Raw genomic sequence first — 72,089 nt, forward strand, 5'->3', positions numbered from 1 at the left:
TTATCCCAAATCTAGACACCTGTCCTTTCTTGAGGGATGGGGTCAACCATTCCTTGGGGGAGCTCAGCACTGCCCAATCTTTCCGAAAAAGAAAGCCACCACCAGTATGACTGCTGTTAGCAACAGGTCTCTCTGTCACATAACAGCTGGGTTAAAAGTGGGTTGGCAAATCTTGCAAATCCCTCTGCTCCACACAAAGCAATAAGCCCAACAGACTTTGGATTAAATAATAAATGTTTTCTAATTATGACGGCATGGACAAGCATAAAACTAGTGGTGTTGCAAAAATGTGTCTCATTTCCTTGTCTTTTAAATAGAACATCAGCTGAGCTGCTTTAAGACACTTATGAATAAAAAGATATTTTTACAATTGAATAAAAGCAGTATCAGTGTTCTTAAAATAAAATTAGACTTCTAGGACTCCCATTTACAGTGCAGAAGATTGTTCCTTTTTCTGCTATAATATTTCTGAAAACCATCATTCATTTACTTTGTTGCCTGTAAAATCATAATCCCCTTTCTTTATGTATCTTTATTAGCAGATCACACAAACAAACAAACAAAAATGAAACTCCAACTCCTTTTTTTTTTTTTTTTTAATTTCTCTGGAATATAAGGAATAGCAATGGATATTTTTTTTTTCTTTTTTAGTTAACACAGATTGCTGGAAGAGAACTGGAAATCTCCTAGCATAGAAATGTCTGTTACATAGCACCACAGTAATTTGTACATCTAGATTCGTTTCTTCAGAGTGACAGAGGGAAGAAATTAATAGACACTTTGAGAATGTATAAAGAAAAGTATGTTCACAGGGCCCCTTTATTATGACACAGACTTAAAAACCCCCTGTAATACCACAATTAGAAAGGGAGACCTGTTTGCTATGCAAGCTGTAGCTGGTCAAACAGATGGAAGACACCACTGAGTCCTTTACTAGACACCTGCCAGTCTCTAAATGACAGCACAAAGTCTGGACTGTCCCTTAATGGGACATCTGTGTCTCTGAATTTAGAACTGCCACACCGCAAGATCACACACACACTGGAATACCCAGAGTGACTGCTTGGACACATACCTGATCATTATTACAGTATTATTCATGTGTGCCAGAGCTTTAGAGGGAAATGATTAAATGACATTATAAACCCACCACTAACTGCTCATGGCAGGATGGGGGATTTCTGAGTGGCTGGCAGAATATGATTGTAGTCTAAGTGAAACAGATTTGGTAGAATAGTTTCAATTATGTACCTAAAGAAAGGTTCTGGACTGAATACAACCTTATCAAATGCAGTTCACTGAGTCTGAAAGCAGCTGTAAATTCAGTGGAACTAGGAACTGCAAACCATGTAATTTGAAAATGTTCATCATCCAGTACACCCTGCAGATTACAGACAAGGCTATTTTAGTTAAACAAGTTACTCAGAAATGTCTCAAAATGATGGCTGATCACAAAGGGTCGAAACAATTGTTGTTGTTACCTATTGCTTTAAAAGCCCCACCATTTAGTGCAAACACTTGCAGCGATGTGAGGCAGGAAGTTGAACAGTTCTCATTCTATTTACTCCTAGGGTCCATAAATTTTTGCTATTGTAAGTGGTGCAAAGACAGAAATAGACATGATGAAACACAAAAATGTGCAAAACCTGCCAAACTCTCTCCCTTGCTCGCAGTCCTCCTTGGCTTATTCTGAAACATATGCCATTGTAAAACTGTTAGGAGCCCCTTAGGACCCCTGATTCCAGTAAATTAACAGCCTACGCCACCCCTTGAATATAGGAAGATATAAGAGAGTCCTGGAAGAAGCTCTAAAAGAGTGAACAGTGGGAATGAGGGAGGTAAGGGGAGGTCAGAAGAGGAAATGTCCTCCTGAGGTTTCCAAATAGGAGGTTTTCTTCTAAAATCATTGTATTCATCCTGTAGAAAAAAGGGCCCTAGAAATTTTCTACAGATGTCTCCTAAATGCTGCCTTTGTTTTAACTCCAGCAGGGAAGCTAATTTGCTGATGATGCTTAGGGCACAGGTGACCTAAGGTTTTCTGGCTCCATAAATAAAGGGAAGCCCAAAGTGGCTGCATACCTCAACAGTACTTTCTTTGAGCCCTAAATGAGAATTGAAAGTTTTGAAAGCTACCAGTTCAGCTGAAATGCTGGGGAACACATATGTGTTGCATTTAGAAATATAGTCAACCCATTCAGCTCCTCACCTTCAATTATGCTTGAAAGGCTGTAAATCATTTTATAATGACGTGGAAGTGGTTTCTTCACAGATGTACTTTCACATTTGTTACATATTCTAAAGAAATGCTATGATTGCAGAAGAGAAATCTACATGAGGAATTTACTTGCTGCAAATTTTTGCATCTCACTGTGAAGACAGCCTGCTTTGAGGGTTAAAGAAGAACAGAAAAGGCAGTCATAGACAATTGTCTTTAAACTTTCCACTTGAGACTGCAAACTTGAAGTCTCTGTATTTTCCCAGGTGTGACAGGTCCTTGTGTAGGATAAGTGCATAATGTCCCCCCTCCTTTCCCTGCTTATTTGCCCTTCTTATTCCTGTCCCTAACTCTCTAATGTTAATGGTCTGCAGGAAGCTGTGTAACAGTACAGGTAAAAGGCACTGGGATATTAATACCCTACTGCCAATTAACTGGACTTGCTTTACTTGACTGTATTTATCAGATGCATAAATTCTTTTTTTTTTTCCAAAATAAAAAAAAGAGACAATACTTGATGGAATATGAACACCTTATATTAGTTTTAGTTCTTTCCCAAGATTTGTAATTTTTTTAAAATGTGATACCTTCACCACAAATTACAAAGCATAATAAAACTGCTTTGTCCTCATTACATGTTATAAAGTGGAAGGTTTACAGACCTTTTGAATATTTTCTCTGCCACAGTTTTATACTCCTGCTCATTGCTGCTTCAGAAGTCTTTGCTTCCAGGTGTGGCAGTCCCAAAGGCTGTATCTTCCATTCCATTTGGGAATGGAAATACAGAGAAGGCAGAACAGGTTGCTTGTCTCTGCACTGAATTCATCCACCATCGGTGCTTATGAAAAATAAAAACCTGTACCCCCTGCTCATAGCATTCAGTGTAATCATAGGTAATTAGAGTTAATCAGCTGTCCATATTAAAATAAAAAAGAAACCTCTTTCTTCTCTCTTCATAAGAACACTGTAAATCTAAAGAATTCATGTACTAGTTACATGACTAGTTACTGACTGCCTGTTATTTTTTAATTCTTTTCTTTAAGGAAGTGTAAATAAGAATTATTAAGTGGTCCTAGAAAAAAAGAAAAAAATCTGTTTGGCCCTAAATTTCTCATTATAGCATGTCCTGCTAGAGTATTCCATGTATTGGTTTCTGAGTTAGTTGAAAGACAGACTTGCACAGGTTCACACTACGTATAAGATTGTGTTTAAAAATGAAAGTAATTAAGCTTTGGGACATTTTATATGGCTCTTTATGGGGCAGTTTCACAAAAAGATGTAAAATTTCAAAGGATCAAAGCAATCCCAGGGATGCCTAAACAGTTTAGTAATGCCTATTCCTGGACACTGCTTTGTAAGTGTAGTGTAGCTTCTGAGTCAGGAGTCCAAAAGATCTTCCGAAGAGACTTCTCAGAACTGACGTGAAATGTTTCAGCAACTGAAGTGTGAAACTTCATGGTGGAGAAAGTTTCGTGGTCCTGCCACAGAGAAGACCATAGGTACTGCAACAATTCATTTTTAGGTTTTTGTGCATCTTCTTGTTCTCCAAGTGGCACATACCATCATAGCTCACTGGCTAGAGGCACTGGCTGATCTGCATTTTAATTTCTGTCTTCTGTCAAAGGAATATTCTCACACCAAGCTCTAGACTGCTTGAAAAGTGGAGCTAAATGATGGTGAAGCAATAAGGCTGTAAAGAAAGAAAGCAAAAAAAAAATCAGAATTACTGTAGAGCACAAGTAACTATGTGACACGTTATTTGCATCCAAAATGAAAACATCTGGGGAACATAAGGTCTCTTGAGAACATCAGTCAGAAGTTTCAGTCTGCCATTTAAGTAGCTTTCCTATTATAACTAGAATATCTGGTCTTGATGAATTTTCCATTGCTTGAAATCATATATCAGGCTAGGAAGGTAGCAATTTAAAAGCCTTCAAGTAAACAGATGATACAGGGGATGGTAGAATGACAGTTAAAGAAATTAAGATAATGGACGAAGATAGAAAAAAGTTAATTTTGCTGGCTGGTTGAAGTGCAGTGATAAGTTCAGGAAAAGAAATCTATAAATTTGATACTAAGAGATCAAATCAATAGGAAGTACCTAAAATGCAGAATGGTTTTGATTCAGAAAACACAGCTGCAGAGTTGTAGTTCCTCAATTAATTCTTTGTATGATGTGTATGTTCAGGACAGGACTGTTATATTGTGGTCCCTTCAAGCCATTGAAAGTTTTCAGAAATCATCATGATACAGAGCTCACTTACATAACTCATAGTAGATTAAGTTAATATGCACAGTGGCCAAGATACATTTCTGCAGAAGAATAATGGTGTTAAACAGAATCAAATGAACTTGATGATGGCTGAGTCTCACTGTGTTTTTTCATGACATGAAGGACTGTGGAAAGACTCAGTGCATCATCTCACTTGTAGTACTGCACACTAAGTTAGTGAGTCTGATGCCAGTGTGATAAATCTACTCCTTCTTACCAATGTGAGATAGCTCAATGAGACCTAAAATGAGACGGTATTCATCCTTATCTCTCCACGTAAACCAGTTTTCTGAAATCAGTTCATCTTACCTGATAAAAACAGATTAAAATCTCAAATCCCAGTCCAATATGGCACTTAGGTATAGATATGGTCACAAAAAAACTCTGGTATAACAAAATTTGGATGAGAATGCTGGTTCACAACCAAGGCACCAGACTTTCTTTTTTAAAAGAACAGAGATCTGCACTTTAACCAAATTCAAGACAGAATTTTGGAGCAACAGCAGCTCTGCCTTGGGGTTTGAGGTGTTGGAAACGGGTACCTCTGGCTTTGGTACAAATGTGGACTTATTTTGCAAATAAATAGTTTAACTGAGGATAATAGATAGTGTTCTGTAAAAAGGAGGATTTTGCTAATATCTCCATTTGATTAGGTATTTGTGCATTTCATAAGGTTTGCCATATATCTGGAGCAATTTCTTTTCCTGGCCAGGGAACCTTCAAGGATACAAGAAAACACTTTTTCCTTTTTTTTTTGGTGGTGCTTCTTTGCTTAGTTGCCAACTTGGGTTAACCCCACAGGATAAGGTAACTACATTCTTTCTTTGGATAATGGTTGTAAGTCCCAGGAAAGAGGGACAGCAGTGTGAAATGGTGTATAGTTGAACTTAAAAAATAGGCATATATTACTCATCTGTATCTGCTATGAAAAACAGCTGGAAAGAATCAGCAGTGTTGCAAGGACCATATTATGTAAATAAGGTTTCTCTGCGATAGAGCTGACAGAAGATATACTTTAAATTTTACAGCATAAGAATTAGGAATGTTTTGGGCTTCTGGAGTGCAATAAAAGTAGATTAAACTGTTGTCTTTCTGTACGAGCCTTGGCTGAGATTGGGAAGATCAGGGACTGGAAATATGTGTTGTCAGTTCTCAGAGATACAATGGGGGATTTTAAACGTCATTTGGAAAGAGGAACAGTTAAACTACTTCACAACACAATCCTAAAAAGTGCTCTAGAGGTTTAGATAATTGCCAGGGAGACCCCATTGATTGCACAATGGTTACATCAGTCACCAGATACACAGAGGTGTGACAGCCTGAACAGTACAGGGATATGGTTTGAATGATAAACAGCAAGAAAATGATAGCACTCAAATGAATAGATGCTGCTGGTTAAAATTTTTTCTTTGCTCTTAAACTGGGATCACAATTTATTTTCTAGTAAAAATAATAAATACATTCAGTTACTCCCCAACAATTTTAGAAAGAGGGAAAAATGCATTCTGGTAGAGAAAAATAAATGATTATGTTTTGTTTACAATGAAATAGTGCAGATGTCCTAAAGCTATACAGATAAATGTAAACACTGCCTGCACTTGCATAATTTCATGTTACCACAAGTAGTATATTCCCAATAAAAGTAATGTGTGACTGTATGTTTCAGAGATCTGAGGTTAGAGTATAATGTGACATTGATAGCTTGTAAAACCCAATATCTCTTATGAATGCTCCCTGCATCCTGAGAGCCTTCACAGAAGGCTGCTGTTGTTACCTAGCCAAGCTGGCCACACCATTACCTCTCTCTTTTTCTATGTGTGTCTGAAATATTTGCCAAATCATTGACCAGTGTTCCTCTGCCATTGCAAAAAAGGCCATGGTTAGAGCACTCCTACTAAGGGTGCTAGGCAGCACATAAAAATCCCATGTGATAGTAGTGAAGGTTTACATAAAGGCTTATATTAAGCATATGCCACTTTCATTAGTCTCAACATCTCTATGCCTAATGCATAATGTCTGGTATTACCATTAGCACATACCATGAGCAACTCTGAACTAAAATAAAGGTGAAAAATCCCCCCCTGAACATGCTCTTACAGAAGCTTCTAATAACTGAAAAAGTCATAAAATATTACTACAGGATTAGGTCGTTTACAGCTATTTTAATATTTTCAAAGAAGCTGGAGGAAAACATAAAAAATCTGTGCTTGCTGTATACACTATTTCATATGGAGATGTCTACAGAGATAAAGAAAAGGGTACTGGGTGTTTGTCTATGAGACATCTACTGAGTTCTGACAACTTAATACAGATGAAGTAGTACATACTCACTTTGTTTTCAAATTAAAGGTTTGATATTTGGTTTTGGAAAAAGAGTTGGAAGCACTGCTGAAAAGCACAGGACAATAGGTCTTTGGATTAGTATATACTCAGAAGATACTGTCAGAATTCTGGTAGGATTCTTTCCATGTGAATTACCTGGACAACTTCTTATAGTTAATTACACACAGAGGTTAGCTCAGTATAAGCACAAACCTTGATTGCTTTAATAGACTTTCCAACCTTAAAATTTCCTCAATGGAGAAGAGGTGACTCACCTCAGAGACACCTGCTTACTGTGGAATTGTGTTTTGACTCTTTCTGTCTTTAATTTTTGCAGTGAGTCTCAGTTCTGAGTCCTTTTACTGGAGCAGAAAATCTGATTCTGTAGAGTAGACATACTTTCTTCAGTAGTACCTCCAAGGACTGTTCTGATTTTAGAAACTTGTGCAGGAGGTCTGCCAAACTTGTTAGATAGAAGTATAGACACTATATAATGCTTGCTCCTTATGTAGGTTTTTCGCCTCTGGAATTCATGTGAAAGAATGTTAGTTCAGGTTTTGGAATTTAAAGAATTCTGGTCTCAAAAGGAGAACAATAACTTGCTGAAATGGCATGGTATTTACTGCTGAAATGAAAACGTAGTCCAGACTGGTAGTTCTCATTCTAACTGAATACTGAAAGATCGGTCTAGCCTGACTGGATCTGTATTTAGGTTCACTGCATTAGCCGTAAGTGAAAACAAATTTCTTCTTTTCTTTCTCTCTTGAATCTCTCGTGTAGTAAGTTCATAGTTCATTGAAAAATGTGCATTAAGAGTGCATGGTAAAATGGTTTTATTGTTATTTTTTTAATAAATGAGCTGTGTCCTAAATATCCTTTTTTTTCCTGTTCTGATGCAAAGTTTTCCATGGCTTAGAACATAGGTACTTTCATGACTATTATGGCAAGCAAAGTCTTCAGAGAGAATTGCATTGTGCTCTTGAGGGAAAGTTACACTCTAAGCTTTGCTGATTTCTTGGCTTTTTACTAAAGGTAAAAAAAAAAAAAAAAAGAACATTATCCAGTTTGGGCTCATTGTGCTTGCTTATAACATTGCAGACACATAAGACTATATCTATGACTAAGATGAATATGACATCAGGTAATTTGGAACAGAAACCTAATAAATAACTTGAGCTTTTAATTCTGCTCTGTTATTAGCCAATCACATAATTAAAACCAATCTTAAAGTGGATAAAGGAAGTTGTTTTTTACTGCCAACATGATCAGAACTCACAACTACTTCTGTTATTACACTGATGTATGGTAAATATTCTCAGAATCATAAATTTTTAACAATAAGACTTGAGATGTACAATAACTATCTGTATGCAGTGATATGACTACAGACGTGTGTTTAAATTCCTGGGTTGCTTATGTTATTTCTGTGTTTCTCATGCTTTTTTTTTTTTTTTTAAATCAGAAGCCATAAGCACCCTTCACTCAGAACTTTAACTCTCTTTATGTTATGAAACTGCATAAAATATTTTCAATCAAAAGGTTATAGAATAAAATCCTATCTCATGGTAAATGTTAATGTCATAAAAGCTCCTTAGCATTTTGTAGAAGTGTAAGTTACTTCTAAAAATCCCATTTGGAGAGAAAAAAAGAGTTTTAGGTAAATAATGAAGTATAGTATCTTTTTTATCCTTCCTTCCCACCCACTACCTTGTCTTTAGCTATTCACTTGGATATTTAGTATTAAATGCATTGTAGACTTCTGCCTACATCTGTAGTATATGAGCTGCTATTTTGTTCAAGGACAAGTGAAAAGACCCTTCATTATACAAAACCCAAGAGACAGTGAGCAGCAGCACATACTATTTTGTTTTTCCTTTATAATGTGAGGCTAGGTATAGTGCCCTTTGTACTGAGTTACTGTTTCAATAACTTACATGGCCTAGTCTTTTCTGCATCCACTCATCAATGAGGAATTTCCAACTGCCAATACAAGTATGTAGAACTTTCTTGAAGAAATTAGTAACAAGTTTGGATGCTAGTTTCAAAATTAAATGACCTGACACCCAGAATGATGGAAGTTCCACAGTCTCTTTGGGGAAACTAAGCCGGATTTCAGGGCAATAGCTGAAGGATTTCTAAATACTCCATTCTCTTATGTTTTCTTGTCATCATTTGGGGCAGTAAGTCTCACAGGATAGAGGTGCAGACTGAATATGCCTTTCGCTTTTCCACTTCTATTACAACTGGTGCTTTCCTACACTTGTGTAATGAAGACCAAGCCTATACAGGGAAAGGGAAGTTATGTGAAACCCCGTTGGCAAGCCCTGGACAGGCTCTGCATAAGGCTGGGCTGCACGCAGGCAGGACTTGCACGGGCAGCTGTGCCCAGGTGCCAGCTTCAGCCTCCTGCATGTGAGTCAGCCTGCTGCTGAGGAGAACAGCCTGTTTTGGTCAGCAAGCACTTCAATAATAAGTTTCAGAGCTAGGCTTTAAGCAAGCCCCGCTGCCAGATGAAGAGGTGAGTCACTGAGACAGTGTTTGAGAAGACAAGAAGCATGGCTCATTTGCTAGTATATTCTCCCAAAGGATCAGTACCTCCTGCCCTTGACATTTAAATCACCTGAATGGTAGCAAAAATGCTTCAGGGGATTTCAATTACAGCTTATATGTAGGGAAGGAAAAAATATCTCTTGGGCATAAAACATAAAACAACAATTTGTGGTCTGTGTAAGTTTGGGGCAGGAATGGAGCATTACGGGGTACAGCTGAACCAGGAAGGTTATCTACTTAGGAGTAAGGAGTGTACATCAGGTTTGTACGATGGAGCATTGTGTTCTTATTTGGATGCTGCTATGGTGTTTTAGCATATGACCAACTGCAAGTGAACTCTGAACGCAGTGCTGTAGCTAAGAGAGTGAACACAGTTCTTGATTATGAAATCTGGTATGGTTCAAGGCTATACTCCATCAGAAAGATCACTGACAAAGCACTTTGTCCTGCTCTGTTATATTCAGTTCAGTAATGTTACTTAAAAAATGGAATGTCTCAAAAAAGAGCTATTCACATGAGTAAAGCTGTATGTGTGATCTTGAAAGCATCCTTACTGTTACGGTTGAAAGGTGTTCAATCCAAGAAGCTTTGAAATAAGTCATGCCTTTTATGACCATGCCTTCTAAATGTAGAAAGCTCTTTAATCTAGCAGAAATTGTCATAAGACACACAACGGCTAGAAGGTAAAGCTAGACTAGATCACAATTTTTTTAAAACATGGATAATTAAGTATTGAAAGAGTCTACTTGGGGACATGCTGGTCTTTTCATCACTTGCAGTCTCTAAGTGAAGGCAGGATTTATCTCAAAAATGTATTCTGTAGTTATAGTTTTGAAAAAGAAATTACTTTGTGACTTTCTACAGTCTTGTTGTGAGCCTATATGATCATAATGGTCCCCTCTGGCCTTAAAATCCATTACACTATTCTTGATTAACTAACTTTGTCAAATGCCACAAAGGGATGAAGGAAAATTTACAGATCCCAAATCACTTGTGGATTCCATATGGCAGTTTTACATATACCTTGGCAAAGTTCTAGCATCACAGAATCACAGAATGATGGAATGGCTGAGATTGAAAGGCACCTCCAGAGGTCATCTGGTCCAACCCTCTTGCTGAAGCAGGGCCACCTAAAGCCAGTTGCTCAGGACCATGTCCGGACAGCTGTTGAGTATCTCCAAGGATGGAGACTCCACCACCTCTCTGGGTAAACTATGCCAGTGCTCGATCACCCTCACAGTGAAAAAGTGTTTCCTGATGTTCAGAGGGAGCCTCCCATGTTTCAATTAGTACCCATTGTCTCTTGTCCTGTCATGGGGACACTGGAAAGAGCCTGGCTCCACCCTCTTTGCACCCTTCCTTCAGGTATTTATATATATTAATAAGCTCCCAATCCCCACTGAGCCATCTCTTCTCCAGGCAAAACAGTCCCAGATCTCTCAGCCTATCCTCATAGCAGAGATGCTCCAGTCCCTTAATCATCTTTGTGGCTTTTTGTTGGACTCTCTCCAGTATGTCCGTGTCTTTCCTGTACTGAGGAGCCCACAAATGGACACAGTGCTCCAGGTGTGGCCTCACCAGTGCTGAGTAGATGGGAAGGATCACCTCTCCCAACCTGCTCGCAATACTTTGTCTGATGCATCCCTGGCTACCATTAGTCTTCTTTGCAGTAAGGGCATATTGCTGGCTCATGTTCAACTTGCTATACACTAGGACCCTCAGGTACTTTTCCGCTAAGTTTCTTTCCAGCTATGTAACCCCCAGCACGTAGTGGTGCCTGGGCTTGCTCCTCCCCAGCTGCAGGACTTTGCACTTCCCCTTGTTGAACTTCATGAAGTTCCTGTCAGCCCATTTATCCAACCCGTCAAGGTTCCTCTGGATGGCAGCATGACCCTTTAGTGTTTCAGCCCCTCCCCCACTTATTGTGTCATCTGTGAACTTGCTGAAGGTACACTCTGCCCCATCACCCAGATCATTAATGAAGATGGTAAACGGGACTGGACCCGGTGTTGACCTGATCCTCTTCCACCAAGGGTACATCTTCACGGCTCCAGCCTTCCCGTCTGGTCTCTGGGACCTGGGATTCCTGAAGGCTGGTCTTGCTAGTAAGGACTGAGGCAAAGAAGGCATTCAGTACCTCAGCCTTTTCCATGTCTTGTGAAACCGGGTCCCTCATCTCACTGAACTATGGGTCCACATTTTCCCTAGTCTTCTGTTTGTTGCTTATGCACTTAGAGAAGCCCTTCTTGCTGTCTTTGACATCCTCGGCCACATTCAATTCCATTTGGGTCTTAGCTTTCCTAATGTCATCCCTGGATGTTTGGACATTGAGTTTGGGTAGGAGTTCTTTGTTTATCCATACAGGCCTCCTATTTTTTTTTGCCTGACTTGCTGCTCATTGGGATGTACTGCACTTGAGCTTGGAGGAGGTGATCCTCTCCAGCAAATGATGGTTGAAGCCACCCATAAGGACCAAGGCCTGCAAACTTGAGGCTACTCCTATCTGTCTATAGAGGGTCTGATCCACTTGTTCTTCCTGGTCAGGTGGCCTATAGAAAACACCCACTAATATGTCACCTTAGATATTTAGGTATATGCACAAATACCCTTTGGGGGATATAATGTCAACTGTGTATTCCAGTTTAGAGGAACATCCTGAACATCCTTACAGTGACAGCATACTCAGCTACTTAAATATTTTCATCTAAATGTTAATATCTTTTTAGCATGGTGCTACCTGAGAATGTTAAGGTGTCTTAATTGTATTAAGATGTTTAATATTTCACAATAAATTTAGTTTCAGACAAAGCTGAATTTTTGGTTATGTATTTAGTTGAAATCTATCTATCATTCTGGTCCAGCTAGCAAGTATGTAGGCACTGACCTAATGTAGTGTACACACAACAGCAATACATATCAAAATATATCAAATGAAGTGTATCTAGAAGCAGTGCTCTCAAGTATTTCTTTGCAAGTCATGGTACAGATGACCTCAAAGACCTCAATAAGTTAAAAAGATTGTTTTATGATGTTGTGATTTACCTTGGATGTGAAAATGTACTTTCAGTGAAGTAATTTTGTTTCACTTCATAATTGAACGACATCTACTCCATCAGTTAAGAAATTAAGTCATTCTGAGACAGGAAATAAACACTGAGAACTTATCTGAAAATGCCTCAGGCAACTGGTTCTCTTTCACTTAATAGGTACAGACTGACTTTCTGATGTACGTTAGGGCAAAATGCAACCTTGGAATAGGGAAGCTAATTGGGGTCTATCACAGCAGCAAGCTAAGATGGAAAAGGTCACACCTGAGAGGAAATAACAGGCCATGGGTCAACAGCAGTGCACTTCCCTCATGTGCTGGGGCAGTGCTGGAAGTGGTGTGCCTTGCGCAGAGCCTGGGGAGCTGCACCTTGCATCTTGTGTCAGCCCCAAGCAGCCACCCCACAGGCGAGGGCACCTGAGCATGCTGGAGGCTACCATGGCCCCTGGCTTTCCCAGTGTCTTTGGTTTGTTGTTTGCCCTACACTACCTGCAAGCAAATAATGAAGAATTTGGTTTTTTAATGACACTTCAATTTGCTAATATGTTTCAACTTTTCTTTCTAGTCCTGTCTTTGGCAGAATTGCACTCTTGAGTGAATTAGTGTTCATATTGTAAATCTGCTGTATCTTGCATACAGTTAAAATTGTGCTTTTATACTCCTATAAGAAAAACATTGCACCCAGCAACAATCTGGTTTTGCAGTCTCCTGTCAGAAGCAAATGATCATCATCCCAGGACTGTGCTGTCATGAGGCAGCTGCCAAACTTCTAAGCTTATTGTAACTGTCTGGTCACCTAGAGCACAAGTGAAGTGGCTACAGAAGATGCAGACAAGTGGTTCTTTGATATTACAAAGTGAAGTAAGACTGACAATACAGCCATTATTTCTGTTTACCTCCCTCTTTTACTCCCTTTGGAGTTTTTGTGGGTTTTTGGTTTGGTTTGGTTTTTACACAGTTGATTTTTTTCTTCCTTTTTTTTTTTTTTTTAATTTTTAATTTGGCCAGCAAACCTGCTAGACCCATTCTTTCTCTCCACAAACAATTAGATACTGATTCTTTCTTAACACAACCAGACTGCAGTCTGAATTTTTGGAAATAAAGATTGTAGAAGAATATCATATGAGAAACAAGGATATCATTAAGTGTGAATTTTTCATCTTTAATATTTCCTCTTCTCCTTTCTTATTTTTCTACACCCTATTTTCTACTGGAATTTGATTAAATTGTGGAGTGGATTATCAATTCTCATAATTTTTATCTTCCAGTTCACCAACAGGAGAAAGGGAGGATCTTATGGTCTTTGCTGGCTGAAAAGGCATTTATTTAAACAAAAAACTTATTTTGAGAAATTATTTTGATGAATGGTCTTTAACCAGTAACTTCCAAAGCATATATAATGCTGCTCAATTCTGAGTTTCTTAGTTTGCATTTCTTACTGCTGTCCTACTTGCCACCTGTTTTGTCATGCCACTACTAGTTCCGATTACTAATTTTTAAGCAATCTTGAGGCAATTGTTTTATCTCTTAATTCAAAATTCTTCCTTATTTTCTTTTGTCTCGCAAGGTCTCTCAATGCTGGATACCTCCAGAATGTTTGCACATCTACTTTTAGAGTCATTGCCACCTGAGAGCAGACCATAACATAAGGCAAGGTCTTAATATATGTTTTATTGGGCAAAGTCTCATCTTAATTTCTTTTTTAATTATTTCAAATTATTTTAGTGACAAGGCATTGCCCCTAATAACACTTCTGATTTTGGGAAGAGTTATCCTTGGTGCCTAAAGGTTTACTGGATCATCTGCTTCTGGTATTAAATATGAGGGTGAGTACACTTTCTGAGTCATAAAAATGGTTAGGAGAAAAAATTATCTAAGGACAGATCCACACAACACACCAATTCAAACTGAACTAACCTCATCCTGAATTCTTCAAATTACGTTTCCTTGGAGGCTGTTTAGAAAAAAAAATATGCTTCAAAAATTTGATTTCATTACTGGACAGTCCCAAATTTGTCATGTATTACAGAAGATAGAACAAAGTTGTCAATCTTATTTTATAGACAGAATTGTACCTAGAAGATACTAGCATAATCCATTTTTAATATTTCCTGTGACTTAAAATTGCAGAATAATTCAGATGGGAAGGGACCTCAGAGGGGGTCTCTTGTCTAAACTGCTGCTCACAGCAATATCAATATTGAATTTAGACCATATTGTTCAGGCAACCCTCCAAGGATGGAAGTTGGACATTCTTTCTGGGCAACCTGTTCCAATGTGCAATTATCACAGAAAAAAATGTTTTCATTACTTCCAGATTTCTAACTGTTATGATGTTTTCTATATTCCAGTCATACACAACCTAAAAGGCTTCAGCTGTAAAGCAGACATCTGCAATATTATAATGTTTTGTGAACCCATTCTTGTCACGTGGATTCACTTAATAGTACCGATCAGGTTTATTTACAGGTTTAGGCAACGTACAATATCAAATTAAAGAAACCAGCTTTTTTAATCAAATATCCTGTAGATACTGCTCTGTGATTCTATTAATTGTAACTTAATGTCATGAAAATAACATCATAAAATACTATATTCCATGAAAGAGGCTAATAGGAACTGTTCAGGTAAAAAAAATCGCAAGATAAGAAAGATTCTTTAGGATTTTCTATCTTTTTTTTTTAACATCAGCAAATTCTGACACTGTGTTTTGCAAAAAAACCCACCACTATAATTGGACTTATTTCCTATAACTTTCCTGTTTTGACACCTTCTATAGCATAAGAGCTCTGACTGAAACAGAATTTTCTTTGGCACAAGAAGTCATTGGTAGCGTACAAAGAACAGTCTGAAGCAAAAAAGGTCAAAATGAAACAAAAATTCAAATAAAGAATATGAATTGACTGATTCACTCCAAAACTCTTCTTTTAACTTTTAATCCGTGGAAATGTATAGAATTTTTTTTTTTTTTTTTTTGAGAAATCAAGAGAGGATAACATTAAAAGCCAATCATAGATTATTTCTTGCTCACTTTAAGGCTAAACAACAATATGTAAGATTTAAGACAGGAGTCTGCCTACCCATCTTTTTTTGTCTTTCATTCATAACTCATAACTCTTTCTACTGAGTCTCTACTGACAGCTGAAATAGTATGGACAGCAGTACTGAAAGGACACGTATAAACCATGGTGTAGATGGAGCAGTACTTCTTACATGTTAACAAACAGGCATAATTGAATGCTAACACACTACAGAATAGTTGCTGTAGTGGTGGCACAGAATGTTCAGCCAAGTCTGGATCCTGCATGCTTACCATTCTCTATTGCACACATAATGTTAGAAGACACACCATTCTTCACTGTTTTGGAAAGTAAGTAGCAAGGTTACAGATAGGTTACAAAACTTGTGATATTAAAAATACAAATTCAGATGGATGCAAACCTTGCTTCCAAGAAAAAGGCAAAAAGGATGGATTCTATGTTTATGGGATAACAGTCCTGAGGATTAATTTATTGCAGGAACCAAGGAGATTAAGATTGTCCCAGGAGTGTGTAGTCAAGCTAAATCAGCTGACTTTGCTCTGAAATGATCAGGAGATAGAAATTTGTTTTACAACATAAATTAAGTTTATTTTGTTTCTTTAGATGGCTTCAACATCCTAGATCTCCTGTTTTGTTCATCTGGTCAGTTTCCATGAGTATCCTTCCTCTTTCATTTGAAGCCCACTCATGTTTGCAGTAGGGAATCAGGACAAAGGAGAGACGGGACTGCTTGAAATTATGATTGAAGCGCACATGTGTGTCTGAGGCATTAGAATTGTGTTGATTACATCCAAATGGGCCTAAATGACTTTGGAAAATGAGGCTGGAAGTCTCGGTTTGGCTTGGTTAATGGACCCGTGGAGAATTCTTTCCATATACAACCTTCTTGCAGGCACTTTCAGCTGAAGCAGAGGTGTGTGAAGAAAGCTGAAAGTGTAAATGAGCACAGCATATTTTTGAAAATTTCCAAAGAGGTAAAAATGGCTCAATGTTCTATGTTCATCTTTATTTATTTTGCATTTATTCATGGTCTAAAGAAAAGACCTGAGCTCCCCGATAATACAAAATTTCTAAAAATATTTACTGCATACATGACATAACTTTATAATAAAGTACAGATCAAATGCATGGTGGTCTCCTTCACATAACTAAATGAGAGAAAATTGTCTCAGTAAGAGCTGGACTTTCTGCAGATTTTATATTACTAAATACTGCAGATTTTAGCCCATTAAGTCCACGTTTCTAAACAACCATAAATAACTATCTGCCTAATGCTTTTCTGCACAGGCCGACATACAGTGGCTGTATGATAAGCACTGATTCAAAGAATGGGTAGAGGCTTTCTTCAGGTTAGAAAAAGCAAGCAATATAAAGGTTTCAGAACTAGCAAAATGTACAAACCTACAAAAAGACAGATATAATGAATTAGGGTTTATGTACAAAAAACAGTCATAAAAAGAAGGATCTACTCAGTAGTCACTACTGAGGCATCATAAGAAGCATCATTATCCAAATAAAACCCACTTATGAGATCACCTATACACTAATCAAGCCTTCTAAAATTTATTGAGATAATACACAGAACAGATCAGTCACCCCTGTTTAGAGGAAAAAGTCTGGCTTGCTTTTATGTAATAGACCCTAAATCAACATAGGCTCAAATCCACAATGGGATGAGCAGCCCACACTGCAGTGCTTTGAAAGCACAACCAAAAGACTCGTAGTTTTATAGTCATTGCTTTGATGAGGTACCAAGTGAATGGCACAAGAACCATTTCTGAGGTACTTGTTTCCTAAATGATCCCTGTCCTGAGAATCAATGCAGTCTAGCTGTGCTACACCATGAACGTGGCATGAACCTGACTGTGATGAGGCATTTATGCATGCATATTCATGTTCACACTCTCTAAATCCAGCCCTTTGTGTACCCTCTCCACAATACTTTCATTAATTTGTTGTCTTCTTCATAAGGAGAAACACACAAGCAAATCAACACTTTCTGCACCCCTGGGGGGCTGTGGGGCAGGCAGAAGTGTGAGGGTGGCTGCTCCCACCAGCCCAGCCACTGGTCCCTGCTTCCAGCTTCACATGAATGCATCAGAGCCCAAAGCCCTGCCAAAGATGGCAAAACAAAACAGCAATTGCAGGAGTACTGAACAGGTTGGCTGATGGTTTGAATCTCTACACTGTCCTTTTCTACTATTTATATCACGATGAAGAACATTTTCTTATTCTCTGTTGCTTTTTCCACAAACATTAAGTATGTGGGATTGGATTTACTGCAAGGGTTAGTCTTCACTGGTCCACTACTCACTAAGTAGCCCTGACATTGCCAAAATCTCAGTTACTACAGCCTGTGCCAGTCTGTAATTCAACCTAGTTATTTCAATGTTTTCTATTTTAAATTACTCCAAAGGAAAAAACCACATATATTTGCCTATTCTAGACAAACCACAATATGAAAACATAAATGATGCTGAATTTTCAGAGAAAGTATTGTTTAGTGGGGTTTTTTTTCCTGTTTGAGGCAGATTTCTGTACATTTCATCAAATATGGTCCTTGAAAACTCAGCTAAACTTTGTTTTGGACTTAGCTCGGAGTAAATTGTTGCCCTGTACTCGGCACTGGTGAGGCCGCACCTCGAGTGCTGTGTTCAGTTTTGGGCCCCTCACTGCAGGAAAGACATGGAGGTGCTGGAGCGTGTTCAGAGGAGGGCAACCAAGTTGGTGAGGGGCCTGGAGCACAAGTCTTATGAGGAGCGGCTGAGGGAACTGGGGCTGTTTAGTCTGGAGAAAAGGAGGCTGAGGGGAGACCTTATCGCTCTCTACAACCACCTGAAGGAGGGTTGTAGTGAGGTGGGTGCTGGTCTCTTCTGTCAGGTGGCTGGAGATAGGACGAGAGGAAATGGCCTCAACTTGTGGCAGGGGAGATTTAGGCTGGATATTAGGAAAATTTTTTTACTGAAAGGGTTGTCAGGCATTGGAAGAGGCTGCCCAGGGAAGTGGTTGAGTGACCATCCCTGGAGGTGTTCAAAAAATGCGTAGACAAGGCACTTCAGGACATGGTTTAGTGGGCATCATTGATGGCTGGACTCAATGATCTTAAAGGTCTTTTCCAGCCTAAATGATTCTATGATTCTAAATGAGGTCAAGGTATAGCACACTAGTACATATATGAATACTCTGTAGTTGTAAACCTAGAGACAGAGATTCTACTGCACTAATTTATGCAGGATGAAACAATACATTGTGAAATCCACACTGAAGAAGAACAGTCTTCTTCACATGTAACAGTCTGAAAGGAAAGGTAACTTAATTTTCTTAGTCCAAAGAATATGGGTAGAAAAATAGAACAAGTCTTGGGGTGCAAAAGCTCTTTTTCAGGTCTGAAACAGAAGCTGGGTAAAATATCCTGGTATCATTTCAGATATAAGGAAGAGTCTCTATGCTCAGAAAGTTGCTCTATTTTTCTAACAGATGGACTTAGTTCTGTCTGCAAATTTTTTCTGCTCATATCAGCCCAAACTACACTGCTGCTGTCTCTTAACATGGACAGATTAAAAAAACAAACCAAACCAAACAATGAAAAAAAGCCCTCAAATATGATGGTGCTAGGATCATTTACAAATGTAATAAGGAGGAGGTATCTCCTTGCTATACCTATAAAAAGAAATACCTTGATACCTTGGTATCAATACCCCCAACACCTAAAGTCCTTTTTGCCTTTTTTTTACAAACACTTTCCATAAAACTTGTTCTAAAAAATGCTATGATGAGTAGCAGTGCAAACACTTCAGGGTTCTTTCTTTTAAAGAAGATGATAATTCAAAGCATTTGGCCAAGCTACATGCTCTACTTTTTTCCCTGCATTTTCTGCTTTGTTGTTGCATTAAAAATTAATCATACTTCACATAATCATCTTGAATTTAGGTTTGGATTGCAAAGTTAATGCCATATGTGAATACAAGTATCTGTGAAGGAGTTAGAATAACTCCTTATAAGCAGTTAGTGATTTAGAAAAGTGGTTCTTCTAGCTGTAAAGCCAGGGGCTTGAAGGCTTATTTTCACCATTTAACTTTGTGTCTTAATCTAGCCAAAATAATCTCTCCTTGCCACTAGCTAAAATCAGCAGAAAGATAAAACATGTCAGTGAAAAAAGCCAGATTACTAAAACAATAAGGAATCTTAAAGCTTCTTATTAAAAGCATATTTTAAAATCAAACTATGAAATATATAAAATGCTCTGTAAAAATGTAAGAAATAATTCCTCTTGACAGTTTGATAATGGTTTTCTTTTTCATTAGACTTTCAGATAGTCTGACAAATATGCCAAATATTTCCTTTTCTCCTTTGATCTCCAATAATGGTTTTAGAAGGATGGATTAATATAAACTTTGAGTGTAAGGTTCTTGATTTCTGTCCAATCTTAAAGAACAGAAATTAAGTGCACAAATGCATATAAATACAATACACAAAAAGACACAATTCCTCCATAGTTGTGTATGTGCAAAGTGACAGAAATGACATGGAAAAAATACATGGTTGTGTAATAAGTCATCTGATTCTGTTCCTGTGGGTTTGGGATAGATGGACTCGTCCAGACTGACAGAGAGTACTGAAAAGCCCTCAGCCTTTGCCTCTCATGTTTTTGACATATGTTGCATATGCTATAAAAAACATTTTTAAGAATGTTCTCAGTGGTTCTTAGATTATTCTCCCTCTCTGCCTCCCTCGCATAGCTCCCCTTTATCCATCAGGACAGCAGTGATTAGTTTTAGGGGATGTGGCCTAGAAACTAAAACCCCTTTCATAGAAGAATCACACTTTCAGAATTATAAAGAATGAACCTCAGCTATAGAATAAATCCTCTAATCCAATACCTCATGAACATACCCTTTATAAAAACTACATACTGAATTGGACTACAGTTATTCAGATGGAAAAGGGCATGTGGTTTCATTCCCCATTGTTAGCGGTGGCTGTAGACCTAAAGATATCTCCTACAAATTGATCCACTTACAGGAAAGATACCAAGTTTCATGTGAATTAGAAAATAATCTTTTCATTGTTGTTTCCTAGCCTGGCCCATTTATAAAAGGCTGTAGTAATCTGTAAAAGGAAAGGACAACAGAAGTATGAGATAATGGCATCAAGAAGAGAGGCTGAAACAAGAATTTTGAAACCTACCCCAGAAAGTGTAGTATCTTGATTAATTGTTAAAGGTTGGCTTTGTTATGTTTTTCAATGTTGTTTTGGCATGCACCCTCCTCAGTGCTGTGGCTATATCCCTTATTCAAATTCCTGAATTTTACCACCTGCTTACTCCCTTAGCAAGCTGGAAGTGGCAGGAGTAAGATTAAGGTGTTGCTGCACCAGATGGATCTTGCAGCCATCCTGTACCAGCTGAGTCTAGATTTGTTTTCTGAGGTTGAGTTGTATTTATTTCCTCAGCTACCAGCCCCACAAAGAACCCGAAAGTAATCTATAGGAACCCCCCCTCATTGCGCACCACACCAATGAAGGGAAACTCGCAGACCAAGGGACTCCAAAAGAGGAAAAACCCATAGGGAATGAAACAGTGGCAGTCCTTACTGAGGCAGCCATTCCACTGCTGGGGGTGACAGGACAGCACCTGGAGACAGATCTAGTAAATGCAGGTAAGGAAATACCAGACTTTCAGAGCTAGCAAGTTCAATTTACCTGTATAATTTTAAAAAAGGGCTAGATATTTGGGAGAAACCCCACCTTTTTCTGCTTTTGAACTTGCAAATTTTGAAACAGGTTTCAAAGTGAACTGCAACACACTCTGAAATGCTGCACAGCAGCACATGTGTGTTTGTAAATGTGTATTGGGTGTAGGCTGTGGAGGTGGCCTGTGTGGAAAAAGGTCAGGGCTGCCCTGTGCCAGACACAATCATTCCAGCTGGCTACAACAGACGCACCAGAGGACATAGCTGAGCCCATCAGCCAAGCTTATGACACCTCTGTGAAAACGTATTTAAGAAAGATCAGAAAACACCAGACAGGCAGAGAGGAGGGAAAAAGAAGAGGAAAAACAAGAGAATGAGAAAAAGTAGGGAGAACACCAAGGTCAGACGAGTAGGTGGAGATGCTCCATGGTGAAGCAGATATCCACACTGCAGTCTGTGGAGGACCCCTCACATTGGAGCAGTTGGGTATTTCCTGAAGGAACTGTAGTCTGGGAAGAGCCCGTGCCGGAGCAGGGGAAAAGTGTGAAGAGGAAGGGGTAACACTGAGAAATGGTTACATACTGACCATAATCCTCCATTCCCCGTTCCCTGTGGGCCTTTCAAGGTGGGTAGAGGAGCTGAGAGTGCAAGAGGAAAGCTGAACCTGGGAAAGAGGAGGAGGCAAGATATATTTTTTAAATGCCTGTCTTTTTGGTTTCAGTTATCTATATCTGTTTTAATTGGAAATACATTTAATCTAATTTTCGCCAGGTTGAGTCTGTTTTGCCCAAGACAGTAATTGGTAAGCCTGTCCTCTCTGTCTTTATCTTAACCCTCAAGATTTCTCGTTCTGTTTTTTTCCCCGTCCTGCTGAAGAGCGGGAGTGAGTGAGTGGTCAAGTGGGCATTTGGCTGTTAGCCGAGGCTAACCCATCACAGTATGCTATACCACATATGTCTCATGAATACATATCCACTGGTATATCCTAATCACTAGAGTAGAAACATGTTTGGTTTGTTTTAATGTGAGAATGAAATGGGGTTTATTCTTTACCCATCAAGCTCTTCCACAGTCATGATATCTTGGCATGCCAGGATTTTCTCACCAACTACAAATGTCATAAGTTCTCAGTTCCATTAATTTGTCAAATTAATCACATCAAGATTTAGTTTTGATGTTATTATCCTTGTCAGATATAATGTGATAGTAGAAATCTATTCTTTTTACTATCTTGAATAGCTGAATTAGGTTTTTAAAGGCTAAAAATAGGAAGCTACATGATGCTACATGATGCATGAGTAAGAAGTACCTTAGGTACTAAGTAACTTGGGTTAATATTTAATATTGGTTTGAAGTTAATGTTTGGATTCTAATTATAGTTTGAATTACAGAAAACATGGGTTCAGCCCAGTACCAGCAGCTGTACAACCTTTCTCAGTATTCAGGCTGGTAGGAAAGTGATTGAAAATGGCTTTTTTCTGGGTACTTCTTACACTGAAACTGAAGAGTGCTGCATAGGAGTGGTCATAATTTTGGCTATTAAGGCTCTATGATTGTTGGAAATTAGGAACTGGTTAATTAAGGCAGTGTTATAGTCCCGGATATTCGCAGTGACAATCCAAAAGAATAAATTCTTTCAGGTGAGCATGCTGTGTACAGAAAAGGTAGCCTTGTTCATCTTTTCAGTGATTTTAAGTTTCTGTTTTATTTGGCAGATTTTAGGGCTAGAATTGAAATAACAGTGTCACCTTTCTTATGCAGAGGTGAGGCAGTCATAATATTCTAAGAATCTGCCCTCCCTGACCTGGTGGATGAGGATGCAATGTTCCTATTGATGTCCTAGTGAGAGCTAAAGTTATTAACACCAGATGAAGCAGCAGCACCAAAACAGAGCTATTCTGCTCTACAACTCCCAACAGTGTAATAACTTATTACTTTCGCACAGCATCAAGCTAATGTGGACTTTGTGTTCTAAGTTAAATTAATCCTCTGTGCAACTGATGTACAGCAACTACAAGCTGCTGTTTGTGATCTGAGGACTGGAAAACAAGCTCTGCAGGCTTCTGGTTATTTTTGGTGCATTTCAATATGTACTTAGCAGTAAGATACTATTACCACCAACGTCAAATTATTCTACAGTATTTCTTGCTCATTCTGTTCAAGACTATACTTTACAGATATGCATTATGTAGGATTTGATCACAATTTCAATAACAATCCATGTAAAATAGATTTTAGACTGCTAATAATAAAAGACTGACCAAAATGAAATCCTGTTTAAGAGAAGAACACTTCACTTTCATTATCTCATTTCACCAAAAATAAAACAACACCCCACCCTCCATTCCATTCCTGCTGGGTAGTATCTGATGTATTATAAATGATCTACTCCTTTTTATTAATGAACCCTGACAATTTCTTCAGACTTATATGCCAACTACTGCTGCATGTTCAACTGAACAGTCCGTCATTAAACTACCTTAGACCTGAAGTTCTGTTGAATAACCTTGCTAGTCTTGGAAGGTTATCTGAAAGTAAAAACTATGAAGAATGAAATAAAATCTCAGTGAATAAAATAGTACCTATGTGAAACAGCACTGTTCTGCTTCAGCTTAAAAAAACCCACAGGACTTAAAATTGTACTGTCAAATAAATCAGAGGAAAAATGACTTACCTAGAAAAGGAAGACTGTAGTGATGAGGATTCTGTATATATTATCACATGCACAATAACATAACTGTGGAAAGAACATGAGCAAATGATGCAATTACCAGTAAAGTCCAAGTTTTAGAATAGCACAATAAATGTTAGGGTTGAATATGAACTGTTCTTTCCCTACTATTTTCAGTCTTCTGTCTTAATTTTACTTTTTTCAGCTTTATGTTTGCTATATAAATTAAGAAAATGAAAATTATTTAACTCCTCCACTAAATACTGTAATTGTTCTACTGCTACAGAAGATCAGACACTAAAGTGTGCACGTGTTACTGACAAATCTCATTATTTGGGCTATGATGACAATACTGATAACATTTTCATCTTAAATGGAATGTGAAAATACAATACCAAACCTTTTTTCATTGTTGGAGGATCATGAGATTATAGTTTACACCAGTGATAATAACTATGGTTTTAAGTAGATATTAAAATAAGTGAGAAAGGAAAAATGATTGAAGTTATTACTTTGGAATAACCCAATGGCATCTACAGAATGAAAATGTTGCTGGTAAGCAGGTACTAGATCTCTGCTGATGGGAGGGACAGGTCAGATCAGCTGGAGAAGCTACAGAGAATCAATTATGCTTTGATGATTCTGCAGGTATTGCAAGGAAATAGTATCAACACTACCATGCTTTCCAAAAACACTGGTGTGATGAACAGCTAAGTCCAGCTAACTTACATTACCATATTGAGCATTCAGTGCAAATTCCTATGATTTTTTTCTCTATGACACAGCGCTGCTCTCTGTTAGAATGAAGGATGGTACTTATTCTGTGCTCACATGAGTGCTACGCTCAATCTTGTGGAGCAGCATTGACAGCAGTAGTCTTCGTAGAATTGAAAAGCATTTGTATTGTGTTGGGTGCAGGACTGGGCATATATTGTTATAAATATGACTCTTTTATCATAAAATACAGTAACTATCATGATTAAGCATATTGGTTCAATCCTCTAGGTCCATGGAAATCACTGACCTCTCTGTGGGAAGTGCCACCAGGGATGTCCATCAGTGCCAGTTACGCAGATGGTTTTTATGAAGTCGACATCTGTTTATTAAAAGTTGGGCTAAAACAAAAAACGTGTTTTGCTTTTGGTCATTAATCACTACTTGTTACCCTGCTTCAAGTTCAAATTAGTGATGAGCTCTCCAAAACCTTGTTCTCTTGCCATGCTAATGGTTAGATTTCATCCTGTCCTAATATACACAACTAACGGGGATGCCTGCCTCTGGCTACTGGCCAAAAACTACTGACTTTACTGACTTGCATCCCACAATACTGACAGTAAATATCAGTTTTGCTTTGTTGCCAATTAAAACTATTTAATGTTTCTTCCTTTGCTGTTTATAAGGTGTCATGGTTTAAGCCCAGCTGGCAATAAAGCACCATGAAGCCGCTTTCTCAGTTATGGTCACAGGCAAAAGACAGGCTCAACTTGGGGAAAAAAACAAAGTCAATTTAATTTACTACCAATCAAATCAAAACAAGGATACTGGGAAGTAAAACTAAACCTTAGAATGCTTTCCCCCCACCCCTCCCTCCTTCCCACTCAACTCCACTCCCATTTTTCCCCACCTCCTCCCCGCAGCAGCACAGGGGGTTGGGAATAGGCGTTGGTGTCAGTTCATCACACGTTGTCTCTGCTGCTCCTTCCTCCTCATGGGGGGGACTCCGCACTCGTCCCCTGCTCCAGTGTGGGTCCCTCCCACGGGACACAGTCCTTCATGAGCTTCTCCAACATGAGTCCTTTCTGTGGGTTGCAGTTCTTCATGAACTGCTCCAGTGTGGGTCCTTTCCACAGGCTGCAGTCCTTCAGGCACAGACTGCTCCATGGTGTCACGCCATCTTTGGGGGCACCCACCTGCTCCAGCATGGGCTCTCCCCGGGCTGGAGGCGGGCATCTGCTCCCCCGCTCCCCTCCATGGGCTGGGGGGGGACAGCCGGCCTCTCACCATGGGCTGCAGGCGCATCCCCTCATCTAGCACACCTGCCCCCCTCTCCTTCTTCACTGACCTTGCTGTCTGCATCAGTGTTCCTCTCATATTCCACTCTCCTCCCCCACTGCAGGTTCCCCTTCTTAAACCTGTTCTCCCAGAGGCACTACCACCATTGCTGATGGACTCAGCCTTGGCCAGAGGCAGGTCCAACTTGGAGCCAGGGAATCTTCTGGCAGCTTCTTACCCATCCCTGCAGCCCTTTCCCCACTACCAAAAACCCCACCACACAAACCCAAAACATAAGGCCAAAGTGACTTCTCTGGAAATGGCTTTTGTTCACACCAGGCTTTTGCACAACATGTCACAATTTTATAGCAGACCCCTTGTAGTGGTACCTCTATTACAGAGTACTGACCTATGTACCGAGACTGACTTACATACGAGCAAGATGGAAGTTTTTATGGAAATTTGGGGCAAACACTTGCAGAAAACATTCAATAGGAAATTGTAATTCTGGAAATTAAAAAGTTAAAAAAATGAAAAAAAGGCCTAAAAATCATTGAAATGGGGCTTTTAATTTAAGATATTTTGGGAAAAAAACTAATCTCTGCAGGACATGTTAGTTTATAATAACATTTTTAAGGGAAAATCAAGGCTTTTGTTCCGTTTCATTTTGTTCTTATTTTAAAGCCATAAATTTTTGGAACCTCTTGTCCAATAATTCTTTTAAAATAGCTGTGTTTTATTCAGTCCTGTAATTTTTCATTCATTTTTAGACATCATTTTGGTATATCTTGCTGGCCTTAGATGGGGCTATATTGCAGGCCTGAAGCAATTTATTGGCTGTGTGGTTGGTAATTCTTCACCCACTTGCTGCTTCATTGTTCATATGATACACAGATTAAATTTTTTTAAAAAGTCAACAAAGTAGCAATCATTAAAAAATATGACTCAGTGGGAAAGTCATTGCAGAGATGTGTGAGAAAACAAAGTGAAATCTGCATGTGAATTTACAGGAAATTTTCACTGGAGTTTTCATTTGAAGTCTGTTTATAAATTCAGACTTTTTTTTCTCTTAATGGTTTTTGACCATTTTTTTGTTATTGAATGGTACTTTTCATGGATGTGTAGCAAAGGCATGAGATACAGGATTTAGCCTACAAAATGGCTTCTTCATCTTAAAATACTGTACCAGCTTGTAAGTGATGTGAGGAGTCCCAGATAATATGATGGTGATAGCAGTTGCCTTTGCTGCTCCTTCCAGCTCAAAGGAGCAATCCTCCCTAGGGTGGGAGGCAGAAGAAGTGATATCATAGTGCTTTTTCCAGGTGCAGCTCTCCTGATGCTATAATGCAGGACACTGAACTGGAAAGTGTTGAAGACTCACATGCTAGATCCCAACTCTGGCTTTTATATGCACTCTGGAGCATTAATTGGCATATTCTAATGCCTGCTTTGTTAATGAAGTGTCTGCAGAGGTGCAGATGTGTACAGAAAAATGTCACTCATGGACCTCAGCCAAATAGTTATGAACCAAAGCTCTTGAGTAATATTAAACTGGTGGCCTTCAGAAGAACATTGTTTTGTAATTTACTGGCTGAGTGTACAATCGTGTATTACTGTAACTGTGTCAGAAGAAAGTAATGTGTGATTTCCTTTCTAGAAATGCCAATGTGAACCAAAAAAACCCTGACACCAATCTTTTAAACTTTATTAGGTATGACTGAATTAAAGGAAATACTCTAGGTACTAACAGACTAGCTAAAGAAAAAGTGATTTGAGCTTTGAGGAAAAAATAATTCGACAAAATATATCTATTCAGTTCCTTCAAAGGTGCTGCTTGTTTTTTTCAAAGATCAATCTTAGTATCTGAGAGCTAGTAGCTGAGAATAAATTGCATGTTCAAGATAAATTAAATGGAGAGGAGCGTCCATGAACACTTGGCAGAAGGAGGCAACTGTAAAAAATGTTAGCACTCTGCAACGGTGTTTCTTATTTCTCTTAGATCTACCCTTTCCTTCAACAACTTATACCACAACAAAAATAAGTTTTTGAAATTATACATTGATGATATATAGTCAGTATAAAATGTACAACCAGTGCAATGATGGAGCAAGTTCAGCACTAGCTTTTTCTTGTAACAACCACACAGATTTCAGAGAGTTACACACATTTTACTGCACTATTTATTTTACTTTAACATTCTGTATAGAAGCAGGAGTCACGGATTAATTGGAAATATATGTGGGTTCTTGCTTCTGAGGAGCAATCTGTCTTTACTCCAGCAAAGCTCTCAACTTCCAGCACTAGATGAGTCCTAGAGATTGAGTACAGAGGTCCTTGAAATGTCAGGTCCTACAGATTTACAGGGCAGGATTTTGCAGGTGTGTAAACCTGTGTAGCTTCACTGCCTTGGTAGAATTAGTCTGATTTATGCAAGCTGAGGATCTCAGTAAAGCCTTTCATGGGAGATTTCCCAGATCTTCTGTACCAAAGGCAAGTAATCATTGTTCAGGAGGACAAGAGCTGCAAGAGGAAGCTTGTTAAAGAGAACACTGGAGCTGAAATGTGGTTTAACATCATGTAAGAATCAGAAAGAAGGAGTTCATTTAAGCTGAGTTTAACAAATCCAAGAACTGTTTGTGGAATATGAAATTGTAGTAGATACTCCACCTCACTAAGGACTGTTAGCAAGAGATCAAATGAAAATCATGCTGCAGCTACATAGCTTGTAATTTTGTGATTCACATAAATATACCAAATATCTTTTCCAAGGCACAACTGTTACAAACAACATTTCATACAATACTGTTTATGTATCCATAGATGATAATGTCTCAATAATTATACAATTCTAAATATGCATGCTTTTCTTTTCTTTTGTACATGCATTTCCATTATTTTGTAATAAGACTGTATCCAAAATTTTTTGTGCAGCTATCTGTGTTTTCTTAAACATGGCAGGTCATTTGGAGAGGTCACTAAATAAAATACTAATACAGACACAGAGTTCTTTAGTAGGTACAAACAGACACTTAGCAATTTGCTACTAATTTAAACAGGACTTACAAGTGCATATACATGTATAAACATTAAATATTCTCTGAAGGTGTAATGTGATAATAATAATAGAAATATTAACAAACTACATGATGTGCTTGACCAGAGCCATAGTCAGAGGCTACCAAGATGGATCTTACAGAAAACAAGATCTCCACTGAAACAGAGCTGCAGAGCTAAGCATCTTATTATCCCTAAATGCTGGCATAAATAGTTTTGTGCAATATTTGAGGAGCATAGAAACCTAAAAGTTGCTCAAGTCTTTAAAATTGGCTGCAATTGTTCAAATGGCAGGTTATTTCAAATCACTCCAAAGTTGAGATGTCATGGACAGATTCAAACAATTTGCAAATAAAATTGGAAACAAGACAAAAACAATGTGTTAGAAGAGAAAAAAATGAATATTTTCTTTAATGAAATGAACAGAAGTTCTTCCAGTTTATTATCAGTAATGCTGGACACTAAAAAAACATTAAGGAAAACATAAGTAGAAATTAAGAACATTTTACTTTATTAATTTTAAGTAAACTTTTGGGAGAGTCTGTCAATTTTTGGAGCAGTGCTGAGTACGAGCGATGCTTACTCTGCACTAAGATTAGACCCCGGAGGCAGAGTGTGTCAGACACCATTTTTGAATTACAGTCCTTCCTCCTTGCCCATGGAAGTTTGTAATTTACTGGTCTCCTATTCTAATAGAAAGTCACTACCTTTCATTCTCCAGGCTGTCCCGCATGTTGTGGCCCAGGAACAGGCACAGAGTTACCACCTGCTCTGTTCTGCCTCTCTGCCTCCTTGGGCTTCATGCTCCCTGGAAAAAAATGGAGCAAAAAGTCACATTTCCTTCCATGCTACCTTTATCTGAAGACTCGTTAGCCAGAACAGAGATCTTAGGCCTATGCCAAGTCACAATATCGTTCTTCATTAGTTTTAGCTTCTAGAAGCTTCTCATCACAGCTCCTGTTTTCTGAAAAGATCAGTAACTTAGTGAGTGACATGGGTGAAAGAAGTCCTGATGTGATCCCTTCGGTGGTTATGGGACCAGGAGTGAGACAAGGACCACTACCAAGCTTCTTTAGAATAGTTTACAAAATAGTCATCCTTTGCAGCTCCCAGTTGTCACATTTTCTGTGTTGCTCTAAATGAAAAAATAAACCAACTTTGGCTGAATGTGAAAAGGTTAGTTGACATGATGAGCAAATTCCCAAGTGTTAATATTCTTGCCTATTACTTTACCTGATACAGTTATTAGTCATTTAATCTGATCAATAAATAAGGCAAGTTGTTTTGCTGACAGAGTTAAGAAACACTTTGGAGCATCTATAGATTAATTTCCATAAGTAGGAAAGTGTCTATATCCCAGAAGTTTCTTCTTCAAGGACCACAAGCCCACAAAACCCTTTTCAGCACTCTAAAACCACTTAAAATGTTTGCACAAAAAAACCCACAAACCAACAGAAGCCACCAAACCCATATTTTGTGGGGAGAGAACAGGGAATATGAAGGGCATTGTTAATACCTTCAGTCCCTCTGATAACAACAGCAAAGGATTTGTAAGGTTTAAATGCACAGAGGCAGTACCATTCAAAGAGGCAGTTAAATTTAGCAATTGTATGCTAAACTGATCATCAGCTTCATAATCACTCCAAAAATATCATTATGCCTCTATATTCTTAATCTAGACAGCTTTGGGGTGTTTTTTTTTTTTGCAGAATCTGCTGGACTTTCAAAACTGGAAGTAATAGAATGCGGGAGTTTGGCTTCATTGATCACAGCTTGTATTCATTTTGCAAAATAAGCACAATTTTGAAAGACCTTATTTGAATGAAGTATAAAGACCTAATTCACATCTCTTGGCGTACCATGAGCACTATTTAAAGCTTTATAGTCAAGTACATTCAAAAGCAGGAAGGCCAAATATCACTTTTTTTTCTGATTAGACTTTGAAGTGCTTAGAGAAAAGCTTGCAATAGCCAATGCAAAGCATCACAAAAAAGCTTTTCAATACACCTGAAACATTGAACATCTTCAAGGGTAAGTGGCATTGGCAGCTGTTTCATCCAATGAAAGCAATGAACTGGGCGTTTGAACATGGAGGGCATGAATTCAACAAATTCAGAGTCTGTGATAAACACAAAATGTCAAGGGAGAGGGGGAGGATTTTTGTTTTGGAGCATTGAGCCCAGCACAACTCTGATTCAGAAGCATCATTACTCAATCTATTCCTCATGTGAGGAAAATATTTATTCTGGCAAGGCCCTTTCACAAGGACTTACTGCAGAGGAAACAGTGCTTGGCAGAAAAGTATTTCATACTGTTTTTCTCCATTCAAGTCATTCTCATTTATTGGCTTCTGTTTTTAGCCCACAGAGCATTCAATAAATGTGTCAATTAATTGCTTAAAGATTCTAAAGAAAATTTTACCATGATTGATTCCTTAAAAATGAGGCAGTCTCTTGTTATAGTATCAGCAAGTTTGCTGAGTAGTGAAAATAATAATTTAAACTGCACAGATCAAATTAAATTGTGCTAACTTTCACATTTAATAGTTTGATCACACTGGGCTGAGAAATGTCTTCGTTGTACAGTGAAAAACACCTCTCTGATTATCTGTAAATTAAAGGTTTGATAATAATTAGTTTTAGAATTTTCTTAAACATTTCATGTCATAGTAAGGATAGAATTCTGTTAACTTTTTTTTCATAAAAGAAACCCCTAGTAAGAATACCAGTGAGAAAGTGCTAATTTGTTTTTGTCCTCTACAGGGCGTTAAGCCTTTATATTATTACTGCCTGAATCATAAAGGAAACTTGGCTTGCAGGTCAGATGAAACAGGTTTCTGGGAAGTAAAGACCTCTGTGCAAATTAATGTAAAAAGCAGCTAAGACATGTTGGCACTTGAATAACAGAAGGAACATGCAGGCAACTTTATCCATGAGTATGTGTTCATATAATATTTCTTTGTTCTCCAGACATAACGCTGAATATAGAATAGGCAGAGTTCTAGTGTTTGCAAATACTACAATAGCTGTAGTAGCTGCATGTCTTATTATGTTACTAACACTTGTCATGATTGTGGCAGTGCATGTGCCACTTCTGCTCTCTTTCAGTACAGCCAAGTACCTTTAGGACAGGGAAGGACAAGTATGACTTTTTATTTTTTGCCATTTAGACTTCTCAGTGCTAACAGAAATTAGCATCTACATGGATCTCTATCAAACTGTATTCAAAGCAATGGTAAATCACTGTGTTGGCAAGGTAAGTCAGCCCCTTCTGGGAGGATCACAATCTCACCTAGTTTAGCATGCTGTTGGTTTACATGTGTGACCTGATCAAGCATCTTACAAGCTTGGAAATATCACAGATTCTGCAAGATAATGATGAGCAATGTTAAGTAGCTTTCCTCCAGTTAGCAGACTTAAAAGGGGGTTTTGTTCAAATCAGAATGCAAGATTAAATTGATAAGTTCTGTTCTGTGTCACACAATATTAACACATTCAGTGCTGGCTGAAGACCCAAGCATGGCAGAAAGGCTGAGTGTGACACCAAGGACCACCTGGCTTTAAGTAGACCTCTAGATGATCTTGTTAAGGGTGGTGATTTAAGGAAGAAGCATTATTCTGCAGTTAGAAAAAAATTACAGGTTTCTGACTTACAAGATTCTCAACCTGAATTACATACAAATTTGGCATTTGTTTTTTAAAAAGTATACAAACTTGAAAATAATCAATATGTTGCCATCATCAGACATCTATTCAGAAAGGAGGAAAAAAACCCTAGAATTGGCAAAACAAATTTATAACCCTCTTCACTCTGCTGCTATTAATTCAGGTGTGTCCTGGTTTCAGCTGGGATGTAGTTCACTGTCTTCCTAGTAGCTGGTACAGTGCTATGTTTTGAGTTCAGTATGAGAAGAATGTTGATAACACTGATGTTTTCAGTTGTTGCTCAGTAGTGTTTAGACTAAAGTCAAGGATTTTTCAGCTTCTCATGCCCAGCCAGCGAGAAAGCTGGAGGGCACAAGAAGTTGGCACAGGACACAGCCAGGCCACCTGAGCCAAACTGGCCAACGGTGTATTCCATACCATGGGACGTCTCGTCTAGTTTAGGAACTGGGAAGTGGGGGCGGGGAATCACCGCTCAGGGACTAACTGGGTGTCGGTCGGCAGGTGGTAAGCAATTGCCGTGCGCATCATTTGTACATTCCAATCCTTTCATTATTGCTGTTGTCATTTTATTAGTGTTATCATTATCATTATTAGTTTCTTCTTTTCTGTTCTATTAAACTGTTCTTATCTCAACCCACGAGTTTTACTTCTTTTTCCCAATTTTCTCCCCCATCCCACTGGATGGGGGGGAGTGAGTGAGCGGCTGCATGGTGCTTAGTTGCTGGCTGGGCTTAAACCACGACAAGGTGGCAGTTTACTGATCTTGTAAACTTAATGTTACAACCCAGGCAGAAACATATGTGGAGTTTTTAAAAACGTTTCCTATAGCATTTCAGCATTTTTACTAACCTCAGAGTCAGTTTTTCAGTGGAAATAGTGTTATATAGTTCCTCTATAACATGCAAACTGCCTATACTTTCTGTTTAATCAAAAATTAGTGGCTTCTAAGCAACAGAGCTTGTATGGTTGCATCACCTAAAAGTACAGAAACAGAAAGAATAATCACATCATAAGACCATAAGCACAGGGCTTTAATTTCAAATGGATTTTCTTGAGTTGTAAACTTGATTGTCATCAGATCTAAGGAGGACTGAGTCATTTATTTTCAGTAGTTATGATTTATTTAAGAGTACATAATTATTACTTTTTGTAAATTTTCAGTGACGTTTATAAGAACACTGAGCTGTTTGAGAGTACTAAGAAACTGTGACAACTGAACACATAATTTTTGCACCAATTGAATAGCTCCAAAATATCTGGTTTCAAACTTTTAATAAGAATGGAATGTTTCAAATATTTGCCATCAACACTGTGTTGATTTTTGCCCCCAAGTTCAGGCTGACTTTATGTCTCCCACTGCATGAGCCCAGATGGAGCTCTGGTTTCATCTCCATTCTTTTCTGTGGACTAGAATGAAACTGATTTGTTTGTCCATTTGTTGTACAATTCTGGGGCATCAAATTCAAAATTTCTCACAAAAGCCAAAATTGAAATTAGGCTTCTGAATTATTTTTTGTTTTTACTTTTGCCAGATATGTTTGTTACAAAAAAATACAAAACTGTAATAGTGAGTCACTTGCCAAACACACAGACAAAACAGTTTCAATGCTATCATTTGCATAGACACACATACATCAGTATCAATGAATACATCATCAGAAAAGCAATGTGAATTTTTTTGGATCTGGGCTGAGCAAGGACCCTGAAAAGGAAAAGTGTCTTGTCTTAAACTTTTAATCCAGTGTTGTTTTGGTCAGATATTAAACCATTACTTGTATGTTGTGACTAATGTACTGGTCTATTGGTTGGGTTTTTTTTCCTTGCAGTGATTTGCAGACATTGAAATTTTCAGTTGAGGAACAGAAAGTAACTTAGGCATATTGCTTGGTGGAGACCATCATCATTTACAGTAAGATCAGATAGGAATGGAAGTTTATAACATGTGAAAGGAAGGAAGCAAAGCTAATAACTAGCTACCTATACTGAAAGAATTTTCTGAAGTCCAATTCCACCTTTCCTAGCCTCACCATCTGCTTCATTTAATTATTACATTTACCAGCTTGAGCCAGCTGGCAAAATTAACAACTAAAACATCTGGAGTACTTTTGAAAATGAAAATAAAAGTAAGAGGTGAGGAAAAGAGGCAAAGATAAGGAAAAGATGGAAAGGATTTAATTTTTCTAAATGCACAGGACTAGAATATTATGCTGCGGAGGAAACTGAAAGAGAAACAAGATTCTTCTAATTCCCAGTGATATATTTACTGCCCTCTTAAATGCACATCTCCCACCAGCTGTCTGCTTCTCATGAGTGTTAAGTTCTTTCAAATGAAAACATATTTCCAATGGTCCTTCTTAAGCCAAAGAAAGTCTCCTGTTTATTTCCATGGTCAACCTCATTGAAGGAGAAGGACAATTAATGAAGAAATGGGCAGCAGATGAGAGTTTACACATAAGTTGCTAGCACAGTTACAGCATTTTGTATATTTTTTATAGGGTAGAGACACATCCAGAAAATGTATAGAGAGTGTCTGTGAAGGCTCTGTTTCAAAACCAAGAGGTTGTCTGGAAGCTATTTTTAATTTCCTTTTAATAATCCAAGAAAAATGTTCCAAGGCCATCTAAAAGTTACTTAAGAAGATTGTTTCATGTTTTCAGGAAATGGGAATTGTTTGGGAACTCTGGGAAGCATTTTTACCATGTGAGTGACTGTTCAGCTCATCACTTACAGAGGTTTTTCATTTCTACCCCTCCTTGGTGGATATACCAAGGAAGAGTAGGCAAAATATTGCTAAGTGAGGGGGTTGTTAACCTTCTTGGCTGCAAACATAAGAAGATTGCAGCTAATCCATGAAAACTCATCTGCCTCTACATTTTTCACATCTAGAACAAAAAGTAAAAGCATAGATGAGCTTTTTATTAGCCAAAGTAAAATTCAGTGAATCTCAGTTGCTGGTGTAGAAGAAACTCTTTTAGCATAATGTCAATGATGGAAAGACACAGCATTTAGACTAGCTGCCAAGTAATAAGTAACGCTCACTTTACATTTTACAGTATCATTTGAACTGATAATGGAAACGGAGGTGTTCAAGGACAATGATTCTTTGCCTTGGAGTATTAAAAGGATGACCTGAGGCAGGCAAAATGATATCCTACCTTTTCTGGAATTCTCTTTTTGAGTAAAAGAAGAAACAGGAAGGATGAAAAGTTTCTTTCTTCCTGAGGACCCACGTGCTCCAAGCATTTAAAGCAGAAATGATGTGATGTTTACAGCCTTGGCTGTACAATGATGTTTTCATACGAAATCCTAGCTGCTCACTGAGTAGCAAAGTCAAGCAAGCTCTGTGGCATGTGAGCTGGGATCCATGTCTGCTCAAGCCTCTGGGAAACCTTCCAAAGATATCAGCAAGCTCCAGATTAGGGCTGCAGGACTGGAAAGAAGCACAGGATATAGGTCTTTCCTTTCACTATGAAGTAAAACACTTAAGTCCTGTAACAAATGTTTAAGTATAGGTGCACTGTAAAGTGTTGTTAAGATCTCATAAACCTCCTTAAATGAGAAACAGTAATCCAGCAAATTATACTTGGTCTTATTTCACCATTTGATGCCTCATGTTGTTCAATAGTATGAACCGATCAGATTCCACCCATGACTCCAAAAGACGGAGGCAGGAAGGCAAATTTTTATATTTACTCTACCATGCGGGTGATCAGTTAGGAGCACTAAAGAGAGAAAAAAGTGTTTCCACACACAGCATGGGCAACTGTCCTGGTTTCAGCTGGCATAGAGTCAATTTTCTTTCTAGTACCTGGTATAGTGTTATGTTTTGGATTCAGTATGAGAAGATTGTTGACAACACATGGATGTTTTCAGTTCTTGCTAAGTAGTGTTTATACTGAGTCAAATTTTTTTCAGCTTCTCGTGCCCAGCCAGCAAGAAGGCTGGAGGGACGCAAGAAGCTGGGAGGGGACACAGCCAGGGCAGCTGACCCAAACTGGACAAACGGGTATTCCATACCGTCTGACATCATGGCCAGTATAGAAACTGGGGGGAGTGGGGCTGTGGGGGGAATTGCTGCTCGGGAGCTAACTGGGCATCAGCAAGTGGTGAGCAATTGCATTGTGCATTACTTGTTTTGTATATATTCCAATCCTTTTATTATTGTTGTTGTTTTATTATTGTTATTATTATCATTGTTAGTTGCTTCCTTTCTGTTCTATTAAACTGCTCCGATCGCAACCCGTGAGATTTACCTTTTTCCTTCCGATTCTCTCCTACATCCAACTGGATAGGGGGGAAGTGAGTGAACGGCTGTGTGGTGCTTAGTTGCTGGCTGGGATTAAACCAACATGGCAACTCAGGTAGGACTCTATGGTTTTAACACCCTTAAGTTGGAATTTATTAGAATCAAAGCAGATGTAGCATTGTTTTACCTTGCTAAGTTCTGCATAATTTACTAGAATATGAAGCATATTTTTTTAATATATGTGACAATGTCAATTGTTTTGCAGAAGCTAAGATCACAGCTACACTGGAGCAATGAGAAAGAATATTTATTGGCAGAAGCTGAAGAGAATACAGAAAAAATTTCTATGTCCATCCTTTCTCAAACTTAAAGTGAGTCCAAGTGGGGTTCTCCAATGAGGAGCTGAATTTCTGTTATGAGAAATAAATATTTCATTACATTGTTTTCCTCTGGAAATGATCAATTATAAGAAACTGTGGAAGAGAGCTTAAAGTGGTTTGTTTTCCTCATTTTTACTGCTTTTTCTGTTCCCTTCAGAATGTGAGCAAAACCCAAAGTCACCCCACTCAGATTTGTTTCTTCTGGCTGTAGGTGGCTTTCAAATTAACTTAACCTTGTGCTTTGGCTCAGTGTGTATGATGCAGCTGGTAAATACTCTTACCCTTTCAATCAGCCTTCCTGGAAAAGCATGTCACATGAAGGGTAGGGATTCCTATTTCAGGTAGGCAGGAAGCATAGAAAGCCCAGAACTGAAGGACAGGATCATGTTAGCAGATATTAATTTCAAAAGCATCTCACATCCAGGGAAAAAGGGAAAAAAAAGGAACGTCTCAGCATAACTGTTTTTAGTCAGAAGCAAACAAGCAAATACACCATAAAATGAGAGATCTAGAGCTGCTTAGCCTGGATGAAATCACACTGAAGCACTGAAAACTAACATGCATGAAATAAAAATTTTATCTTGACACATCTCATTCATTTGAATGGGCTTACATGGACATCTTCGATATATAGGAAGTTCTAATTTCTTTTCATCAGTGCCAGTTATAGATTGACTAAGTTAAAAGTATATTATCCTGTTACATGCTGTTTATTTTTTGTTGTGTCAACCTTAGTTGTGTAAAGTAAAAACAGGCATGACAGCATCTATGCCGGTCAGTTGTATATCTTGCTTTCACAAAGCTGAAGTTAAGTGAATGAAGTTACATAATTTTGAACCAGTGGGTGGAAGATCTCTCTATTTGTTTGTGGAGTGACAGGGGAGGAGGGAGAGAAAAAACTTTACTTTGGCTGAATTTACTAAAATAGAAATATATGGGTTTGGCAGAGAATGGTAGAGTACACTGCTAGCAAAAGGAAAGAAATGACAGCTGCTTAACCTGATTCTGCTTTCAATTCAGATAAAAATGAGAAAAAGACAGTATAAGGGGAAGAATGTTTTATTTCATGTCCAGGAAAAAAAAGGATTAAACTTATACAGTCATCTGACATTTTCTCTTGAAATTACTTTAATCATCATGAGGCGAAAATCTGACTAAGAAAATAAGTCAACAAAGACAAATAGATAGCTTTTGCACACTTGGGTTTTAGAAATATGTTGTTATGTCTTGCTTCCACTTCATTCTATGGAAAAAACAAAAAGACAAAATGATTTTTAGAGCTAAATAGGGAGGTGAAAATAAGGATCTAAAGGTAGATATTAGTGAAGAAAATGTAGTTGAAATATTTTGCTGATATATTATAGTGATCACCTAAGACTGCTAAGTAAATTCCCTCTTAAGGGCTTCTAGCATCTCTCACATGTCACTTTAAACTCCTTAAGAATAACTCACTCTACCGATACAGAATCACAGAATCATTGAGGTTAGAAAAGACCTCTTGAGATCTTCTAGTACAACCGTCCCCTGTCAAGCAAGGTCAGTTAGAGCAGGTTGTGCAGGACCACGTCCAGCGGGGTTTTGAGTATCTCCAAGAATGGACACTCAAATTTATCTCTGGGAAACCTGTCTAAGTGTTTCACCACCCACCAGTAAATAAATAAATAAATGTTTTCTTGTGTTCAGATGGATTTTCATATGTTTTAATTGCACCCACTGCCCATGCCAGTGGGCACTGCTGAGAATAGGCTAGTCTCCTCTTCTCCATTCCCTCCCATCAGACATTTATACACATGGATAAGATTCTCCTAAACCTTCTCTTCTCCAGGATGAAGAATTCCACTTCTCTTTGCCTCGACTTATGGGGAAGATGCTCTGGTACCTTAATTATCTTTGTGGCCCTGCACAGGGCTTGCTCCAGTAAGTTCATGTCTTTCTTTTACTGGGGAGCCCAAAACTGTATGCAGTAGTTCTAATGCCGGTTAGAGAAAATAGATCATGTCCCTGGACTGGCTGGCAATGCTCTGCCTAAAGCAGCCCAGAGGGCTGTTGGCTTTCTCTACTGTGAGGGAGCGTTGCTGTCTCAAGGACAGCTTGTTGTCCACTAGGACCCCAGGTCCTTCTCTGCAGCGCTGCTTCCCAGCCTGTCAGCCCCATGACAGTAATACTGTATTGTGGAGTTCAGCTTCAAACTCAGAAGGAAGTGTTCTCTGAGACAGGAGACTGCATCACTACTGTCTTGTAAAATGAGATCAGTAACAAGATTTAAGGCTTGATGTCTAAGGAGAACATTGTTAGAAAACACTCATTGAACTTTCCATTGGATTTTATTTTTGAGATTTTAATATGAAGCTCTTTCTTGTGCATTGAACCAACATGTCAATTTTGTGCTTTGCAAGACCATATTAATGCAGTGTTCCCTTGTCTCTGAGGGAAGATACTAAGTGCATACCATTTACTCAAAAGACGCACCTGAGAAGCTGGGACAGAAATCCATTGCCACATTTCACAATTAACTGAAGTTATGTCTCTTCACAGACTTATTTTTGTTCATGGAAACCGTGTGAACAAAGCTAACACTTCAAAATGAAATTTCACCAGATTTTCAAACCTATTTTTCTAATCTTCTGGCGACAGAAGAACTGATGGAATTTCTGTCATTTGGTGTCAAAAACTGTGGAAGAGCTGGAAAGAAAATTTTAATTTTTACAAATCTAAAGATGAGCTTACCTTTCTGTAAAATCTCCACTTGAACAGTATGCATAGTCTCACCTTGGCAAGAATTCAAATCTCAGCTTTTTGCTTTCTTTCTGTAATGTACCCTCAGCTGTATTTATGATGTCAGGCTGCTTACTACAGTGAAAGATTAAACTGATATTGAAGACCAACAACAGTCCAGGAAGGTTGAGCTGAAGAAAAAAATCATATAGTTATGTTCCTGCAGTGGCTTATGATAAAAAAGTGCAGTAAAATAACAATACTGTCATTGCATGACATTTACCTCATTGTCATAATTTATGTTGTTTTCCTGTTCCTAGAATTTTATATTGACCTAAGACCAACTGTGGCTAAATATTTTTAAAGAAAAACAACAAAATGAAACCCACAAACCACTAAACAGGACAAACGCTTAGTCCAATAATGTTGATTTAACTCCTATCTCAATAAAAAGGGTTATTTTTATCTTAAGTATTAGTAAGCTGAACAGGAACCAAAAATGTTTTATTCCTCCATTTTTTAATCTTTTATCTCTTAGGGTACACATTTCATCCTACAATGGCATACAGCTATGCCTGATTGAGCCCAATGAAATGAAAGATAAATAGTTCCAAATTCAGTATTTTATCCCCAGTGACCATGAGATGATTTAAAATTGAATCAGTTGAGAGAAATACTTTGTTCTTTTCTTTAACACCACATTTTCTCAAACTGAGAAGACCCAGCCCTGCTCCTTTTTCATACTCAGCTATGTATTGCTTTCCTCTTTGGCCGTATGTGATCCCAGCACGCCCTTTCACTTTAATCTGGGTGTTTCAGAATCAGAATCTATGTTTTACTGTGTCTGTCAAAACTACTTTACTGTTTGTCATTCAGTGCATGCATGGAAAACCTTCTTTAACAAAGGTGTCTCTAGTTCACAAAATTCAAGTTGACTGGCTGAATTACATGAGAAGAAAGAAAAAAATCTAGAGATCTGAGTCTGAAATTGAGCATGAAGAAAGATAAACAATTTGAGCTCCAAAAAGGCTGGAAGCAACTACAAAAGCAATAGAAATTGTGGAAGATGTTAGACTCATACATGTATTACAACAGCAATGATGTTAAAAAGGTATTATGCTAGACCACATTGAAATGCATGACACACTGGTTCACTAGACCCGCCACAGGTATTTCCAGTTTCCTATCAACATACCTGGCTAAGATCAATGAAACAGCTCCTACAAAACTTCCTGACTTCCAAATAGAAAAAAAGTCCTCTGTTCTGACTTCCTTATCCCTCAAAGAATGTTTTAATTTTGTAGCTTGTAGTTGTCATCGTTTAACCCTAGCCAGTAACTAAACATCATGCAGTTTCTTGCTCACTCCTAACCCGCTTACAGTGGAATGGGGAGGAGAATCGAAAAAAAAAGTAAAGCTCGTGGGTTGAGATAAGAATTATTTAATAACTAAAGTTAAACAATATAATATTTACAATAATAATAACAAAATACAATAATAATTGTAATAATAATGATAATGAAAAGGAATATAACAACAACAACAAAAAAACACAACAAATAAAAACCAAGAAAAGACAAGTGATGTACAATGCAGTTGCTCACCACCTGCTAACTGATGCCTGAGCAGTGATCTGTGTCTCATGGCCACCTTCCCCCAGTTTATATACTGGACATGACATCCTATGGTATGGAATATCCCTTTGGCTAGTTCAGGTCAGCCGTCCTGGCTATGGTCCCTCCCAGCCTCTTGTACACCTGCTTGCTGGCAGAGCATGGGAAGCTGAAAAAACCTTAACTTAGGATCAGCGCTACTTAACAACAACTAAAACATCAGTGTGTTATCAACGTAATCCTCATAATAAATCCCAAAGACACTGTACCAGCTTCTAAGAAGAAAATTAACTCTATCCCAGCCAAAACCAGGACAGTAGTAAAATTTCATATTAAGAGTGATTAAGTAAAGCATAAAAGACAGAACTGAAACAACTGGGCCTTCCTGATCTCATCTCCCATTTATGCCCTGTTTCTCATGTCTCCATCTATGAAATGGGTGATGCTTCCCTGCTTGAGTGGAGTGATGGTTCTATACGTTCTATTAAAAATAGTTTGAAACCTAGGTAAAGACACGAAAGCAAGATGTACTTTTTACTCCTAAACAAGGTGGCTTTACTAGGTGTTTTGCTCTCTTTGGTGCATTTTTCTCTTCTACAAGCTGTCTTCTCATTTTATTCTCAGAGCAAAGCAAACTCTCACCTTTTGTGTTCTCCCAGCCCAGGTTCAGATTGGACTGGGAATTGAAGGCATTTTGAGAAATAACCTTTGTTTTTCTTTCTGGGTCAATAGACTAGAACTCTTTTGCATTTAACATGTATTAATGCTTCAGAACCCCCCTTATTAGACCCATCACCTGCCACTGCCTGATTGATTGACATTTCCTATCCATTTCCAGGTCAGATAGTCAAGGGATCCAAATCTTTTTGCAACAGACTAAACAATGTTACTTTTTTTTTTAAGATATACTTACCAACAGTCCTATTTGTCCACTTGTATGATGTGTGCAGTACTACTGCTTGTATGGAAAAAGAGACCTCTTTTGAAATTAAATGACACAGTTCATAGAATGAATGACCCATTAGGTTAGTTAGATGCAGTGACTTTCAGTGACAGGCATTAATAATCACTTTTTTGTACATCAGCTTGTGACAGCTGCAACTGAAGGTTTAAAGCCTCAGAGCTTTCTTACAGAGATTGTGCCCCAAGCAGGGCCAAGCTGTCAGGCTGACAGACAGGAATGGTATTCTTTTTAGGGGAAAAAATATATAAAATCGCAAGCCCCTCTACTCAGCGTCTCATTCTCTTTATCTAGTCTTTCCTTCTGCTTTTCTGAAGTTCTGTTGCTACTAGAGTAGTTTGTAGAAATGGAAGGACATTACAGTCAGAGGGGCTCAAAAACTGACACTGAGGAAAACTACCTTGTAATTGTTGGGCGAGATCAGTGACTCATTGCCACTGAAGAGACATAAAAGTTATAAGGACCATAATTTACATATATAGACAACTAAAATACACATTGTGGAGATGCTAGTGTTGTCCTTAAGGTATTTGCATAGTTTGATGTGATCAACAAGTGTTTACTATAGAACTATCCTATAGTCAGATGCATGTTATTCTCATATGATATGTTTTCTCTCATTTCATTTATTGTACTTATTAAAAAAATAAAAAAGAGTTGGTGTTCAGCTCTGTTTTCATAAGATAGATAAAATCCAGATAACACTATTACCATGACTGGCAGTGTGTGGACTGTGTTCCATCAGTTCTCACTCACACTTACTGGCTTTCCTAATGGTACAAGCTTTTCACTGTGTGTTACCTATGTGAGACACAATTTCTGAATTTATTCCCATATTGATTTTTGAACAAACTCAGATTCTCAAAAACCAGAGAAATCTTTCATTCTTCCCAGTATCACTTGAATACTTTGAGTAGGTGCTATTTCTGTGCAAATACTATCCATGTGATGTTTATCTATTAACATGCATAGAGTTCAAATCCATTGCATTCATCTTTTTCATGAGAAAAAAAAATTACAATATAGTATATTTATATAGTATATATTCAAGATGATAGAAGGGAATAATGTTTTATAAAATAACTGGATTTGATTGCTGTGGTTTAATGTCAGAAATATAAATGTTTGTTAAGAAAAAGTTCAGTCTGGGATCTCTCCTTCAATAATGACTATATTTCTAGTAAAAAGTTGTAACTATGTAATAAACTAAGGGTCTAATTCATCACTTTATTAATAGGAAGTCCATGTTCTAGCTTTGCTTTTTTTTTTCCCAACCTCCATTTTCTCTGAAACAGGCAAGTTGTTCACCAGGTATGGCTAATCCTAAGCTTATATTCACTTTAATGAGCAATAAAGCAGTAAAAAACCCCTCAATTTTGTAAAGATAGCAGAAGATAACCAATGAAGAAGACATGTCCTATTCAGTAACCTTGGTATGCAAGTTAAGAGTAAAATGCACAGAAGGCTTCAGAAAACATAACGGAATGGAACTGAAGCTAAATAATTTCAACATGACTAAAGGGAAAATAATATTTCTTTCAAATGGGCTCAGCAAAAGGAATGAAGGAAAGCATTCAGGGGAAGTTCTGTTATTTGAATCATTGATAATTGCAAAGTTTCCATGCTGCCCCTTCCAAGGTAAATTATCTTTACTTCCATTTCTCAAGTTGCCAGCCTCTTCTAATTTCCTTTCTCTGTCCTTCCATAAAAAAATGAGCTGTTCAGCTGAAGAAAGAAAGAATGCTTATATGTTCAAGAATTGCATCCAAATATGCATGTGTGAATACCTAACCAGTGCAGTTTTCCTTTCAGAATGGCCCTTTGTTCCGTTTCCCATTCATCTTACAAGCTTTGTTTGAAAACGTAGATAAGTAAATTGAATGTCCAGTGTAATCTGCAAAAGCAGCAATTAAGCAAACTGTAAAATAAATGTTCTGAATTTGATTTGCTGACCTGAGAACAAATGTAGTAAACATCTTAGCAGACATTGCACTTTCTTATTCTATGACTGCATTAAAGTCAGCCCTTCAAATAAAATAAACACAGTAGCCCTAGTGAGGTTGATGGATTTACAGCCATTAAGGAGATAGTTCATTATATTAAGCTAACAGTCAGTTTTGACAAGAAAAATTATTTAACCTTTGCACGTATGGCCTTCCAATTAGCTTCAGTCTGAGACATAGCAGACCCTTCTATGTTTTCCCTTGTCTAAAGAGCTACATGGCCAAGCATGAACAGTAATGGTCTATAAACCAAATATGAGAGCAATTAAGATACAGACTACCACTTTGTGTATAATCAGAATGTATTTTTGTCTTCAGAGTTTGCATTACCACAGCTTTGTAGGACATCACTGTGCAACAGAAGTTTCTTTTTTTTTGTTCTTCTGTAAGACTTTAAATGGCAGTATTTTTGTTTTTTAGATACTTTCTTGTGAATACAGTCTATGTTTGTAACACATACGTGATTCAGATTACAACACAAGGGCATGCGCACTTCAGCTAGTAAACACCTCTTCAGACAAAATTTGTGTCAGTAGAATCATAGAATATCTCAAGTTGGAAGGGACCCATAAGGACCATCGAGTCCAGCTCCCTGCTCCTCACAGAACTACCTAAGACTAAACCATATGACCAAGAACATCGTCCAGATGCTCCTTGAACTCTGACAGGCTTCGTGCTGTGACCACTTCCCCGGGGACCCTGTTCCAGTGACTGACCACCCTTTCAGTGAAGAACCTATTCCTAATGTCCGATCTGAACTTCCCCTGATGCAGCTTTATTCCATCTCCTCGTGTCCTATCGCTGGTCACCAGAGAGAGGAGATCAGCACCTCCCCCTCCACTGGCCCCCTTGGGGAGGTTGTAGACTGTGAGGAAGTCAGCCCTTGGACTTCTCTTCTCCAAGCTGAACAAACCAAGTGACCTCAGCTGCTCCTCCTAAGTCTTGTCCCTGAGACCTTTCACCATCTTGGTTGCCCTCCTCTGGACACAATTTAATACTTTGATGTCCTTCTTATATTGAAGTGCCCAAAACTGCACACAGTACTCGAGGTAGTGCAGTGTAGTGTAAAGCTGGATAATCACATTAAAGGTCTGTTTCCTCCCTTACCAGTTAGAAGTCATGGAAGTTGAATGAAACCACTAGAGAAGCAGAATAGAGATGGCAGTAGGCTACAATTAGCTGTCCTCTTCCCTCCAAGAGCAGTGCTGGTGGTAGTGTTTACCCTCCTCTGTGTTCCTGTTCAAAGTCAAACAAGTTCTAAGAACAGGTCAGATTTTCCTGGAAGAAAACTGAGAGGCCTGTCAGGAGAGCTGGGACAGAGGTGAAACAAGGAAGGTAAGCATTGCCTTCCGTGAGCTACTCACAGAGCCAGGCTGCTCAGCCTCCCTGCTCTCCAGTAAGTCAGTGTCTGTACAGCAGAGAACACACAGGGCTCTCCAGCTGGTACAGGCTCTGCCACTTCTCAGCTACCTGCTAGGCAAAGTCTTTGGGACCCATTATCCTTTTCTTTAGCTCAGTTTGTTTGTTGTTGTTTTTTGGCTTTTTGGTTGATTTTTTTTTTAAGAAATCTGGGCATGCAGAGACTGCATGCGATCACCCTGGTCTGAGGAAGAGGATCTAAGTCCAACTGGGAGGCACAAGAACTTGGAGGCTTAGGACGTTTGTGGAAATGGATGGCAGACTATAACTCATACCTAAGTTCAGATTTGGTGTAAGTATGCTGGGTTTATACTCATGGTTTTGGTTCAATTAATTATCCTAATTATTATTCCCAATTCCTATTCCCACTAACTGAAACTTCATTATAGAATGGAAATTTGGAAATCTTGATGAAGAATATGAGAGCCAGGAATGCATAGGGCTACCAGTGGCATGTGTTACAGTTTTATTTTTCAACACAAATGCATCCAGTACCTAAAAATAACAAATGAAAAGTTATTTTCTTATCTCAGCATGTTAGTATAAATTATGTGAACAGTATATATTAATTAGCAGGAAAACTTTCCATGTCCATTCAAAAGGTATTAAAAATATTTATTTGGGCTGCACTGTAGCTGCTCTGCTTTGAACGGCTGACTGCTGTGGATTAAGTTATCATAGATATTATACTGTATTTTATTCTTTCTATTTATAGTTACTCTGCTGTCATTACTTAAGTCACTTACAATGGAAAAAATTATAATTAACTCTGGATTCCCCAAATTCTTCATTAAAATACATATTACGGACTCAAGCCTTTCTATGCACATACAGTCACAGGCCCAATTTTTGCGGAAAAGTTAGTATCTCCCAGAAAGCCATCATGAATTCCTGAATGGGGCTTGCTCTATGTATTAAAGAAATGTTATATTTACTGCAATGTAAGCATACTAAAATGTGAACACTGCTGCCACTGTCTTTACACTTCTGCTCCATATGTTACTCTTCCTCTTAACATTCTCTGGAAAGCACTTTTTATTCTGATTAATAATAAACTATAGCAAGTTAGAGAGAATACATATTTTTTGGCTATAATATATTTCTTGGAAATTTTGGAATGTTTCTTTTTGATTTAGGTGAGCCAGGAACCTCACTGCATCTTTTTATTTGCAAACCAGGTTGTGATTTATGTCCCTAATAAGGAAAGTGTTTAAGCCTGTGTGCAACATCAAGCATGTGTATGGAACACACTAAGTTATTGTTTTCCAATTCATATTCATTTAAAATGAGCTTGTTCGTATGCCTTAAGGCATGTCTTCCTTTGCCAGAGGCTGCACTCACACAAATTGGGACCTGACCCGTTTCTTCCTTACTAATGGAGTCCCCCCCACATCGTAGATACTGTTTTCCTCAGATTTTTCTCTAAAGTTCAGTGTTATGTACCAAGGCCCTGCATAATGTATGGGGAAAGTTAGGAGCTCCAGACATATCCGGGAAAACCTCTACAGAGCGAGCAAGGAAACAGAATAGGGAGAGGTCGGCAATAGAAAACGCAGGAGATGCAATCCTGTGCTCACCATGGCTAGCAGATTTCCTGCCCAGCATGATACTTTCTTGCGGTTCCTCCACCCTGCAGACAAGAACTTTGGCTACCCTGTGCACAAGGCCCGGGGTTCAGGGTGCAGCTCAGGTCTCAGCCGGCTGGCTGGTGCAGGATGCTGAGTCTGAACCTTCTCAAGACGAGAAGAAGGTGTAACAGCCTCTTCACTTTTGAGACATACTGTCCTACCGCTTAGCTACCACATTTCCAGAACACACAGCCCTGCAGTACCAAGACATATTTTGTTTAAAAATCAAGTCTCCTCTGCAAGAGGAGTGTGTTCAAATTAAACTGGCTTCTTGGTTTATCATTTTCTTACTTGTCCACATCTGTGCACTAGATAAATCCATTGTATGCAATTACCTAGCCTTCTTATTAGTGGTCTCAGGCAAGACTAGTTATTTAATTGTTGAGACCAGGGAAAAAAAGTAGGATGCCAAGAGGTGAAATTATTAATGCCTAGGGAACTTTAATTTTCAATGAGTGGCATTTTCAGGATAGCATAAGCAACTCTGGGGATGGTCTCCCTGAAGAGTTTTTCAATACTGATTTTGAGCACACATGCTTAAAATCAGCTCTAATATTTTATGAAATAAATATTATTTTTTTATTATTATTATGTTTATTATAAATAAATACTGAGCAGATAACAAACTAAGATAGTAGGAAAACTATTATACGGCTATTAATTTTTTTAGGAGTCCCTTCACACATACATCTAGGCCATCCAGCTGTGGAGATGGCAAGCTGTCTGAAGCCTCTGAAAGATTCTCCATACTGGAGAAGACGTTGACAACGAGTAGAGCAATACGCTGGTTACAGACAAGTGCTGGTAAAGTGATTTCACATCATTTGCAGCAACCATGCAAATGAAGGGTTAAGATAAGGCTAAAGACTGTCCTGAATTTCTTTTTTTCTTCCTTGAGGAGTCAATAGGTTCTTTCTTGTACATTAATCTTTCTGTCTTACTGTCTGTTATCATAATCAATAAACAAAAGTGTAAAGATATGTTCATGCTTCTCACCGAAAGTTGTTAATATCCTATTCCAAAATGTTATTTATAGTATAAACTTTATTTTACTATATCTAGAGGTTAACTATACTGGTATTTTACAACAAGAATATGTCAAAATTGGGAAACTCTCAACTGAGAGCTGAGCTGAGCACATGTGAAGGCATCTCTCTGTAAAGAATCATTCAGTTTTTACTGTGGCAGCCAGCAGAAACTCAGCAATCCTCTCATGGCAATTTTCAGCTATTCATCAACACAGTAATGCACACCCACACTTGGCATGCAAAATGTGGTGTGAAACAACAGCAGATGATGGATTATGATGATGGTAAATAACAATGATAATGGCTATTGATTTTTTTTGGAGGCACCCTTTGCTGCGTGTGTATGTGTAAGCAGTGACACAAACAGCTGGTGTTACTAGATATGGTGAATTCGTATAAAGAAACTGGACATTTGCAAATCTTTCCATTTGTGGAGGTTGGAAAAGTCAACTCTGTTTCTCATATGAATAGAGATTAATATATCCTGTATTGCTTTTCTTTGCTGTTTTTTGGGGGGTGGAAACTGTATTGGTGCTGTGAAATGATATTTAATAAAACACTGGCAGATCTGATAATTTCAGTCATCAGAATGTAACTGTGATTTAAACAGTGTGAGGCTTGGTGAGCTTGGACCTCTTTCCTAGAGATGAAAAGGGAAGAAAGTTCCACCTAGATTACTGGAAAGCAGATTTTGGTAAGAAATAACTGACCCTTCTAGTCAGTTCAGATTCCTTTATTTTTAAAAATTTGCATGCAACACATATCTAATGTGCCTCAGATGTGCAGCCAGTAACATGTATAATCTGATAGGTAGTGATAGTACCTAAAGCAGCGTTCAAAGCCAACATGTGCTTGGCTAACATGTGCTCCAGATGAGATAAAAATGACTGCTGTTAAATGTGAGAAATTAAAATGAACACCAGTTTTCTTGGTTAGCTCCCAGACTTTCTTTCCAAGCTGTGACTTTAATGACCTGTTCTATCAGACTTCAGAGGGTTTGCTTAAAATGAAAGATGTGAGTAACAGTTTAGAATATTGGAGCTTCAATAATAATACAGTATATGGAATGTATTTTTTTATCACTTCACATTCACTGTGCCTGTTAATTAATTTGTATTAGGTTTACTGATACTACTTCATATCCTGAGCAACAGCAGTCATTTCCATCCTACCTGTAAATTGTATGTCTAGATTTTCCCCACAGTGTGTAGTCTCTTTTTCAATGCACTGAGGTTTAATGCTGAGTTGGGACAATATGCTTCCTCCCTTGCTTGCACTTGCACAGGATCCGAAGAGAGGTAGGAAGGGGTTTTTGGCTCTGGAAAGCCTGGACTATCATTAGGTGGTGAAAGGGAGTTTCCACCACTAATGTGCCACACTAAAATGTGCTCAGCACAGAGGGGCAAAAATCCAGTGCATCCCAGCAACCGAAGGCAAAAAATGTGTAGCTGCCCAGACTGCTAACATCAGCCCCTGAATCTTTGAAAATGTTGGCCTCTGTGGAGTACAACCAGATTTCCCATGTTAAATGGAAAGCAAATATGTTGAAACAAATGCAGCATTTCCCCACCTCCATGGGAGAACAAAGATATTTGACTACAGCTCCGCTGGTGGTTGATTGCTTATAGATTTTTATGGATCCTTCAAAGTAACTGGAATCTTTGATGTACGATCATTTCCTTTGAACTCTAGGAAAACTGCAAGCTTGTTTGTATTGCTGATTTCCATCTACTACTTCTGTTGCATTTCCTCACACTGTACATGGGGAAGGAGAGACCTCTCGTTATATGACAGATACTCCTGTTCTTTGAAAAAGGGTACAGAAGTTTGTTTAAATTACTTCTTTATGTTGGCTATAATAACAACATGATTTTCTTTTGCTGAACTACCACTTTATATTTTCTGATATGAGGAAAGAATGGCTTGCTAAAAGGTAACTGTAACTATATGTATTCCTGAGGGCTAGCTAAAATCTTGACAATTTTTTCTGTGTATCTTGGAAGACAAAAACAAGCCAGAAAGGAGAAAGCAGAGGCTAAGCACTGCCTTGTTTCAGACTGGCTTTTAGATGTCAGCTGGAAGGAAAAATGCAATGGGAAAGAGGAGTGAAAGAGAAAGAGACGTAAAGAAATAAAAAAAATCAAAGCAGAATATAATCATCCAGCTTCCTGTCAAAGCCCACAGACTTCCAATCTGGGAAATATGTAGGACTATGAAACTGATATTACCCTCTCCCATTGAATTAGTTTGTCATATTACAAGATACAAAACAGCTGTTTGGTAAAAAAATGATCTTTTACTGTAACCAAAACAAAGAAGAAAGTGTGCATGAAAAAGAACACATCAGGGTTCAACATGGATGGATCAAGTTTTTAAATAAATGGTCTCTAGACCTGACACAGGACTTCACACACTATTCTGTGTGTAGTCCTATTAAACCAAAAGGGTTCTATCTGCATTAAACATAGGTTTCATGATTTGTAGGTGGTGATCATATTTTCAAAAGCATAAAGAATTTTAAAAAGTCTCACTAAGCCACTGGGAACTAATGAAGCTTTCTGTTTTTGAAAGCCAGCTGTTCACTAAGTAGTCACATTTTGGTTCCCAATTTTAAAAATTACCTTTCTGGCACATTCCATTTAGCACGTGTAGTGAGATTGTTTATATGCCATATAACACCATATTTTTACTAAACATGGACTGAGGTATTCCATAATGGATATCTTGTGCTTCTGAAAGCTTTCACTACAAACAAGAAAATCTCAGATCAGATGAGAGATATAAAAAGCTATTTTGCCTATGGACCTTAATTACTATATTGCTTTCATGAAAAATCTGTAGGATTCCCATATTTTCAAGAAAAGATTGACATTTTGTAGTTGGTTTTCTCTGGGGAAAAAAAAAAGGCAAGCTAAATGTCAGCTGAGTTGTAAGGCTTTGCAAGTAACAAACCTCATATTGCAAGTGCTCAGCAGAGGTTTCTTAGAGGTTGGCAGCTAAATTTGCCAGAGATTCCTGCTGCAGCAAAGCTGTGCCAGAGTAGGGCACTGGGGGCTTAGCAAGACAACCTTGCAGTTCTCCAACTGGCAGCCAAGACAGATTATTTGTGAGCAGGAAAAAAAATAAAAAATCTTCATGAGCCTCCTTCCTAACAAGTGGGAGAGTGAAGTGGGAAACTGCAAATTGGATTAGAGAGGGAAAGCAAGCCCAACAAATGGGAAAAACATGAAAGCAGACTTGAAGAAACAGAAGAGCTGGGAGGGTGTGTTGCAGGGAGGCAAGGGCAGGACAAGGGTAGCAAGCTGTGAGGAGCCAGGGTAGAATCTGTATGCTATGATAAAAGGTTTATTTCTGCCCTCAGAGCTCTGGGTAATGTCCCCAAACCCACAGATTTCTTTATTCCTGTGCTGCTCTCGAGTAGGTATGGAAAATGTGTATCAGGCCTCCTGGGATCTAGATTGCACTTGCTGCCAGTACTGGTGCTAGTACATACATATAGGAGAGGGTTCTGGTTTGCATCTGATCTAAAGGATTTCAGATTGTTGATTTAGGAGTCAAAATTATTCCTCATGATAGATTTTTTTTTTTCTAATTTTTATTTCTTTCCAAACTAAGGCTAGCTTCAGAAACACAAAACAGACAGATGATTGTGCAATTAAAGGTTGTACCAGAGGATGCATACAAAAATGGGAAATTAAGATTGCATGTGAATAATCTTAACTGTGAGAGTCTTTAACTTTTAATGCCTTTACTTTGCAGTTTTAATATTTTTAGCTCTGTTTTTGTGTGCCCTGGTATATGTGTATTTGTAATCAGAAAAATTTATAGAACTGCTTAGCAACTACTACATAAACACTTTCCTTTTCCTATCTTTACCCACAGAATCAGGTGACTGGGAATGTCTACTTTGCTGAATGTGCCTTGGGGAAATACACACAATGAACAGATTTTGTTTTCTCAGTTAAATCATTCATAAAATTAAAAGCAGAGTACTGCGTTTTGCTTTGATGTGTTTCAGTTGTTTCACATGGCTTTAAGTTTGAACTTTTTTTTCTTTTTTGTTATTTTTACCAGTCTGCCTGCTGCTAATTCTCAGCTTGTGGCAGAGGAACTGAGACATGAACATATGCTCTGAAAGAGAGGCTCTTTCACGTTTGGATTTCAGAGAGTTTTGTCACTCCTTGAGCCCAATAACCTCACAAATTAATTCCTTTTGCTTGCAGTGACATCTGTTGGTGAGGGCAGAGCTGATTAACTGCGGGGCTGGCTTCATTGATGGAATAGCCCACAAGCTGTTTTTAAATGCAGCAGATGTTTCCTCTCTCTTCCCACCATCTTATTTCCAAGAAAGTGGAAACGTTTTGGGAGAATTGATATAAACCCAGTTCACACAGATAAATTAAATCTCTAAATCTGGATATCTACCACTGCTGCTAACTAAAGTGCCTAAATGACCGCTGAGCCAGGGTTATTAATCACTAAGAAGTCCATAAACACAAGAACAATTCCTTTTTGCATAACTCAAAAATCGGTATAATGAGAAGGTACTTCTGGCAAGAAAATATTATTCCTCATTTAGTAGGTGTACACACCATAATTTTCCCCTACATTCTTGTAGATCTCTGCACTGAGACAAATGAACAGAATATGAAAAGAGCTGTTGCTTCAAAATTTGAGCTATAAGCTTTATTAAACCAAAGAAAATAGTGGCATTCTTAAGATTCTCAACATTTTTACTTTATTGTTTTCTTCCATAATTTTTCTCATTTGATCTTTTGTTACTGCACTAAAAAAAAGTATACCTTGGCTCCCAGTGTTTGTTATCCACAGCTGATTTTAACATTAAAAAAATCACCACTCTACAAATAAATAAGCACAGAGTTTTAGATATGAAATTTGGGTTCAAAATCTCAGGTAGCATTGTTTATTTTATATATAATTAATGACACAACAGAAAACAACTGGTCTTTACTTTTAAGTCAAAACTGAAACATAAACTTCTGTTACTCTTGAGCCATACTAACATCATCTTTTCCCATTTCTGGAAAGACATATTTGTTCCTTTTTGTGTACTTCTTTTTACAGTTTCTATTATGGAAGTATTTTGGCAAGAAATATAAGGCTATCTTTTCAAAGAACAAGTTTGGGTCACCTTTTGAAAGGAAAATAATATCTAGGAGAGTTCCCTAGTTTTACTTGCCTACAGTAGGAAAAATGTCACAACTTGAGTAAACTGGAAAGCATGTCAATTCACCTACTTTCACTTTTGCAAGGGAGAAGTTCATGGGGTTTGGGGTTTTTTTTTGTTTGTTTGTTTGTTTTTTGGTTTTTTTTGTGGTTTTTTTTTGTGTTTTTTTTTTTTTTCCCCAGAAGAAATACGTAGGGTATAGTGGGATTTGAGAAAACATTCTAGAAAGTGCCACATTGTCAGACAGTTACAGATTGGTGACACTGTCTTCATAAATTTCAAAACAGGTAAAAGCAGATTGATAAATGCATTACAAGTCTATTTTAACTTAGTACACTGTGTGAAACAGACTATGTCTAAGGATAAAGAAAGAGTTGACTTCTATGTTGTTATTCAGCTTCAGCAGTGAGATTTCATTATATATGTAGGGTTTTTTCTTTATGTGATTTTATTGTTTCCCTTAAAATTTTAATGAGAAGCAATTTCTTTTTTCTGTGATTACAAATTAAGTGGGACAAGATGTATAGCTATGGCAGTCTCACATAGAGCTGTGTTCTGCAGCAGGATGAGCTCTCTGAGGCTGTGTTTAATAGTGCCTGTCTGTTGTTAGCTTTCAGCTTGCATGGTAAAGGTGCAGCTTCTAAAAACTAGTCAAGTATCTCTGATGGCCCACAGCATACAACATTAAAAAAAAAAGGGGTGGGGGGTGGAGTTGGCAGAGTAAGGGGTCAACTTCAGCTTAACAATTCCCACGGTCTCAAGCCCGTGATATTGAGCATGGTACATTCGTTGCATCTGAGCTCCAGTCCATGAATAAGAGGAGATGCACATGGGAAGAAAGTGCATGTTCTTTTTACCATGTGCATACAGCAAACCACTTTGACCAAGAAATACAGCTAGACCACTCAAAAGTGGTTGAGGTTTTTGTAAGACTCCTGCGTTGTTTAACTCTGCTACAAATGATCAACACAGGCATTAATCAAAATTTAAGAGCAGGGGGGCTGTAGGAATCCATTCAGTATTTCAAAAGGGTGCATGAAAAACAGGTAACACTGAGAGTATAGCAATCTTATGCTTTAATTTGCTATAGAGAATTTCACACCCTCACTAAAAAAAAAAAATTAAAAAAAAAAAAAAAAAAAAAAAAAACCAAAAAACCCTCAACCCACAAATGTGAAAAATGCGCATCTATTCTTGTAGAAGATTTTTCCCTAAACAAATAGCATTGTTGAATGCTACAGCGTTCTCTCTCTCTAATTTAAGTCTCAGTCCACTGGCAGTTATTTGAGCTATAATCTAATGCAATTGATTTAAGTGTAAGTGCATTGGATATAAAGATAGTGGGTGACTTCAGGTTACTAATGAAATCAAAGCCCAAGTTCCCTTCCAACATGGATTTCCTTAAGACATTGCAGAACTATTGAAGATAAAAGCTGGCAAAATATGAAAATGTTGTACCAAGAGAAGACAGTGTTCTTTATTCATATATATCCTATGGGATCATCTTTATAAAATAAGCTGAGTCATTGACAATGACTTTGGCTATCCTTCCTAAACTTAACAATTAAAATACCTAACAGATGGTCAAATGTACCAATAAAAGCTCATCAATTTTCTGGGAGGATATTTTTGTATAAATGGTAAGGTCTCTAAGTGCGTACTGAAATGGCATACTGACATTCCTTTTTTCTAAGCAGCCATAGTTATGGGGGGAAAAAAAGCCTACTAAAGTCACATAAACATGTCAATAAAATGAATTAAAATGACAGAAGGCTTGATAACAGGTTCACCATCAGCATGTATCATAGACAATATCTTCATTCATAATATTATTCAGCACAAATTCTCATCTGCATACTCAAAGGTGCTGTTGATTTTTTCGGTATGATCCTGTCCACAAGAAGGCAGTTGTCAGGAGATTTTATGGGATTGTTGTTGTTTTGGGTTTTGGTTTTTTTTTTTGACCTGGAACTTGTTTTAAATGGTACTAAATTAGACCCTGGATTTGATAACTTAATTTACTTTCCCACAAGAAGGGACTGTACCTATTTCTAAATAACCTGAAAACTTTTATTCAAGTTTTGATAGCATAAATTAAGGTCAAAGCTTTAAAACTACTTTGAAGTCATATATATATATATATATATATGAGCATTATGTGGAATTTTCTAGTGTGTTTAAGCAGAATAAGCCCGTGAGAGGAATCCCAAGGTTCCTATCTCTCCCTGCGCTCTTGCCGCAGGGGCTGTTGTCATGGTTTTGCAGCTACTTGCTGCAAAAAAACACGGGGGTAGTTTGCATGAAATTCCATGGTGACCGTTCCAGGGTTCTGAACCTTCTCCCTGGAAAAATGGAATATTGTGGGTTTCTTCAGAGTGGATGTCTGGAAAAAGTTCAAGTATGGTGAAACAACAAAAATGTACATGATTGGCCATGTACCTTAATTGTATGTTTAACACGTCTGAGATTTATGCCATTCCACTTTATTGTGGTTGCTGTGCTTGGCCTGGGTAACTTTTCAACATGAGGAAAAATCAGAATAAAGCAATGGGACTGAAAAGGAGATTCAAAAGAATATTGCTGCTGTTTTGTAAGCATTGGGAAGTCTGACTTGCAGTTGCATGACTCCACTACCTTTCTCAGTTACCCAATATATAGTCTGCAGCTCAGAGAATTGGGGGCTTAAAGCCCTTTTCATCTTGTGCGACCACATACCCCTTTGCAGGGCCCTGGGGCTCCAGGTTAGCTGCCAGCAGTGAGGCAGGAGGGCTAGCATCCCAAACATCCTGCCCAAGCTGTGGCTCTTTTCTGCAGCTGGAGAAGCCCCTCGGCATGTCCCTCTGCCCAGGGAGACCCAGGAGGACCTGCTCTGCTCTACCAGGTGCAGGGCGTTCACCGGAGGAAAGGAGACTGCAGAGCTGCCCCACTGGCAATGCCTGGGTTCCTTGGCAAGCCTAGGCAACGCATGTGTGCTGGTCTATTTGGCTGGTGACACTGGCTTCTGCTTTCATAGTTGAGATGTGCAGAATTCCTCCAAGACAGGGGTGAGGCAGCCTCCGATACCTGCTTTCCTTTCCGCTGAATCAGCCATCACAATGTTATTTGCTCATAAACTGGCTGAGAGAGCTGGGTGTCTGAGGCTCTTTCCAGACACAACTGGATAAGATCAGAGGCTGGAAAATGAACACAGAATAATTGACAGAAACTGTCAGCAATTTTGTCCAAAGAACCACCACCAGCAGCAGTCTTAGATTTGTGTGAGTCTTTTTTGAGCCGTACTGTTACCACCTGCTTAGATTTGAAATTCTTCTGTATTTTTTTACAGCTTCTCTTTTTCAGATCTTTTTTACATTTGTTTTGTTTAGTTCTCCCCCCCCCAAAAAAAAGAAAGTGAAAAATCATTGTTTTCTAATTCCCTTCCTTTGTGAGCAGAAAATATAAGCATTCCTCTTTTATGAAGCCTGAAAATGGCTTTGGCATTTTCAAGATGTTTTGAAAGTAGTCTTTCAATTCTGTGATCAATTCGAGGTAAGATAAGTATAAATTACTTCCAAAATGCAAACTCACAACCTCAAATTTAATGGCTAAATTTAATCTGTATAAGTATAAAAATTACTTTGTATATTATGTACCAGAAACAGAGAGGGATGTTACCCATCAAGTAACAGATTAAGTTAGAGATGGGTTTGTGCAAATCTGTGTGTCTTTTCCCCATAGGTCATATTGACACCAGAACAGACAAGGAGGTGTGAATAGGCCACAATTATATTTTTTTTACCCTGATAAGTTGATACAGACAGAGATATTTCTATTGGCTAAATGCCACCACTTGCTAGAAGAGAGTGAAAGGAAGGGGGCACTCCATATGGACTCATAGTCTATGGTGTTGTGCACTTTTGATATAAGAGTTCAGAAAATTGTGTTATTTAAGATTTCTGAAGTAGTCAAAATTAATTTTCAAACATCACATTATAGTTTCTGTGTTAAATTACATAACTAATAATTCAGTACCCTTATTATGCTTTTTTTCAAAGATACATTATTAAATATAACCTATACAAATTCACTTTTCTCATAATTAAAGTGAATAAAGCCCATGATAAGTTAGGAATAGTTTTGACTTTAAAATATGCAGTATAATTATGCATGCAATTACAAAACAGAGTTGAGGAAATACAAGAAAAGTAATTACAACTTGCCTAGACTTCAACAATATTGTCAGCCTCATCTATTCACCCTCGGAAGGGTCTGGGGGCTTCTGTAATCACCAGAATAAATTAATGTTAGAAAAGGTTAAATCCAGAATCACCTTTTTCCCTTAAGCCATCAATATTTTTCTTTTAGAAGTGTGAATAATAATTATAATATCCTTAATTACATGCATATTTATGAAAACAAATGTATACTTAACTTAAATCATGGTGCTAAATTCCACTAGGTCCCATAGGATGTGAGCAGGTGTTTAATTTTCTTAATTAATATTCCTCACTTAAGTTGTTTGACACTTAGCCATCTGACCATTTATGAGGAGAGAGAGAAAGAAAAAGAAAAGCTAGTTCCAAAAAAATTGCCCAGACCAGCAACTTTTTGGTAGGTTCAATCTCCTGGCTTAAACCTCTTGAAGTCAGAAACTTGAACCCAGATCACCTACAAAAACCAAAACAACACTGTGCTAAGAAAGAATTAGCTTTGTCATGTACGCTCCTTCTTTGGGTTGATAGGAAGTGCTGTCTTGCACCTGATTAAGTTATACTTAAAGTGATCTATTTTCATTACATATGCACTAGCAGTGAGTTTTCAATACATGAGTACATTTCTGATGAAAACAAAGTACAAAGAATTGTTGCAAGTCACACAGATGAACTCAGCAGCTAAGAAATACTGAAGAAATAAAAGGGAGGCTGCTGCGTTCTGGGTTGGCTCATACAGTTGAAGCAATTCTAGTTCCCAGAAAAATTCAAGGCTATGAGGGCATGAAGCCAACATAACTCCTTTCCCCTGAACTCTCTTCTTAGATATGCAAATACTCTTGCCTCCAGGATTTCTCATTTTCTAGTCAGGAAATCTTACAGAAAAAAACACCACAGTAACTCTACTGAAATCTCACCAAAAAAAGGTGAAAAGTGTATTTATCTCTGAAATCTCACAAGAACAAAGTTGCACAGAAAAAGTTGCCGGAATCCAATGAATACACCCACTGTTTATTCAGGTGGACTCCTGCTGCCTTTGGCAGAGAGAGGAAGGACTCTCTCTCACACCAGTTCTGATGACTTTTGGTTCTTTTCAGTAGCTCAGGTTTACTGGGAGAGGAAGTTTGAGGATCTGGTCAGGAAACTTCTGTTTGTCAAACATTTTGAAAGAAATAAAATAGACCATGTCTCAGCAATTAAGATACTCAGTAAACTGTTCATTCATCCTACATGCATTGTGTTCCCCGATTGTATTTGCTAATGTACAGTATTCTCATGCTGGTCTGGAGGGTTGATGGACAATGACATGATAACATGTCTCTTCACTTTGGTTCTGCTGTTGTTATTTTTGAACATTCCACCCTGCCAGCTATCTAAACCTTGTTAAGACAAGGTTTGTTTGCAGCCATGCTAAGGGGGAACTGCAAAACTGTGAATTTTCTGAATAACATAGGAACAGTTTTACCTTGAAATGTAATAAAGTTTTAATTTGCATAAATGTTTGATACTTAGCTAGAATTTGAATTTCACATAAATTCTTTTGTCACCTCAGGATTAAAGCACTTAGTTCTACAAATCTTTTCCTCTCTCTCTGTCTCTCTCTCTTCCCTCACAATTGCCACTTAAAATTTTAGCAGAAGACAGTAGCTCTTGAGATTAAGAACAACAAGTGCCACCAGAGGAATGACAAAGCAGCATCAAATCTCCATAATAGTGAACAGTCCTTTGGCACTTAATCTTAGGTCTTCTACCACATCTGCACAAAGCAGAGTATACTTACAGCGGTTTTTAGATATACCTGGCAAGATCCCATTTTATCAGAATTCAGTTTGCTCATTTCCAGGACACATTACACTTTGTAATGCTCTGGGAAGTTTTGCAATGCATGATACTTCCAGCAATCGAAACTTGGACCAGGCAAACTCTTCTCCTCTCAGTTGCCATTTGTTTAGGGTCGGATTCTACTTGCTTTTTGTTTCTTTGTTTTTCTGGAAAGCGTTTCTGGGAAGACAGGAGGTTCTTGAACCTGACAAGACATTTAGTCTGAGCAATTTGCTCAGAAAAGGCAGAACTGAGCAAGGCTCCAGCAGCTAATGTCACAGGCAAGGTTTTTGATGATACTGAACTGGAGGTCTTATTAAATAATAAAGGACAATGTAAAATGTAATCAGATTCAGAATGACTGGAGTCATTTATGTACCTGCCTAATAGGGTGCAAATGGAGTTCACTGCAGATTCAAATACATTAGTAAATTCTAGGCTAAAGGACCACAAGATATGAAATAAATAGTAACGCATGGTAATAAACCAGCAAGGAAGTAGATTTCAAGGAAAGTGTAGAAAAACACTGTACTAAAAAATATCAGACTGCCAACTGCAATGAAGAAAACAGCAAGGAATATTTCTTGGAGAATATTCGAAAGAAAAGGTCTAATATAAAATAAATGCTACAAAGAGCTATGTACAGTGCTTCTCACCAAGAATGCAGTTATCTGTCATATCACCATGCCTCCCTTGATTCCTGTTATAACAAAAGATTGAGAAAGTAGAAATTATTCTTGCTGGGGAAGAGGTCAAAGATTTTTTATAGTCTTAACTTCAAGCTTTTGAAATTGTAAAGGGATTGATAATATTGATCCCCATTGTACTTAGTAGTTATACTTCTGCCTTGGAGAAGTTTGCAATCTGAGGACTAGTAAATCACTAAAATTTATATAGGCCCCAAACTGCTTCTTATTCAAAAATTAATTCTGAAAACCAGAAGGTTTAAACAACTACTTCTTTCTAGATTAGGTCCTCTCTCTGCTGTTTTCCAAGCTTATACTTGAACATGTACATTTTAATCCTCTCATTACTGCCATATATCCTCTCTCATTTTTGTCACATTAAGTGAATGAATGTCATTGTTTCTGGTTCTGATTTTCATCTTAAGTGGAATATCTGAAAATAAACTCACATGGTGCCCTAAGGTAACTAGAAAGCAGGATCTTGAAGGTGCTTATCATTTATTTTTCAGGTATGACAGAAAAATGGAGACCCAGAGGGGTGGGCTAGTTAGAGTCACTTATGCCAAAGCACCTTCCAAATTTGCATGCTAAAAATTTGCACCAGCTTTGCCCTCTGTTGACACTTGGGTTACAGCCTGTGCAGTGCCGGTGGGATTCATATGTGGAAATATGTCACACTTGTGTAAGGCTCTACCACCAGTGACAGAGCAGATCTGTACTAAAAGAACATTTTGGAGGGAAAATCCTACAGACTGTTCTATACAGACATAGGTTATAAGTATGTTCTTGTCTTTTAAAAAAACCAAACATTAAAAAACTTCTGTTCATCATTTTGGAGTCCTCACAGGTGTGATTTCACAAGAAGATTGCAACTAAAGGGCTGTAGTCAGGATGAAATGATAACTTACAAGAGGGGCAAAGGATGCAGCCAAGTTTGTATCTTTTATTAGACCATAGGATGGAGCTGGGAAACCCATAACCTTAGGGCAGAGAAGGGTGGGCTTGAGCAGACTTTAGCAATCACTCTGGATATAGCCATGGTTATTCAGGTGGACAATGGGAGGAAATGAGGTGTGCTAGAGGGGAATGGTAGCAAAGGAGTCAGCAAACACATTAGCGCATATATTAGAAAAAATCCAGGAGCAGCTTTTTCTTTTTTTTTTTTTTTTAAGACAGAAGTAGTATGTCTGTAGTTCACCTTATCCAACAGCATCCCACTGCTTTTTCCTACTTGTTATTGTCTTTTAAGTTGCTTCAAGCTTGAATGCCAATTAAAGTGATCCAGAATTTGAATTAAGTTTTAAAAAAACAGCAACTGTTGGATAGCATTATGGCACATAGGACACAATGAAGAAAATTGCAGGGGTTTGTCCCAGCTTGGCAGAGGATTGTGCTCTGCAAATACTAGCTGGAGATGAGAATCACTTCATTTCCAGCTTAAAGTGAGACTTGTAAGAGGAAAAGTGCTTCTCATAGATCAACTTCCTTGCAGCAACAGCCATTCAGAATCAAGTGTTTTCTTTTTGCTCGTCAGATATTAAGTTTCCTCTTTTCCAGCCACTTAATCATCATTGGTAATCCTTTCTACATTGTGATGGGGCTTATGAAAGTGTACAGTACACAGGGCATTTCCCAGATTGGAGATGAATGGACTCTTGTCCCTGTACCAAGCTTCCTTTAATTGTTAAAAAAAGGTCCTTACCTGAGACTAGGCAACAAGCTTGTATTCAATAAATGAATAGGGACACTTCTTTTTTTTCAGCTTGAGTGCTACTGTAACAACTACTTACTAGACTGTGGTGGGTTGGGTGCAGTCATTTCAGTTGTGCTTCCCTGAAGGGGTACTGGCCACTTCACTGCCTGTAGTTCTCTAAAGCTACTAATTGGATGTGTATATGCATGTAATAAATCAAGTAAGGAAATATTCTTTTTGAATTTTTTCTTGAAGATTCAGAATGTATCTTGGATAAGATTATGTATAGATGAAAAGTAGACATTTGTTTGCCCAGGATTACATTTGGTCTTAATTCACCATCTTATGAAAAAATAAAACCATATTTATTAGTGCTTTCTGTGATATACCATCTTTTTTTTGGTGTTGATGACATTTGTCTTCCCAATTCTCTCATACAATGACTGGAAAGGAACAGTTACAAAGCGAAAAATCCTACTCCTTTAAAATACATTATTAAATATGTTCATTCTTGACTTATACTGGTTATACTTTGGCTAAATATGTCTTAGGCCCATAGTAAATGTCTATTTTTTCAAAAAGTCTTTTTTTCCACTTTTTTAATAATGGTAATATTTGCTAAGTCTGAACTGTCTGAATAAGCATTATAGCTATATCAATTCAAGAAAAAAAAGCAAAATGAGAAGAACTGTCTTAATTAACATTCAGATATAGTGTTAATCTCTGGCATCTGTTCAAGTTCAGAAGGAATAATGAGTGTAATTGTTCAAACTTCAGAAGACAAATACATTTTGTTATATAGAAACTATGAGCAATCATTCTGGAAACCATCAGCTCCTAGGAAGTGGTAAAGTGAGTCATAATTAATAATTTACAAAATCTTTTTAGGATCTTAAACACTTTTTTTGCTGTTTAATTTACTTTTATTTTGTGAGTGAATTCAGGATTCTACTCCACAATTACCATAAATTCCTCTTGCAATAAAGGAAACATAAAACTACAGTTTTTGAAGATGGAATACATATTTGAGAGTATGTCACAATTACAAATATTTTCTACTGCTCCTTCATATGGCAAGCAAAGTGTCTAAGTAACTCAAAATGTACAATGAAAGGATAGACACGGGGAACTGAGTTTGTTTAGCCTGGAGGTTGTAGCGACGTGCGTGTTGGTCTCTTTTCCCAAGTGGTAGGACAAGAGGAAATGGCTTTAAGTTGCACCAGGGAAGGTTTAGATTGGATATTAGGAAAAATTTCTTAACCGAAAGGGTTGTCAAGCACTGGAACAGGCTGCCCAGGAAGGTGGTTGAGTCACCATTCCTAGAGGCATTTAGAAGACATGCAGATGTGGGACTTAGAGACATGGTTTAGTGGTGGACTTGGCAGTGTTATGTTAATGGTTGGACTTAATGATCTTAAAGTTTTTTTCCAACCTAAATGATTCTATGATTCTGTATTCTCTGAGTGACTATTGCTTTTAGAACTAGTTGCATTGCTGGAAAAAAATGTGTTAATGGATGTTCTGTTAGTCAGCATGGGGTTTATGTCCATGGCATTTGAGGAAGAAAGGTCTTGCTAAGATTATTTATGGAGAAGCAAAACAAAAAGGCTTGGGGGTGAGGGGTCCATTTTCCATTGGTAGTTATTTTGACCACTGCGCAGTGCTAGCTCTGAAGCTGGATATCCATGTAAAACCCTTTTTAATATATTTATTTTTATATAATTATAAAAAAGCAAAACAGACATTGAACTAAAAATCAGTGAGAAATCTTAATTCAAAAAAAGTTGAACTGAATAAGAAACTCTTCATTAACATTAAGATTCTGCTGTCTTTTTGGTTTATTAATAACACTATCCAGTTCCTCTGAGGTCAGAAGGTTCCGCTGACTGCAGGTTGCTTGCTGACATTGCAGCTAGATTTATAAGGCCTGACTCTGGGCTTGTAGATGTCTTGTTCAGGAGCAGTGAGAAATATTACTGTGTTTTGTCAAGAGTGGCAGAGTTACAGGCCTTAAGTTGCCAGATACATTGCTTAAAGTTGCCAGAAGATCGGTGTTTCTGTGCTGTCAATCAGCATAATTTCACAGAGCTCAGCACTATTTCTTTTTTCTTCAGCATTTTCTTTCTTTCTTTTTTTTTTTTCCTTCTGTCCAGCTATCTTTGAGAGCTGAAATGACAGACAGATCCAACCTCTAGGCACCAGGTATCTCCTTACTACACTAAGTATGATTTTATACAAAATAATACTATGACTAAAATAGGGTTGGAGTTCTTGATCTAACCACAGGCAAAAAATTGCAAACATTTCAGTATCAAGACACAAAAGTCTAGGTTTACACATTGGATTGAAAAGCCTGTAGTGCCTCCACTGCTAGCACAAAGTACCATCACTTCACTGAAATCAATGAAGCATTGACAATTTATACCAGTCAATGACCTTCACCTTGGCTCTAAATGTATTTGCATATTAAAGAGTAATGAAATCCCACGTTTAGTGACTGCAGCTGTTCATTGTTGCTTAATTAGAATAATCTTCCTATTTGTGGTTGCTGGTGGAATGATCAAAGTCCTACTCTATGATCTCTTGAGTGCCTGTAGTTCTCACTGCCCATGATTGCTTTTTAAAACTTTGAAACCTGTGTCAAACACAGAGGCCAAATAATTAATTCTATTTTCTTGATTTTATTCCTGCCATTGGTAAGCAGCAATGGAACATTTTTTTTGGAATATTTATCTTTCATGTGAAACACAGTGTTCTAGTCTCCAGACAAGGACCTCTTGAAACAGTAAGATGAATATGAATCATCAGAGAACCTTGAGGTGATAAAGACCAATCATATATATTAGCAAGAATACAACCAGTGGGTGATAGGAATCATAGAATCATAGAATAGCCCAGGTTGGAAGGGACCTCAAAAGATTGTCCGGTACAACATTTCATGGGGAAGGGACCCTAGATGAGATTATCTAGCACCCTGTCCAATTGCATCTTGAAAACCTCCTGCAACAGGGACTCTACCATGTCCCTGGTGAGGTTGTTCCAGTGAATGTTCTCACTGTCAAAAATGTCTTTCTTATATCAAGCTGATACCTCTCCCAATACAACTTGTACCCATTGCCCCTTCTCTTCTCCATGAGGCTCCTTGTGAAGAGAGAGCCTCTGTCCTCTTTGTAACTGCTTTTTAACTACTGGAATACTGTAAAGACATTCCCTCTAAGCCTTCTGTTCTCCAGGGAGAAAAGATCCAACCATTTCAGTCTTTCCTCATAGGGCAGGTTCTCTAGCCCTTTGATCATTTTCTGTCCATATCTTTTTTGAACCGTGGGGACCAGAACTGGACACAGTACTCCAGGTGCAGCCTGACAAGAGCTGAATAGAGTGGGATAATCATGACTGTCTCTGCTAGTAAAGCCCCTGCAGGTGCAGCCCAGGATCTTTGCTTTGTTAAACTTGCCTTTGTTAAACTTCATACTGCTCTCCCTAACCCACTCTTCTAGCCTGTTCAGGTGTCTCTGTAAGTTGGCTCTCCCTTCTGACATGTGCACCTCACCACCCAGTTTGATATCATCAACAAACTTGGTGAGGGCGCTTTCCACTACAACACCCAGATCATTTATGAAGATGTTGAACAGCATGGGGCCCAGAACCAAGTCCTGGAGGACCCCACTTGTGACAGGCTGCCAGCCTGAGTAAAATCATTGATCACCACCTTTTGAGTGTAGCCTGTTATCCAAAGTTCTCCGCGTCTTGCAGACCACTCATTCAATCTGTGTCTTGCCAGTTTGTCCAGGAGAAGGCTGAGGGAAACAGCATTAAACACTTTGCTAAAGTCCAGGTACACAACATCCGCTGCCCTTCCCGTGTCAACAGACAGACATCTTATTGCAGAAGATGATCAGGTTAGTCTGGTATGATTTGCCCTTGGTAAATCTGGGCTGGCTTTTCCCAATCGCATGCTTCATTTAGTTAGTAATAGTTTATAGGATCACTTGTTCCATTACTTTCCTAAGGATTGAAGTAAGACTAATGGGCCTGTAGTTTCCTAGGTCTTCTTTTGAGACCTTCTTGTAGATGGGTATGATATTTGGCCTCTTCCGGTCACCAAGGATGTCCCAAGATCTCCACAACTTTTCAAATATTATAAACAGTGGCCTTGCAACAAAGTCAGCCTCTTCTCTTAACACCCTAGGGTGGATCCCATCCAGCCCTCAGATTTATGTGGGTTGAGCACTTGCAAGAGGCCTCAGACCAGTCATTCCTCCAATACTAGCGGGTCAACACATGAGTTGTTGTAGCTACTTCATCTTGCTATTTGGGGCCCAGCTATGCCAGTAAACACAAGGGCAAAGAAGGTATTGAGAAACTCTGCCTTGTCAGCATTGTTAGTGGCTAGTTTCCCTGCCATATTTTGTACTGGGCCTGTGTCTTCCCTGCGCTTCTCTTTACTGCTCATGTATCTGAAGGACCCTTTTTCGTTGTTCTTGCCATCTTTGGCCAACTTTTGTTCTAGCTGAGCCTTAGCCTTCCTGACCGCATCTTTGCATGCCCTAGCAAGGTTCTCATAGTTCTTGATGATTATTTGGCCACCTTTCCATAGCTGGTGTGTTTCTTTTTTGCTTTTAATCTCATTCAAAATCTCATTGCTAAGCCAGGATATTCTCTTGTTCTGCCTTCCTCCTTTCCCTTTGTAGGGAATGGACTGTTCTTGTGCTCTCAGGAGGCTGTTTTTTAATAACATGCAGCACTTTCAAACTCCTTTGCCCACCGTCAATACTTTCCATGGAATCCCTCGTATCTCAGCTCTGAATGTATTGAAGTTGGGTCTCCTAAAATCCAGAGTCTTTGTCCTGCCACTGGTCTTCATTGTTCTCAGGAGGATTTTAAACTCCACAGTGTTGTGGTCATTGTATCCAAGGCTACGTTGGTAGTTGTGTTGTCAAGTAAATCTTCTCTGTATGCAAGCAGTAAGCATAGCAATGCACTCTTCCTAGTCAGCATGTCCAGTGTCTTTAGCAGTAAGTAGTGCTCAATGCATTCCAGGAACCTGATGGACAACTTGTGCACTGCTGTACTATTTTCCCAACAAACATCTGGGTAAGTGAAGTCACCCATGAGGACCAGGTTCTGTTGGCCAAAGACTTCACAAAGCAGCCAAAGTAAGGTTTCATCAGCCTTGTCATCCTGATTGGGAGGTCAGTAACATTTACCTAAGATCCCCCATTGTGATGATCCCTCCAATCTTGATCCAAAGGCATTTGATATAACTTCCATGGTCTCCATAGCTCATCTCCATACACTCAAATTTCTCTTTTATGTAAAGTTCAATTCCACCTTCTCTTTTTCCTTTCATATCTTTCTGAAAGAGTTTAGAGCCATCCATTGAGGTCTTCCATTCATGTGAGTTTTCCCACAGAGCTTCTGTGATTCTTTTCACATCGTAACTCTCAGACTGGGCATGGACCTCCAGTTCCTCCTGTTTCTTGCTCAGACTGTGTGTGTTGGTTATATGCACTGTAGGTGGCTGGACTTAGGGGTTTTGCCTTTGGAAAGGGTTGGGGAGCATTCTTTACTGCTTTTGTAATTTCATTCATCCACCCTGTTGCTTATCAATACACAGGTGTCACAGCTTTGGACCCCACCCCCCCAAGTTCATAGTTTAAAGCACAGTTCACTAAGTCAGCAAAGATTCTCCTGCATCTTCTAGATAGGTGGATCCCATCTCTCCCCAAAAGGTTTATTCATCAATGAATGTCCCATGATCATAGAAAGCAAAGCCCTGGCAATGACACCAGCTATGAAGCCAGGTATTGATCTGCATGTGTCAGCTTCTGCCTGTACCCCTATCCCTGACTGGCAAGAAAAAGAAGATCATTTGGACACCCATTCTTTTCACTTGGGCCGCCAGAGATCTGAAGTCTTGCTTGATCTTGCCCAGGTTTTGCTTTACCATGTCACTGTTGCCCATATGGAAAAGAAGCAAGGGATAGTAGTTTGCTTTTAACCACTTGTGGCAGTCTCTCTGTGACATCTCTGGCAGGTAGCAAACCCCATTTGACTGTATATCAGGCTGAGAGTTGGGTGCCTCAGTGCCTCTCAACAGAGGCACCCACTACTAGCACCTGCCACCTCCTTTTGCAGCTTTTAGTATGTGCTGCTGGTATGGTTTCTCCCTGTGAATCTTGCTTATCAGTTTTGTCTGCTGCCAAGGCTTCATATCTGTTGCTAAGGAAAGGGACTGAAGTGATATGCTGTTCCCAAGGTCACCAGAGACCATGACATCTCATCCAGCCTGTTGTCTGTTCACTGTTGAAGCTCTTTGTCTGGTAGTCTGTGGAGATCAGTGCCACAGGGCCTAGTATTTCTTCTTGTAAAGTCTCAAATAATACTCTACTTCTTGTTCACCCTCCCTAATATAGTGTAGCCTGCTAACTTCCTCCTGTAGCTCCTCTACCGGCTGCCTGAGTGACTCTACCATACTGTACCCTGTGCAGGTGGACAGGAGGCTGGGGCACAGTCTTTGCAGCAGGAGTTACGCTTCTCCATTAAACAGTGGCAATGCCATGTGTGGGGTGCTGTGTCCAGTTCAGGGCTCTCCAGTGCATCAGAAAGATTGGCAAACTGGAGAGAGTCCAGTAGAGGACCCTGATGCTAGTAGTGGTAGGAAGCTCATGGCCTATAGGGAGAGGCTAAGGGAACTGGGCTTGGTTTAGTCAGAAAGCAGAAGATGAAAGGGGAAATAATCACAGGCTTTTCTTCCTAAAATCAAGGTGGGGGCCAAGACTTAGAGAGAGAATAAAGCCACACTCTTCCCTGGGTTGCCCAGCCAAAGGACAAGCTGTAATGGTCACCAGCTGCAGCAAGGCAAATGGTAACCGGAGTAAAAGAAAAAGCCTTCTCTGTCCAAAGACAGGCTCTGGAAACCTTGGTGACTTTGACCACTCCAGGGGCCAAGCAACCTGCTCCTACATCAGAAGTAGCTGTTCTCTGAGCAGAAGACCAGAGTAGTTGTCCTCCAGAGACACCTTCCAATCTCAATTATTCTACGATCCTCAATTCAGAAATAAAGCTGAAGGGATACACTAGTAGAGATCAGAAAGAGTCTGAAAACACTGAGGTAAAATTCTGTAATTGGAAGTAGAAATCCATACTGTGAAGTTGCTGGGTATTTAGCAGTGCTTCTGAAAAGGGTCTTGGGGAATAGCAGACTAAACTTGCACTGGTGAGGTGATGTTTATAGATCTCTGCACCCCTACCCCCTCAATTTCTGTGGTGCACTAACAATTTGTATATAAGACATAAGAAGTAAATTCTCTGCTGTACTCAATACTTTGAGGTCTCAGCTTGAGCACTTGTTCTGTTTGGAGCATTGTGATATAGGAAAGAGGTCGACAAGCTGGAGACACTCCAGACAGGAGAAGTAAGAACGGTGGAGTTTTAGGAAGTATGTCCTTTGAGAAAAGGTTGATGGATGTTCTTTATCATTTGTTTAGACCAACAACTGACAGAGAAGTCCAAGATGTAGTGTATTCTGAAAATATTCCATTATAGAAAAGGGTATTCTAAGGTGGATTGTTCAGTTGCTTTCTGTGGAGAAAGAAACGGGCTTAATTTACAAAAGAGACTGAGCTTAGGTCTCAACAAATATCCAACTCTTAAAGAAGTGAAACATTTACAGGAAATCCAGAAGCTGTGGATGTTTGCCACTGAAAAAAATTAAGAACAAGTTAGACAAATCTATGCAGTCAGTTATGCACGTAAAATTGGATCATGTTCCAGGTAGTCTGGTTGTTGTCTCCACATTCCTCACAGCCCTACAAGTTTATGATTATAGCCTTGCCTGTGCCATGCTTTGTGGGAGCTGTCTATACTATCAGAATAGTCATATAGTCAACAGGTATATATTCTTACTACATATTTTGATGATAAATTTAGAAATACCAATGCAGGGCTTACTAATTTCAGAAAGATTTTACTGACCGTGCTGACTTATACTGACAGTACTATACCATTTTCTAGTAAAAGTAGAAAGGTTTCAGAGCAAAGTCAGTGATCACCACAAATCAAATAGTGTTTTTATGATTCAAATGTGTTAAAAGTTTACAATTTAATTTTACATAAAAGCCAAGGCAATTGTATTACAGTATTTGACAGCAAGATTAGCTACCTATGCTCAGATATAATGTGTGCTGAGTCAGCATTGTGTAAGTATACAATGGAAAAACTGAATTCTTAAATGTTAAGCTAAAATTTGGATAAGAGCTAAAAAAGCCATCAGAAAGACACACAAATATTTTCATGTTATATAATTTAAATCTATCATGAAATCTTCCAACAGAATTTCACTCTACTTAGTATAACTTATTAAATTATATCTACCCATTTTCAAAATATGATTTTAATCTTTACAACTCTTTTTAAATCAATTAAACTTCACAATTGAATGAGTTTTCAAAGTATAGTATAATTCTTATTAGAAATTATATTTGCTTTTAATCAAAAGGATACACACAGTTGTGAATTCATAATTAATTTCATGATTACTTTCTTGCCTAATGAGTGATTGAAGTTTGTTTATACAACTAGTTTTCTCTACTATCCTCACTCCAGAAAAAGGTCTGTCAGCAATCCTATGTAAAATGCCCATTTTTAAATAGCAGAATTTGGCAAAGAATGTGTAATTCTATGAAAATGTTTAACCAGTTTTGATATGTCTTTAATAAAATTGTCATAATGTAATATAAAGTGACCACTGCCAAAGAGGTAATGTATTTGCATTCACAATGCTCCAGGCAATTTTTTATTTCCATTTCCCATGAGTCAAACAAACATGACATTCAAAATTGCATGCCATATTGTGATTATCTGGGGACATAATTCAAGTCACCACACTAATATTAATTCTGAGCAGAAACTAGGTTAATAATGTCATACAACATTTCTGTGTTGGAACCAAACTTAGACTGAGCATTCACAGCAGTGTTTGAGTGACAGCAGTGCAAAATGCAATATAAATACTAGAGTTGCAGGCCAAAATATATTAAAGAACATCATGCTGGAAGATCAACCTTCCAGAATTAGCAAATACCACATTTTTCAGCTCAGTTTGCAAAGTCTGAATCACAAGCTTTCACATTTGCTCCAAGAAAAGCATAGATTTGAGTTTTAGGACTATCATTGTCATGAAGCCATGGGTGAGTGGTTCATTTCAGACCCTTTCCCCTCCAGAGGTGAAGGATACATGGCTGAATCCTAGACCTCCTCTCAGAGACATAGGCTGGCACTCTCAAAACAATCCGGGTCTTTTGGAGCTGTGCACAGTACTGGGTGAGGAAGGGGCTGCTGGCACTAGTCCCCCAGCTGCTGCTGGACAAGCACCACTGACTGGGGAACAAGTGGGGTCTTGGTGTAAGCAGTCACCCCCAGCTGTCCTCTCCCCAGTTCTACCATGATGGGTATCTGAATATTAAAGTATTCCCCTTGCAATATCCTGTCACTTTTGTGTCAAGAACCTTAGGTCAGACTGTCCAATTTTATTTCCATGATACCAGCATTTTGCTTTGGGAAGAGAAACAACGGTTTGGACTAAATTTGATTGGAATACGTGGGTGAGAAAGGGGTAAAGGCAGCAGTGGGTAAGTGAAGAGTTTCATAAAAGAAATGTTAACTTGAGGCATCCCAATGAGGCATTATAAGATTCTTCTTCATAAAAATTGATTCAGGAACTGTGATGATTTCCTGGCAGTCTTAATTTAAAACCATAAATCATGGTTTCAGTCCAAAAAAGAAAGTCTTCAAACTAAAAAAAAAAAAAAGTCTCCTAAACTGTGTTATAGTTCATGAATGCTGCTTTTTTTCCATGAGACTCTTAGGCTATGGTCTAGGCAGCCACTGACACGCACACTCATTAAGACTTTTCCAAACAGAGGTGTTACTTTTCAGCCCCACTATGTGATCTTCTGAAGCCAGGGACACTTTTCTTTGAACTTTGCTCTTCAGCCCT

Source organism: Haliaeetus leucocephalus, unplaced genomic scaffold (assembly GCF_000737465.1).
Source record: "Haliaeetus leucocephalus isolate CR32 unplaced genomic scaffold, Haliaeetus_leucocephalus-4.0 Scaffold158, whole genome shotgun sequence".
Taxonomy (NCBI): domain Eukaryota; kingdom Metazoa; phylum Chordata; class Aves; order Accipitriformes; family Accipitridae; genus Haliaeetus; species Haliaeetus leucocephalus.